The following is a 61,600-nucleotide window of genomic DNA, read 5'->3' on the forward strand; positions in this document are numbered from 1 at the left end:
ATACCCATTACAAATATCAGTAGATTAGTAGTATATTGGTTGTTAGTCCTTGACAATCTGAATGCACTGGGCTTTCTCATTTTATTGCAACGTCACTACAAGTTTACTTTCTTGTCGTTCGTTACTTTATGTTATTATCTCCTCTCTATCAAGTACTCATTAGTCTTTGAACTATTTCATCAAAGAGGGATTACTTCCACATTGTACATAACTATTTTCATTAAGTAAGTAACCGTTGCATACGCGACTATAAGTTAGATTGGTTCTCTGTAATGGAATAAAGTAGGTATACAAAAAAGATTCATCTACGTCAAAATCGTTAATGCCCCATTGGTCGGATAGAATTTCGCTGGTTACCAACATCTGCTTCTGTTTCTTGCTGAGGTTTTCTGATAATTCAATTTCAATCCGTAAATAATAGATGCCCCATCTGATACCACTAGGGTAGCTCCAGGGGCGTGGCCTCTGCCCCATTGGATGACTCGACCCCTCGGAATACGTAATAATACAGGGACCTCTTACAGAAGACTCCCCACGGCGAGGGGCCTGAACTAGATTGGATATGCGATAGCTTCGGCTATCCTTCGGAGGTGATTTGCAAATTGCTAACTGAAACATTAAATAATCTCAACATTACACCCCTCTAGGGGTCTTCCGCTCTTAGCGGCCGTGTTCCCTAGGAACACTCATGTACTGGGAATCGATGTGCGGATTCGTCAGTGGTTGATTAAACATTGCTTTTTGTTAAAAAGGTGGTAAACATCAGGTGAAGCTTTTTATAGGCACTTGTTTAGTGTTCAAAAAACAGAAACGCGTAGGTATTTCATAACCTACAATCCAATATCTTCTTTAAGTCGGATTGCATGTATTTCGAAGGTGAGACTTTTCCGTTTTGTAACACTAAGGGATAGAAGTATTCCGAAATAATCTAATACCTTTTAAACACTTCTAATAATCAGAATTACAATCAATTTGTTTTTAAAAACACTTTACATGTGTCTAGGTTTAATTGAATACATTAAAATTAGCCGCATACACGGAAATTGATAACTAGCAGGTGCTCTTAAGAAAGTTTTTCCTCAGAAATGAGCTAAAACTATTTATCTTGAACAATACACTTCCAAGAAAGTCATATCAAATTTCATGTACACTACGTTTAAAAGTAGTTCATGATTGAACCTAGTTTTAAGTAAAATGTTTAGCCAACAATCTTTGTACATCATCACGAACTATCCGCGCGCACTCAATTAAATTATTACTTCCAAAAACCGTGTTAAGAGATCAATAATTTAGCTAACCTTCATAAGATTAGTATGGTTAATAAACTCAATAAATAAGTTTATGGCGTAGATGTGAAAATTAAGAGACCACATGTAAAGCTTTTGTTTGCTAAATTAAAAAATAATAAGTCCATAATTCCTTATTAAATTTGAAAAGATTAAGATATTAGTACACTCTTACGAATAAAACACCAAGGAAGGTTTGTCTATACATGAGATAAGCAGTGTAGTTGCACTTTCAAGTGGGTTCCTATTCTATAACAAATGTTTGTATCTGAGGATGGCGCGTTTTCTCCTGTTGAAAAGTGCTGACATATTAAATAAGACAGGTACAAAGTGAGGAATTTTTTATACGTTTTACCGTTATAATACTAACTATAATACAGAATATAATTAGAAGTGTAAGTATGTTATACCCTAAGTGTGATTGATGCCTACACTTAAAGTAAGTTCTGTAAATACTATTACGAGTATTTATAACAAGGTAGGAATACACTAGATCTTGAATTCCGTAACAGTCTTTGCTGCTTAAATTTCATGCAAAATTTAAAATCTCTCGAGATAGTCTGCAGATAGACAAATAAAGGAACATTTAGCTACCTGCTCGAGTAATGATAGGCCTCGTTAACGCTCAACCGAAGTTATTTGTTTTTATTTTAGAAAACAAAACAAATTCATTAAAAAGAATTACATTGGTGGCGTGGCAAGCCAACTTTGGTCTTCTTACAAAGGGGTTTTAATTATTTTTTAAATGCACAAAATAACGTGTGCCGTCCACTATGTTATTGTAAAACAGTTTTCTCATTATAATCGTAGCATCCTATGCAAGTTATTAAAATAATAAGATATAATGATTTAATATAAGTGAAAGGACCGGATTTTGTATATACAAATTTCGAAGAAGAATGTAATGCTTAGGCCTTTTACAAATTCACAAGTACATACGAAAATACGAGTCCATACACACTGCTACTCTGAGAAAATTCAATACTACATCTGCATCTGAGAAAATGTGCCTGTATGATATCATGTTTTTACTTAGAGAACATTTTGTGAATATAATTAGTCCAATTTCACAAACAGTCCCCAAAGCCTGAATTACGAATCGTGTTCCTATATCCTTGTTAACGACATGGAGTTGTATACAATTTTCTCAGATCGATTAAACTCATTTTATATTTTGTCTCGTAACTAATTTGTTCTCAGAAAACTAAGAACTCTTTAAAGAATCTGGGATCGAAATCATAGTTACGATCAGAACTAGTGTGAACTAGTGTGTGTATGTGGAATTCTTATAACAATTAATTTTCATGAAAGGATAACAAAACTAATAGTGCCACAAATTTGTAAAGTTAGTTGAAACCACAATAAATCCAAAAATAAGATACTAAAATATACTACAAAAATAAAAATCTAGCGAGACTGCGGTCAAGAACAAACCGTAGCAAATAACAGCCTTTATACAAATTTTGGTAAAAAGAGAGAAATTAAGTAACTTGTGTAGAACATCTTGATCATAATTACATGAAGGTGAAAAGGAAATATCAAATGGGTGCCAAAGTTTTTAAAAAGTCAGTGCTTACATGCAACCCTGTAGGTATCAGGTTGTCGAATATAATTCGTTGTTGGGGATTCAGAAACAAATTCTGAACGATCTTTCTAACGCATCTTTACAATATTATAAGGTATATTGTTAGCTATTTATTGCAACTTTGGCTTTGAAATAAAAATACAAGTATGAAATGAAAGTATGAATCCTAAATACACGTTAATTTACAACTCCAATAGCTTTTACTGTTTTTAAAATATCATCCAATTTTTTTTATTTAAAGATGTATCATTAATAAAATAATGTTTATAAAACGATTTAAATATAGCATTGCCTACTATTTATTTCAGAGAATTGAAACTTGGTACATGGATGGGTTCATCTTGGTACAAAGAAGACCGCTATTGATTTTTGGGCCAAAATGTTAAAGGATCTGCCCGTGTGATAACTCTAGATAGAAAGATTCTAGAGACTTGAAACTTGGTTCATAGGTTCCTCTTGGTCCGATGGAGAGCCCTATTGATTTTAAGGCCAAAAGAAAAATACAAGCGGTTTCCGTCTGTGCGCAACCTCCTTCACTACGTTCTGTTGGGTCCTTTGGTACTCTGTTGTATCCGGGTATTACTGTTCAACTAACACAAATTTCTCGAGACAGTACAATTTTAGGTTCAGTCTGACTGTACATAACATGAAATGTATGTCCAGTAGTAGTAATTTCCTGTGCATCAAATATTGAAATTAAAATAAATCTATTCCAGATGTAACATTGAGGAACCTTACACTTCGAGTCAACCGTGCACAAACCTTCACACATAGGCAGAACAACTCAGAACGTAGATTCATAACTTTTAACTAAGTGTTACAAATTGTCATATGAGTTGTTTTACAAAAGTGGCATTGCGGTAATGTGTATGTAAAAATATGAATAACGTTGTTTATATTTTATATATAACACACACACACACACACACTCACACACACACACACACACACACACACACACACACACACACACACACACACACACACACACACACACACACACACACACACACACACACACACACACACACACACACACACACACACACACACACATACACACGCGCGCGCGCACACAATGTGAACTATTTAAGTGAGTATAAATAACTGATATATTTATTTTAAACTCACTTTAAAAGGGCTGTAAAAATTAATGTTTTTCTTTAGTTATTTACTATAAGATTATGAAAAAGAAGTACATAAGTTAAAATACGCAATGTTTTTGTTTTAGGATAATTTTACGTTTCTTATCATTGTTTTCAGAGTTTGTATAGTTAGCACTGAATTTTAAAATACCCGTCATATATTTTCAGTATTTGTATGAATTTATCTTTAATGTTCAGCAATAATTCAGTGCATTCAAGGTCATAACTATTTATGCATTATACTATTTAGGGTACGCTTTGCAAATAGGTATACTAAATGTGTATGTTATACCTAAACCGTTTCTGAGATACAAACGTTCAAATTAATATCAGTAATCATATTTTTATTATTTCTTATGAGTTCAAACAACATTTCCTATTGTATTCTCAAACTAATCTTACACGAATAAAACAATCCTTTCTGTGTCTAACACAAGCCTTTTAGTATAGCTTTCAAAATTTTTGATAATGTTTAACTTATGTTCAGGAAGCTCTTTTACTCCGGCCTGTGAAGAAGTGTGAAGCATATAACCTGTGTTATATTACACTGTTATACAATATAGTCACGACGAACCATGTCGATATGTAGCTGCCCGTGCCTGTAGAGTTGCAGACTAAACCCAGTGACGTCACTACTCTATACCAATTGGGTGTATCAATTTTCATTGGATTTTACAGTAAGAAAATACATAAGAACTAATATACTACAGAGAGCACGGTGGAGCAATCAAAAACGAGTTCCCGAGAGCTTCGGTAAGTAAAAAGTCATAACATCACATATAGGCCTACTAGACTCGACCAGTAACTGTGCGTAACATTTAATAAATATTATAAGACAAATTTCATTTCTGTCTCTCTTTTGTTTGTCCGAACGGTATTTCGAGAACGAACTGACCTTTAAAAATGACAGTTTGCATGAAGCTTCTTTCTTTATAGGCAATAACGAGTTTTAAATGGTACGTACATGTTCATTGCATATGGTTTGGCTGTTCGTCAGTGAACAGTCTTACGTTCGTTTTAATTTGGGTAACCATGATGGCAACGAGAATACTGCGGAATAAATAAACTTGTGAATAAACAAAGTACAATCATGTGAAATTTTAACAAGCGATTTAGTAACACGTGTAGTCTAACTGTCCGCAAGATATCTCGAGAAAGATCCCTTTGAACCCCAGGCGACGAAATATCGTCGCCAATAAAGATGCGAGAATCCCCGGGCTACGTTATATCGTCGCCATGGTATATGCGTTTAATACATATTTATTTGAAACCGTAAAATACTTATTTTACGAGTATTAATACATATTTATGAGTATTTTAGTAAAATACAAATTTTTTGTTAGTACAGTAATATAGTGTATTTAAAATAACATCTATGTTCAAAAATATATATTACTCTTTGTTGCTACAGCTGTATTTGTTTACAAAGCAGTCTAATGTTACGTATATTGTCTTTGTGCGTGTGAATTGAGTTAAATGTTGTAATTGAGGACTGTTTTTAGTCACTTTTTCATTAGTTTTAATCTTATAGTAATAATCAGTTCTGTGAACAATGAGTGACAACATTGTAAATCACCCGAGTGAATTGGACAGACAACTGGATGTTGACCTATCAGATGACGATTGGTCTGACGTCTCATCAACTTTCAGTGATGACACTGATGTTGATCCTACCTATAGGCCAACTATCTCGGACTCAGATGACGAAGAAATGCCATTTAGTCAGCTATCTACATCTCGCGGCAACGCCGCCGCCGCTAGGCCTACTCCGGACAATGACCAACCGGCCTCGGTGAGATCGCGGTTGCAAAATCTTTATCTTTAGAGATATCAATATAATTGTTTTTGTACATACATAAAACTAAATTTAGAAAAATAAAATGTTGGTGCCCATAGTAAAACATTTTCTTACTTTTGAATTAAAAAATCTTAAAATCTATTTGTTTTACCTAAAAATCTATAAACATACATTTTAAAGTTATTTTAATGTTGTTAAACAGTTTTTTATTCTTCAGACTAAACTTTTTCTGTGTACACAATTTCATTCTGGACATTTTGGTGTGTAATACAAGACAATAGCATAAAAAATATTAATTTTTACGAACAGTATGCAATACAGCTGTTTCTGCTCCGGGGATTCTCTGTAGTTCTGAGGTCAAATGGTTTTGGTACGTCTTTCCCACCATCAATATTTTGGTCTAGGGTTAAAATATGAAAATGTCTTTTCTGTCTGATTATGTGGCTATTCACAGGATGTTTTAATAAGAATGAAATGAGTTATCACATTTGCGTGCAGTTTCGTCGAAGTCGCTATTACGTGGCACGTGCTGTGGTATATTTCTACCTTGTACGGTAATTACATTTGTGGTTGTACCAACCCATGAAACAAACTATGCAAAAACGTGCAGAGAGTTCCGTATCACCCTGTATATTAGGATCAGTTGCATCAGTTCTCTGTTACATAAGCATACGGGATTTTTTGCAGTGGATCGGTGACACAATCTAATCATCGGATTAGACGGTGCGGGGAGAGAAGGTACAGTGGGAGGGGGGGGGGTCGCTGTAGTAATCCAATATAATAAGGCCGACAAAGGAGCGACCGCAAAGAGGGCCCGTCCTATTTTGATAGGACCCATTATTGCGGTGGGGCGGCGCTTAGAGGGATTGCCCCCGGCCAAACACTTCAGCAGATAGAGGCTACATTGTCGCGATGTCGCTGTGGTCGAGACCAGCGCCGACAATGAATCCTAAACAGCTGGTTTGTCATTCACTGAAAACAAGTTTGTCACAGACGTACAAACGACGTTCTCGAGAGGCGGGCGCTGCACGCACCATTGGGTTGTCGCGCTGGCGGGACCGGTACCGGCATTTATTGTCCTACGTTACAGGATACACGCTTGAGTGTGGAGTTAATTAATTGCTCAAATCATGATTATGAACAGAGGCATTATTAAAACTGTAGCACATCTAGAATATTTTTTATAATTTAACATTATAAAAATTAATCCTACAACAAACACGCTGTATACAGAATTTTAACACCAAAACTAACTACCCATGTTCAAACATTCCTCAAGGAAATATGAATGGTAAAGACAAACGGTATTCCAAATGTTCCAAAGTAATTAAAAGTATTGACGACGAAAAGAAAGAAACAATGTATTGTATAAAGATAAATGAATGTTGTGTGGGAGGACAGTTATTTGCTAGATGTGTCATATGGGGTGTCCGGTTTGTTACGGCCTTCTCCACAATCTGAAGGAAAGCACCAAGGTATACTTTTCCGAAGAAAAATTACAATATTGTAGATAGCATTTCTAAGTTTCTGACGTCAGTAACCGAAACAACTTGATAGAGTAACAAAGTCCTTTTTAGTTAAGATAATTACCCCAAAATCCTTATGATTACAGCTATATTAAATTGACTTACCTATCATTTCATAAACTATGCTCTTTTCAGCTACACATAATGAGTAGTTGACTAGTTATTATGTGTTTTATATACATATACGATTAAACATTGAATATAAATAGAAAAATGTCGCTATCAGAATGGTAATTTTTTATTATTTTCAAAATATTATAAAGTTATTAATTTGCAACTAATTTAATTTTTTTTAAATATTTTGTTTTAAAAGACTTTTGTTTTAAAATAGTTTGTAATAAATTCTTAGGCCTCATATCGGTTAGGTCAGAATCCGCCTTAAAGCAAAAGCGGTTGGAGATGAAGTATTTCGGTTGGCCCTAAAACCAAACAGACTGGGAGAAAAGATACCATTGGATTCTAAAAAGTCAAACAGCCTATTGTGAGCAATTTTTTCAAAAACGCTCAACATATATTGTTATTTGTTATTATATATATATATATTATATTGTTTTAAGTTACACAATACAATAAACATAAATATTTATATTTCAAATCTACTGCAATAACGTGTTTGAATTAAAATTAAAATGCGCAGAGGCTTCTTTAAACAATAAAATAAAGGATTATATGAAGTCTTTTTCTTTTATTGTTTATATATATATATATATATATATATATATATATATATGTAAAACCAATTAAATATAACTAATTAAAGAAGCCTCTGCGCATTTTAATTTTAATTCAAACACGTTATTGTAGTAGATTTGAAATATCAATATTTATGTTTATTGTATTGTGTATATTATGTATTATATTATATTATATATATTATATATATATATATATATATATATATATACACACACACACACACACACACACAAGAAATCCAATAATGCAAACTAGAGGTCTCTACGTTTATTTTAACAGATTTTATGACAAATTTACAATAATAAAATCAGTAACTGTCTTGTCCTGTTTATCGTAACATGAGTCAACACTAACGCAAATTCTAAAAACAGTTACCAGTTTTAATGTAGCAGGTGTTCAAACTGTTCACCTTCGGCTGTTTGACAGTGTGCTAGACGTGTGTAAAAACTTCAGACATGATAGGGGTTTGTATTTGAAAATCTTTAGTTGCCCCCCTTTATATATCTATGTCAAGGTTTCACATAGATATCTCGGGCCGTTTAAATTATATCCAGGTGTGCCGGGACATAAAACTCACTCTGTATAACTATTTTTACTTGTATATGGCGAATTATTTTAAATCTAAGAATAAAAACAAGAATTTAATTTCTTAAAACAAAAAATATGTCGCAATGAGCAAAATAAAATAATTATAACAAACTCATAAAATTCTCACGGGGATCATTGCAGACCTCTTTTGCCTTATTCAGTATAGAGTATAGAGTATAGAGTATAGAGTATAGAGTATAGAGTATACGTACCAAGTGAACTTTATTGAACTAAAAGAGTTCATGTCTTAATTGCATGAACGTAGAATGGGACATCCTAGAGTTGGGAAAAAATAAACAGATTATTTGGATGGTTATCGTAGACCTTTTTAAAACTTTAGATTTCCAATTTCCAAAAGTGTAATAGAACACAGCGAATTATAATTCTAGTGTAATTCAAAGTTATGAATCACATAGACCTGATCAAAAGACGCAAAGAAGATACTTTTGCAGCATTAAATGTACGATGTGGCCGAAACACTGAGAGTATTAAAAAAACAAATCATAACACAAGTTATTGTAAACAAGCCCTGCATGGATCACAGGACCTATTATACCTGCTGTGAGAGAATCCATTTTTAGAAGATATATTTCCAACTTGCCACAAGGACTTCCATGTGTTTTTTTATGAAAAGGTTCATGCATTTATTCCTTTATATAGGATCTAACTAAACAAGTGTTTAACTCCTTCGGTAAACAATATTAATAAGTTAGTGTTAGTCCTCCTCCGTAGACTAGTGGATACAGTCACGGCTCTCTAACTGAGAGATCACGGGTTCAAATCCCGGGGAGGTCCAATCATGATAGGAATAATAGCCACAGTGACCCAAAACAAGCCAGCATAATCTAAGAGCTGAGGCTTAAAAAAGAAAAAAGTTAGTATTATAAAGTTGTTGATGTAATAATATTGAGTTATCTATACACACTGCCACTCTGCACACTAACATAAAGAAAACAATAGAAATAACTATAAATATAACTATTGGTGTACTCTGTTTATGATATTTAGACCACCGTATTTTAGTAATCTAAATTGTGGAAACGCTACTTCCTTGACAATGAGCTCGTAATGTGAATAGTTGACCAGCTGCAATCGTGCTGATTTTGAATATTTATTCCTTGAAAGCGGTTGAGTGTCTTTATGCAGAAGCCAATTTGACATACCATGGTCATTCTAAAATTCATGTTGTTTTTGTGTTTACTTGTCAACCACCAAGGTAAACAACCAAGGTTTTTGTGATACCTTTGACCAATATGAGTACCGGAATTAAACTCCTCAAAGGTGAAGTTGATAAATTAACTAGTGTTTTAACAATGATACGTACCTTTGACTTCAAAAGAGAATAAATAGATCTTGGATCCATGAAGCAGACATTTTGTGCGGCGATCTGTGGATGGCTCTACCGTGCTAAATATTTCGTGTGGTGTCATAATGCGTTTGAATACACCAGTATTGATTTCTTTAAATTACTTCAATTTAAAATATTGGGTGTTTTATTGCCAGAGTTTACTTGATATAACATGTACTTTTCTGTAACGTGATAATAATCACGGTTTCTTTCGTTTGCAGGTTGGTAGCGCGCAACCACACGTTTCAAATTGCAACATATTTTAGCATTAGTGAAAATATTTGATTGATTTATTATTTTTTAAGGGGAGGGCGAACCTCATAGAATTATTACGCGAAAAAGAGTCTCAAAATGTATGTTAGCAAAGGCAATTTGTTTTGGATTCATAAAGAAAGTAACTCTAGTTTAGTTCTTTACTTAAAGTAAGCTAAGGATATAATCATTTTATTTATAAATTAACAGCATTATAAATCAAGATAAGATTAATATTAAACCTTAACCGGAATTAAGTCTGTATAGAAACACAATTATATCAATATGTTTCGATATTAGTCATTCTTGTATTTTTGGGATATTGTACCAGAAATACAATAACCAAACAAATAATTTGTGTGTGTGTCTGTGTTTGTGGGTTATGCACATTTTTAATTCCCAAAGAAATATACGTTCAAATTGCATTCCCATTCAGGTATATTTTGAAACATTTCAAACCTACTAGACTACTGTATTTTATATTTAGAAGAAAATTATGAAAAATTTAGACAGACGGACAGAAATGTAATTTATCCAACTCCACGAGAGATAGGCCTCGGCATACATCAGCCAAAAAGATCCATACACCAAGTCACCATAAAATGATATTAGGTGTGTTTGTATGATTAGGCTCTTATAAGTATGCTGAATTTTTATTTAGAATTGTATGTATTCTGCTATTTTCTCGTTGCCATCAAGAGATCTGATAAAACTAATTTAAACGTAAAGTGCAATATATTTATTTAATTTCTGTATTCACAGTTATACAGAAATAGTGGTATTACGCGCCCGAGATACCCACATTTAGGGCATTCGCAATGATCTTTTTTATAATCTTGTGAGTTATAGTTATTCTTACTGGAATAACTATAACTCACAAGATTATAAAAAATATCATTTAGCAATTATTGTGTAATCTAAACACATCTTTGAAATGTTAAGTTTCTAAGTTTCAAATATTTTATTTATTATTAATCAATTAAAATACCATTAAGATTGAGATTATTAGGACATCTTCAAATTAAAAAGATTTTAGCTCTGTGTGTCAGATTTCAGTTTTTAGTACTTCAACACAATTTTGATTACATTTCCGTTCTACCTGAAGCAATTTATTTCCGTACCATCACGATTACTGCTTAAAGTATTTTTACGAACATTATTATCGGCGTTTACAAGTTTGAAGGTCAAGTCCATGGATCGAAGGAAAAGAAGTTCAGTTATAAAAAAAAAAAAAAACTGTTCTCTGCACAACACTTAATGCGTTGTAGTGAGGTTAATTGTAACCAAAATTAGCTTAAACAGTCTTGTTAAATAATATTTAAATGGTGGTTACGGAATACTCTAGTCTCTTATTCTGCATTTAAATCTTTATATGCAGAAATATTACGGATATTGACACCGGCTGACCCATTATTCCCTGATTCACACTCGCTCTTCTGGTTCTGGAGTGGGGATATTGTTAAGCGGAGGAAGAGCGGAGTGGTAGAGAGAAATGAGGTTTGACAGCAAGCAATAACCTCAAGCGGAGCGAGAGAACTTTGTAGGACCACACACACCGTTCACGGCCTGTTATTCCCCAAGAAAACGGCTATAACCTGAGTAAAAATATAACCTATTGAAGTCCGCTCAATAACACAAAAAGTAACCAAGAATACGGTGAAATTTTAAAAAATTTGCAGAGATTCTGAAAATGGCCCCGAAATTATCATCTTAAAAACTACAATTCATATTCTCTACCTTTCACCTAAATAAAAGAAACACTGCGTAGTACAATCAGCAAACTAAAGGTGTTGGGTCTGTTATATTTTTAAAACTACTACAACTATTAGAAATAATTAATTAATAACGAATTGACATTCGTTATTAATTCATGACTGGCGTCAACTATGACGATGTTTAGATCAAGAGGTCAATAATATGACCGGTAGGCAGGCGTTACCTACCGTGCAGGCATGTAGGACTACTCGCTGTTCTGTCTAACTGTGGCAAGTACAGTGCCTGTATTGTATTAGTCAATCCCTACGCTTTGCACATGGACTCTTTATCCCGAACAATTGATTAACCATTACCAGCCGTTATTTCTAAGTTAAAATGAATGATTTTTCAGAATAATTGATCTTTGGAAGTCAATCGCGTAGCTCAACATAAACAAGACATTCTACTTTTTATTTCAATTCATAAAATATATGTTATTCTTATATCTGAAACTCGTTTGGAATATTGTATTTTATATTTAGGAGAAAATGACTAAAAGTTATATATTTAACAAAAGCTAAATGCATTTTTAAAATTAGATCAAATATATTTAATAATTTACTCATATGGCGATAGTAAGTACATATATAAAAATCATTTCATTGCCAAGTGTCTAGGTTCAAAAATTATTGAGTTAGTACTTCTGAATTCAAGTACTTAATGTATTTATTTACATGGTATACAGACATGCCAAGTTTTGTAAAGTTTATATTATATCTCAGGTAAAGTTGAAAAATTACTTTCTACATACGGTACATTACTTTACCATTAAATTATACTTGATACTTTACATCTGCCTAAATGTCGTAAGATTAATAATTGTGAATAACTTTGATTCTTCAGTATCTCAAGTCCCAGAACAGCTAATACTTTGATTTTCACGTTTATTGTACAAAAGTAGCAGTGAGACAATATTATGTCACTCTTTGAAGCTCCCATATTTAAATTATAGTAAAGACTAGTAAATGGTAGTAATGTACAACGATACGCGTGACGAGAGCGTTGTTCACCACCACCAATTTTAATAATGGTAAGATATAAAGAGTTATATGTCTGAAGCTTTCATTAAATGACATAAACTTACCTTCTTTGTACTGATTCTGCTGTTTCCAGTTATTCAAAAAGATCGAAGACCGACATCACTTGTACCACTCACTGACCCGTAACGGAACAGTAACTTATTAAAGCCACATCAAGAACCCTAAAAAAGTTTAGCAAAAGTTAAATATTGAGTAGTTTGAAAGAACACAAATACTTTGTAACTGTACATAACTGTCAAAATAAATCTTTCAGCTTTTTGTCCTGATATTCTAATACACAAAATACCCAACCCTGTTCAACGAGCATCGATCCTATATATTAAGCATTGGAATATTGTCACAATATGATTACGCATATGATGTTCTTTGTTTAAAGGTTATTTTTGACGATGGAAGGATTGTGAAGGAAACAGGATTTTTCCGGACATTTGCCATCGTACAGTGAAACAAGAAAACAGTAACACTACGTTTCGAGATCTGCAATCTGATCTCTTCTTCAGGTAAAGAACTAACCTAATACATAATTACAAACTATGTTAAAATAAACAAATCTTACTAAAGCGTTGTGGCACGCCTAAGTCAGGAATCACAACCTACATGTTGTTGTCAACTTCACTAACACTAAAGACATGCACTTAATACAAAACTATACAAAACACTAATCATTAATGATTAGTGTTTTGTATAGTTTTGTATTAAGTGCATGTCTTTAGTGTTAGTGAAGTTGACAACAACATGTAGGTTGTGATTCCTGACTTAGGCGTGCCACAACGCTTTAGTAAGATTTGTTTATTTTAACATAGTTTGTAATTATGTATTAGGTTAGTTCTTTACCTGAAGAAGAGATCAGATTGCAGATCTCGAAACGTAGTGTTACTGTTTTCTTGTTTCACTGTACGATGGCAAATGTCCGGAAAAATCCATATGATGTTACTTTGAAAAATGTACGAAATTTTTATAATTAATCATACAGTACCAAATATATAATCTGAGTGCAATCATACAGTAACAGAACGAGTATAACCTGAGGAAAAGTAACCTGGAATAAAGATTATGTACATTTTTTATTACCAACAACATTTTCTCCACAAAAACTTACAAACCTTTTTGTTACAAATTAATAAAGCAGACAAAACGAGCCCTTGAGAATTAAATAAAGATAACATTATGAATGCGTTAATATCGGTTTTTAGACTAGTTATTTTCAGTAAGCACATAAATAGGAACCAGTTCAGCCCAGTGACAAAAGCTAACTTCAAGTAAAGGAAGAATCCCTCCACATTCTCCCTGGCATGTTGGCTGCTGATTCCTTCGGTCTGTCTGAAGTGGCTTCTCAAGTTCCACACTAAGGAGAGGAATATGATAAAGTTTATCTCCACCATAGCTATACTCGGTATTTCCATGAATAAGGAATCCGTCCTGTCCATATCGAAGAAGCAAGGGTCTTGTTGGTAACAAGAGTCGGATTTGTGCGGCACAACCCCTACTGACACCGTCAGGACAGTAAAGAGAAACGGCACTCCCCAGCCGAAGAGGGAATAGTTCAAGTATATGCACCAATATGGCTTCCCTAAGGGGCGGGATCTCAATGGATTTTTCACCATATCTCCGATATCTTTACAAAGCACAAGCAACCAACTGAAAAATGATAAATAGGAAAATTGCAAGATATAATTTAAACAACGAGAAGTATCATCGATCAATAAAGAGTAATAGAAAACGGAATAAAACATTGCAAGAGATAACAAGTAACTGATAATTAATCTCCCTTGTAAATTATGTAATTGAGGAATTGTGATGTATGCAACAAGTGTTAAAATTAGAGACACCACGGATAACACTCCAAGGCAAACCATGATTAGAAACATTATAACGATTATAAATATTTCACTGCCATCGTTGTCATAATCATCACCATATTCTTCCTCTCCTCCTCCTTCTTCTCGTTCTTCTTTAATATTTATATCTTTGTCTAAGACGCACTTCATACGATAAATTTCACTTTTGTTGATTATTGATTCCAAACAATATTCGTTAATTTTTAACAATGTCGAATCTGTATTAAACTCATTATGACGTAATTGTGACCAATCAGTTGCTTCGAGTTCAAAGTCTTCACCAAATACATCACATGTTTTGTTATCAAACACTAAATAATTTTCCTTATACAATGTCTTCTGTGTGTGGAGTTCACTTTGGGAGCTGGAAGCCAAAGTTGAGATGAATAAATCCAAAAATGATTTGTCAAATTCATCAGTACAGGTTCGGTTGTTAGTTGAAACAAAGCTATACCCGTTAGGACAACATTTCTGGATACATGATCTAATACGACAAGGACAACCCCAGATCGCACTGTTGTCCACCCAGTAAGATCCTGAGGGATAAACATCACTTCCGGTGTGAACACTACCGTTTTGGAATTCCGTGGTGTTCTTCAGCCTTATAGTAAACTCGGCATGTGTGGGACCACAATCTTCGGAGTTGGAGATGTGAGCGGATTCTCTGGTGACAGTATACACGTTGTGAGCGATATGAGTGAATACACAGAGATACATAAACGTTTGTACCCATCGACAATCATTAATGAACGGTAACAATTTTAATGGCATACTGGATGTCAAAACTAAAGGTTAAGGCGGAATCAAAGAATTAAAGTAGAGGAGGAACGTGTAGTTCTCACGGTCAAGTAAAGGAAATGAAGAAAACCGCAATCGACTCTGCTCGAGATAAAAACAGCGTCTCAATGTATTGATAACATATAAGTGAGCAATGAATTTGGTATTGTGGTAGACTTGACATTATCAGTAAATTACCACTGTTAACCGCTACGATACTACGGAATTTTAAAAACGTGTACAATTGGAGTCAGTGTATTGCTACTCAAATTTCAGAATTTGCATGGTAGGAATACTCTAAACCACGTTTTGTGTCACATGGTTCGCTGAGGTTCATTCCAAATTTCAAGTCTATAGTTCATTTTATTACAGATATAACTGTATAACGACTGACAAGCACATGGCAAAGTAATGGTTACACCCGCTTGCAAACAAAAGTCGGATTGTGTTAGCCCACTGAGGTATGATAGGCTTTAACGACGCTGAACAAAATTCCATGGTTAAACAATGGACACTCAACATCTTAGAACCCATTATTGTCTATGTAGAAATGAAGTTGCGTGTCAAGTTTCAAATCTATAGATACAATATTTCTCGAGATATCTTGTCACTTGTAAAATTCATATTTTCTTTCATCGAATTGCAGTTGATATCATTGTTTAGATAGTAAAAGTCTTCACACCAAGTCAGCATAAAGTGATAATGGATGTGAATATAATTATGTATGTTAAAATCCTAATCCTAATAATGTTATAAATGCGAAAGTGCCTTGGTGGTTTGTTTGTTTTGCTTTCAAGCGTAAACTATTCAACCGATTGAACTGAATTTTTATATGGGCATTCTTACGGTCCCGGGGATGAATATAGGCCTGTTCTTATATCGGAAATCTCTCCGGGCTACACCCCACTGGTCTATAAAGAAGCGAAAAATCCCATCTTTGTTCCTAAGTTGTGACATTTTAATAACAAGAGCCTGTCAAATGTAATCAACTGTACTGTGTAAACATTGTTTATTATTTATTTTCAATTTGTTTACATTTATAGTGAATAAACATTGTATTTTGACAGCAGGACCATATTTTTCATTATTTTAAGTACTATTTTTAATTTATTTATATTTATAGAGCGGAAACATAAAAAAGTAGCAACAGTATGTATTTCAACATCGTGGCAACATGTAAACCAATAATTAATTTATTATATGAATGTATAAATTTCGGGTATTGAATTTGGTTTCCTTATGCATTGTAAGGCGGTATATTCACAGCAGCTGAAGGAACAAACAACGAAGGGACTGGGCATTAGCACGATTCAACACGTGACAAAAACTCTAGGAAACAAGCGAGCGCAGGAAGTCCGTTATTATAGCCTAGGTAGTGGAATCACAAAGTAATACACGATACACTAAATTCAATTTTTATAACAGAAAATCGCATCAATTTCTCATTGATGATACGGGTATGTACTAGTCTACACACACACACACACACACACACAACACACACACACACCACACACACACACACACACACACACACACACACACACACACACACACACACACACACACACACACACACACACACACACCACACACACACACCACACACACACACACACCACACAACACACACACACACACACACACACAACACACACACACACACACACACACACACACACACACACACACACACACACACACACACACCACACACACACACACACACACACACACACACACACACACACACACACACACACACACACACACACACACACACACACACACACACACACGCACGCACGCACGCACGCACGCACGCACGCACACGCACACACACGCACGCACCTAAGCCTCGAGATTTGGCGCACCTAAGAAATCTCATAGTCCAAGAAGCTCAAGATATTCCTCGTGACTACCTTCAAAATGCAGTGGATGGCTTTTAGAACCGCCTAGGACATTGCCAAACGATGGTAGGGGAACATTTTGAACACTTACTTTGATCACAGGTACTTAAAAATTGGTGTTTACTTGTAATACTTAATAATTTACATTGTTCAATTGTTTTAAAATTCGAATAGCTATAACTACTGAATGAATCCACCTTTTTAAGTCCGGTTTGCGGCATTGTACTCTGCTAAGTAAGACCTTTAATTTGATACCAAACTTGACCTATGCTGCTATTTAAGAATTTTGTCTGACTCCTTGTGGACCGTCCCCCAAAGGGATTATCTGGTCGGTAATTGGGCAGATATGTGTGTTACTATCACCAGTAAGCACGTGTGAACATTGGTATTTTTTTTATGTTGTGGTTTAAAAATTAAAAAAGAGGTTCCAGACTTAATTGACACCCTGTATATATATCAGAAACGGTACCGCTATAATATAATCTAGAAATGAGTTGCATTTAGAAACAATAAATTTTCTGTATATAATGCGTTTAAAACTATATAATTTATTAATTTATTTTAAGACTAAATATAAATAAATAAATAAATAAATATATATATATATATATATACGCTCAAAATATACAACATGATTATTTGTATAACATAATTCTAATTCACTTTCTATGCTATTAATTTTCTTGGTACTTGGGTATTATTCAGAGGCAACTATTGTTTTAACAATTTATCTTATCGGGGATCAACATTATTAGAAAGAAGAGATATATTTGTACCACAGTGAAACGTACAAGTCATTATGACTATCAGTTCTTGTTTTCTGCCTTCCGAAAGGTAGCGATGTCGGCGTTAAAGAGGCCACTCTTTTTCTATCTTCTATTTGTTATTAGACTATGCATGCATACATATTATAAATATAAAAGGTGAAAGTCGACATTCAAGAACGCTCACGTGATCTGAGCTGGAACTTAGGTACTATCTCGAGGGATTATTTTTATTTTTTCGGCAGAAGTGCGGGCCACAGAACCCCGCACTGATGACCAGGGACATTTACTATCGGTACCTCAGATCACGTGCCAGATTGTCTAACGTGATCTGATGTCAGAAAGTTGGATGATCTGAGCTGGAACTTAGGTACTATCTCGAGGGATTATTTTTATTTTTTCGGCAGAAGTGCGGGCCACAGAACCCCGCACTGATGACCAGGGACATTTACTATCGGTACCTCAGATCACATGCCAGATTGTCTAACGTGATCTGATGTCAGAAAGTTGGATGATCTGAGACGTGCCTTCGGTGGCACCTTCCACACATTTGGCAAAAAAGGAAAACAACTTTCGAAATGATACCCAAATACAAGTTCAGATCAGGTGAGCAATCGTAAAGGTTATCTTTAACTTGGTATATATATATATATGTATGTATATATATATATATGTATATATATACATGTGTATATATACATGTATATATATACATATATATATATATATATATATATATATATATATATATATATATATATGATTACAATAATCTAAACCTATTAAATCGTGCAATAGTAAGAACTGGATGGAACAGAGAGGCTCCTTCTCGCTGACATCGCTTCCTTTCTGACACGTGACGTATAATTTTCAAAGTAAGTAAAAAAATCTATTATTTAAAAAAATTAGTTTCTCGGCAAGGCCCGCGTAAGGTAAACTTCAAAAAACATAGTCGCCTCCGAATAATAGTACGTTTCCTTTATATTCACAAAATGAAGAGGAAATAAAATAAAGTTTATTGGTGTATTTTAAAATCATTATTATTATATGAACTTGATGCTATCACTTCCGATGATTATTTGGCTTAGTACTTCCTCATGACTTTTCAAGGCATCTGAAGTTCTCCTTAGCATCCTATGAATAAGTATTGTTCACTAACCAAAACAATATTGAATGGAAATATGAATGTTAGTAATCCCGTGGAAATGTTACTGTATACTATAATTTTTATAAGGATAAAATAACATGAATTTGTACCGAAATTCCCAATATTTAGTTTATATTAAAAAATTCTTATTTATTTAAAGTACCGTATGTAACCATATGTTTTTGACAATGACCAAACATATTTCGATAAAATCCAATTATTTACACTCTTTTCGGTGAGTGTTTACAACGGCAATTCTTAACCGTGTTACTTGGTTCCAAATTGTACAATTTATTTATAACACTTAAATTTACACAGACTCCACTATATAGAGATGTCAAATACTTCAAGCTGTTCAGTTTGTCCTATTTGTAGAATCTGTATGAGTGATATATCGGAACATTTGATCCAGTCGCCTTGTCTATGTAAAGGTATTATTACACTTCTCATTTCATTCCAAAATAATGTTGTCTACCCTTTTCTGTCACGATTAATAATGAAAAATGGGTACTTTGGGATTATACCGACCACACCAGTATGAAGAACACAAAAATAGAAATTTATAGAAACAAACATGATAGAACGAAAAAACAACTCTTCAATTACAAAATTACAAACTTACAAGCATTTCCAGGTATTGTGATCGGTATTGTTGTCGCTGTTATCTTATCTTTCTCGAGAATCCTGATTACGGCAGGCCGCGCGGCATCACGTGATTTGCACGGTACATAATTGCCTTTCCATTTCAATTCAATTTATATTTCTGATTAGCCCCTCTAGAATTTGATATTTTACTGATAGGTACTATCTCGAGGGATGTTTTTCTTTCGTCGACATCAGCGCGGGGCAGCACCGAAGGTGCTGTCGAAGCCCGCGCTGATGGCCGGAGGCACTCGCATTTTGGGTGGCGGAATGTGATCAAGAATAAAAACAAGTTTTGAGTGTTTTTTTAATAAAGAGTTTAGTTTGGTAAATGTTTGTTTTTGTTAAATTTTTGTGTTTGGAGAAATGTAGAGGTAAAACACGAAAGTACAACAAAGCGATGCACCAGCTGAACGGGCGGCGAGGCTCTGCAATCACGTTATCTACTAGACGCTCGACTTTGACCTCTGTCTGAGGATGGGGAGGGGTTTGCGATAAGACAATTTCTGTTTTATACTGACGAAATAGTCTTCTACGCTAATCTAGTAATCAGTAGAAGCAAAATGTTAAATAACGATTCATGTCTGGGTGTGGTCGGTATAATCCCAAAGTACCGAAAAATGTATAAAAAATCATTTCAACTCTTACAATTCTAACGCCCAGTTAGAGTAACATACAGAGCGAATGTTATTCCATAAACAATAAGGGACATAAGCGTGTAAGGTTAACTTTACTAGTTATAAATTAGGTTAACCCTTTAAATTAGATGAATTCTCCGGTAATAGGACTTAAAAAGCGAATTATACCCCATTTAAAATACCGAGTATAGAGTGCATGGATTATACTAGCATATCACTAAACTGTAGTACACGATATACGAGATTAGGTCTTAAGTTTCTAGCCTGTCCCATTTCAAGCTGCCTCGGACTGATATGCTGGGCGCGCCCATGCACGCATTCTTATCACTTACCCGAATCTCTTCAGACTTATCAGTCTGACTGAAGGAAATAGTGCAGTCTCGTAATGTACTGTGCGGCGATTCTGTTGTATAAAAACAGTTTTATTCCTGCCTAAATTACAGCGCCTGGGTAGTGTCTACGGGCAGTCCTTTCCCTCATATTCTGGGTACTGTATAAGAATGGCCAAAAAGTTCAATCTTGGGAGTGATGATCCACGTTACGGTCGCCCTGTGGAAGCAATAAAACCTTAAATCAAACTTGTGGAAGCCGAAATACTGTCTGATCGGCATCAGAAGATAAAAAAAAAAAAAAAAAAAAAAAAAAAAAAAAAAAAAAAAAAAAAATAGCTGCCAGGTTAGGACTTTCAAAAGTAAATGCTTTGAGGATAAACAAAGAACATCTTCATATAAGTACAGTTAGTGCAAAAGTTCCTTCCTGGGTTTAAGTAGAGGAGTGTGTTCACTGCTCCAGTGCATTTTTAAATGAATAAAATGCTGACCCAAAAAATTCTATTTAAATCAACTGCGTGAGGTGAAGCAAGGCTACCTATGCCCCCCTCAGTAGAACGCAAAGAAGTATTAAAAGTTTTGTTGCACAGGGGCTATATGTTGCCCCTTGTTCGTTTCATAGCCAAAGTTGTATTAAAAGCTTAGTAGATAGAAAGATTACAAGTTGAAACCAATTTAATCTTGTTATTTTTGTTATCATTTATCAATGTTAATAGTGTATTTTAGTTTACAAATACTTTAATATTGCTAGTTTGGAAGAAATAAGAGCATTTACAATAATAGACCAACTAATATATTTGAGTCGTAAATATGCAAGTTGGCAGGTAAAATATCTTTACTCATGAAAACATAACTTTGTATCATTTACATCTCTATGGTGATTAAATGAACTTTCTTCTTGATTTAGAGAATGAGAATGAATTGATAACATCACTGAAAGCTAATTTCTTAGGTCATCTCAGACTTGATGGTTTAAACAGCCACATCCCACAAATATGCTTCAGTCACCATCGATCTCGTGAAGGTTTTTCTCCATTTGAAAACCGAAAATGATCTCTCTGCTTAACAGTTTGATGCAGGAATCGTCAAAAAAAGTTTCAATTTATGTTAGCATAGTATAAGTCTTGAACTCCGTAGACATGTAGCAGTTTATAGAGATTAAACATACTTATAGGACGATCTTGCTATTTAAGTTCCTTTAAGAAACAAAATAAATATAGGCATTCTATAGGAAAATCTTCTGGAGAAGGAAGATCCTTGTTATAAAGACTGCACAATTTTTACAGTTATCACTTTGTGTCTCTGTGTCCTGTTCTTCTTTTTCGTTAATGAGAAATCCAAAATTCAAGTTCAGCTCATCGTATACAGCTTTTCTCTTTTCCATTTCATTAGTTATGGTGTGTTATATTACATAAAAAGTGTTTATTTTATAGTTCTCTCTGCCAAGAAGTTTTAACTCACCTTCTCTAGTCTCATCAGGTTGGGGCTTTCGTGGCCTCTTTTTTTACTTAATTTTCATGTATACAGTACATACTTCTGACTTTAGCAGAGCTAAATTTTCATTAATATCAAGCTCTTTTCTAATGCTACTAACATACTAATATTATTCATACATTAGTGCTACTGTTGACGAGTTGGTTTCAGATGATTGCAGTTTTTTACTAGTAATATTAAATCTGTTGAGTATGAGTAGATCTCCCCACAGAATTGACAAAAATGCAGTTTACAATCTTTGAAACTTGCAAAGGTAGCTACTGGCTTCAATTTGTGATTGCCTTTTCTGTTTCGTCATTAGAAATAATTTTAAGTGCTTTTATTACTTCCTTCCAATCTTTATTCAATGCCTTGCAAGCATCATCTCTCTTTGACGTGTTGTTTTATACATTTTTTAGGTTTAAGTTGTTATTTTTGTCTAAACTGAGCAATCACGTCATAAGGAATAGGCAAAGCTTTTTAATGTAAAACAGTATGACAAACTTAATTCACCAATTAAAAAGTGGCATGAGTTGGTCATAATCACTACTATTAGTACTGATGACACCATAGAAGCGTGAAAACACTTTATATGTAAAATCAGTTTGTTTATAAAATATAATTATATTCCAAAACAATAATTATGTTATTAATAGTTTAATCAGCATGGAAATTATACCCATTGGTAACTATTACTCACCAGTTATAAGGTTATATACAGTGGCGATCAAATTAATCCGAACAAGATGAATTTTGACAGAAAACTTTATTTGTACATGTATAGTATGCAATGAAACAACTTACACGCTATTAGTAGTTTATATGACCTCCCTTATTTTTGATGAGCTCATTAACCCTCTTTGGCATTGATTCCACCAGTGTAGAACAATGGTTTTTAATGTCTTCATCGTGAAACCAGACCCGAATTACCGACTTGATTAGTTCATCTTTTCTGCAACAATCCATTTTCCCAAGTTTTTTCTTCAATATTGCCCAAAGATTCTCTATTGGGTTTAGATCGGGAGAGTTCCCTGGCCACGACAAAACCTCAATATGTTGATTTCTGAAGAATGCTTTCATTTTTTTAGAAGTGTGACATGGCGCAAGATCCTGTTGGAAAATGAGATCTGGATTCCTTTGCATGAGTGGGACGATTCTACGTTGGCATATGTCCATGTACTGGTCCGATTTCATCATTCCTTCTACAGGTACAAGTGCTCCTGTCCCCTCATGGGTAAAATAACCCCAAAACATTTTTTTTGTGGGTATTTAGGAGCTTGTTGCAAATGGGCAGGCGACAACTTCTCATCTGCTGACTTACGGACGTAGGGTACTTTCTCGCCTTGTACAAAGAAATGCGTCTCATCCGAAAAAATCACATTTTTCCACATTTCAATAGTCCAGTCTTTATGATTTTTTGCCCATTGGAGTCTTTTTGACATCATGGCTTTGGTCAATAACTGTTTCTTTTTAGGTTTGATAGCAACCCTCCCAGCTGCGAGCAATCTCCTACGAACTGTCATGTCAGAAACATTGGTCCCACTAGCTCTTAAATCCCTATTAAGATCAACAGCGGTCATTCTCGGATTTATTTTACTTTTTCTTACCAGTAATCTGTCTTGTGTTGGCGTAGTTTTCTTTTTTCGGCCACATTTTCCTTTCCTTTTTGGTGAGAGGGAACCTGTATCACGGAAACGTTTGATAATGTCATTCACTGTACCTAACCCTACACTACACTCACTAGCAATCTGTCTTTGAGTCATTTGTGTGTGTTGAGACAATGCAACAATTTTTGAGCGTTTCCGTGGAGTAATATCCATTGTTGTAGACTGTACGTCTTTGTGACTTGATACACTAAATATGGTAATACACAGAAACTAATATAAATCCACTTATATAACCAGATAAAAACACTTAAATCAGTATGTGTACAAATCAGCAACATAACCTCAATTACCAAACATGAACTTATTGCATTCTGGGTAAGCAGGCTGCCACTGAGGGGAAAATTCCCAACAATAGACCAAAATTTCCCTTTGTTCGGATTAATTTGTTCGCCACTGTAAATACAATTTTAGGGCTAGGGGCGGAACACCACTATATTAGACTGTGCTTCAAAGAGATAAAAACAGTTTTTCAGTACCTATAAAAAATGGCAAATAAGTTTGATTAAAGATGTAAAAATGGAAATAGCAACACTTGTATGTTTGTTTACTATAAGATAAATATTTAACATGTGAAATATCGCATCAACTTACTGGACACAAAAGATCGTGTGAAGGTAAATTGCTCCCACAAATTTTGAACTAGTTTAATTCTTATTTAATGTCAAAAATTCTCAAAAGAAGTTGTGGTTAGTTTGATGAACTGTCTACCAGGATATACTAGTTTAAGTAATCTGAATTTAGACATCCATTTATTAAAAACATATCAAAAGTATTTTATAATCTGACGTAAAATTTACGATACATGGCATGTTGCATGTGAGCAAATTGCAGCTTGTTTGTTTATAAGACTCTATATGATTAAAATAATTTCTTGATTTTTGTATGGTGATTTATAACTAACGCATGTACCTTTGGTAAATATGAAAAACATCTGACTATAGGGTTCTGTACCACAGGCTTCCAAAGAGCCAATGTTAATCTTATGAGAATATTTTTGTTTACTTTAAAAAAGCTAACTATAAAACACACAGATAGTAATCTCAATCCACTAAGCAATATTATCAGTTAAATGGTTATTGTAGAATGCACTAAGCAACTCAATTTAAGCTTATTTATTATGGTTTACAATTGTCTAAATAAGAGTTATTTATTCTTAAAAAGTAAATAAGCCTAATAAAAGAATACTGTGCAAAACAGAATTTGAATTTATTATAAGTTAGTTAGTGATTGTATTCATAATCCTAAATTTTTCTCAGAGGGATTATTGCCAAAATCGGAGCAGAGCAACAGACGCCAGGGTCATGAAGAAATATATGTAAAGAGATAAGATGAGCTTCCAACCTGCTAATAACGTTAATTACAAAAACATTACAAATTTCCAAAAGTGTGGCGAACTGCCATGGGTGCAACCTTTTGTGTGTTAATAAGCACAACTTTCCCCCATTATTTAACATTCTGCACACTCACTGTTAACTTTTGTTATCAGGCACGATGGGCCATGTCCACAGAAAATGCTTGGACATCTGGATGGAGAGAAAGAAGAGTTATCACTGTGAAATCTGTTCCTATCCACTACGCTGTTCTACCCAATCATACAGTCTCTACATCTTCTATTACGTTGTCTATCAACTGATCAGGTTCACAAAAATTACCCTCTATGTGGCCCAGGAAATTAGTATATTCACCGCGTGCTATCTAAACGTCTTGCTTATGTATTACTTGTTTGAAACCTATGTCCTACAAATGCAAAGTTTTGAAATTTTTATTTGTCAATCAGTTTCTAATATTCATCAAGAGATGAACAATACTATTACTGCCATACATGACTTTATTAAGAGCTTTTGGATGAACTGACATTCAAGATAAAATTGAAGAACAGTTATATTAATATTTCTGTTTTTAAAATTCAGTAAATGTTATAGTCATAGCTGTATACGGGCTAATATAAGCAAATATACATACTGTATTTTAAAAGTTTTGTCCTTTATTGGAGATGCAAAATATAAATTGTAAAACTTCTAATTTCAATGTGAGGAAATTTGAGTTAACTTTTTTATTTTTGAAAAATCGATAAACAAAATACAGCAATTGTCTTTAGTGAGTAATGCAATATGCTGATATTTTCACTGCAACAAGGATTGAAGAACACATGTAGCTATTGCATAATATTACTAAAATTATAGTATATATGTAGGCTATTTATCTATATACAGTAAGTTCAATTTGAGTAATACTATTCAATTAAATGTTTATTTAAGAATTTTAAAATTAATCATTAGTTACATAAAAAAACTTTGCAACTACAATAAGTTTTCACAGGCTTTTCCAGGTTGAAATTCCCAGATGACTAATTAAACTCACATGAAAACAATTACACATTGAAGCTCAGAACAAAATATTTTTTCTCAGGTTCCAATTATCTCACCAATCATTTGTGAATTTGATATCATATTGTGAAACAGGTATTTTTTTACTCATAGTGTTTATTAAATGAAATTTTGTTAGATAATGTATCATATTTCAAAAGTTTTAAGGGTGGACAAATTAAAAAAATTTATAAATTTGATATATTTATATCTGTGGAAAGTTTTCCTTTCTTTTAATTAATCATTTCAAAAATTTATGAAAAAATATATTGTTTATATGACATCATACACAGAGTGCAAACATGATTTTCATACAATAATACACTTTACCCCAATCAGCAGCTGATCTTTTTGAAAACAATCTTGAACTGAATATTTTATTCATGTGCATTAAAGATATATGATAATTTAATTAGTATACCGACAGGCATTTTATAAGCCTGATATAGGAATAAAATGTCATTTGACAGATTTGAAATCGTTGTTGAATACTTATTCTGGCAACCTGTTAGTGCCAGATATGTTTCTTTAATTCTAGTGAATTCTTTCTTAAAACAAAATAAAAATTATAGTACTTACCTTGATTTTTGATTAGAAAAGTACAGGATCAATGATCAAAGAAGTCAACTCCATATAACCAAGCACATTAACCAACACTCTATTTTGCAGTGTTTGTACAGTATATAACACAACAGAAAGAACTTTTACTTTTAATGCGACAGTATATTAAAATTTTAATTTTTTAACGCAAGTCTGTGAAACTAACATTGATACCTGGACATTGGCACTAAAAGGGTAATTGCAAGTCTGCTCAAACTTATCTGATCTGTTGATATATAATAGCATTTTGTTTCCACACAATATAGAAATTGCCTTTTTGATATACCAGGAAATTAAATCAGTTTATCTATCCTAATCTAACTGGAAGAAATTTGTATGCTCTATTATAACAATGTAAACGTCTTTTTATGGAAAGCTCTTTGTAGATTTGTGTAGAAAACTCCAGGTGACCTGAAACATCAAAAAGCTTGGCAAAATGACAAGATGTTAACAGTATTTACCTTATATTTTGAAAGAATTGTTTACATGTTTGCCTCTATGGATCAATTATAAGATAAGGTATAAGCTAATTCAGAGCTAGAAATGAATAAAAACTGGCAAATTCACTATAATACTGCTCTGTACACATAAAGTTTGTTATTGATGATGGAAGGTTTGAATGGATAGCTGGATTTCGGACATTTGCCATAGTTATATTTTACAAAAAGTATAACACAACGTTTCGAGTATTGAAATCTATCCTGTTCGTCCGGTGGTGGTATTAATACATACAAAAATAAAGGACAGAAGGAAAAAAAGAAGGGAAAGAAAAAGGGTTCAAACATACCCAAAAGCTGCATGGAGTCCAGTCCAGGTGTTGTCACTGCACAGGATGCCAGTCCCGAGCACAAATAACAAGTACGAGAATAACAATCAAACCAGGACAGGCTACAGTGAGATACTAACAAGAAGTTGATGTTGGCTCTTTCATCGGCACCGTGTAGTGTGTCTGAAACAATGAGACAGAAAGGCAACGGTCAGGAGGGGGAAGGAGTAAAGGCAAGCCGCTTCCGGCCCTAAGTTTTGGTCCTAGGACTTAGTGTCACGGTGTGTAAATGAATTTTGTTGGTTGAGGTTTGTTTAATTGTACCTCAACCAAAGGCTGACTCAACAGTTGGTCTGCTAATTTTATGTATGAAGCCTCAATAAGTTTGCGCTTGAAAAATTATTCCTCACAGTGTATTATACTGGCTTCATCCCATCCTCTATCAGAACAGCAATTTTAGTCTTTTCCACTAGTCCTTTTTTTGTATTGTCTTTATGTCTTTAATTCCCACATTCAGTGGTCTTTTTGTCTCATCTATGTATTCCCTACTACAAGAACATGTTTCTGTAAACACAGTTTTTGAATACTGTGTGGCATTTTTGGTTTGGTTTTTACAAGACTTTGTCTAAGAGTGTTTTGTGTTCTAAAAGCGGAAAAGAGCAAAGTTTGTGATGCAGATATAAAATACTTTGGAGTATCTCATACTAGGGTCACTATGAAAGTTTTGAGATACCAGCAGACAGTGCATACTACAAACATTTTATAATTTTTATATTATAGGAAGGTCACTGATTGATCGGGTGGTGTTATAGGAAAGACACTGCACTTAATGACTGAAGCTTCCCTAGGTCATTGAATTTTTTCAAAATTATCACTAGTGATGATATATGTACACATAATTGTATGACGTTCCAACTCAAGGAGAGAGATGCTTATGGTGTCTGAAGACGAGCCATCCCCCACAATGGTAAAATAACAACAAACAATCAGTCAAGAATGTAACATAGCCTGCTTTCTTCATGAGGATGGTACTGGTAAACGCTATAAAGCTGGAGGGACAAAAGACTGTCACAGCAAATTGGTAAACTGAACAATGCTTGCCATAGGGTTAATTTTTTCACTATAAAAATGCTGCAAACACAGCTGCAAAAACTTGTTGAGTTTTTGGTCGAAAATTGCATTAAAATGATTTTTATTCACCCCATCTCACTATGTGTTACTTCTGGTTATTCTTCAGTCTGAAGAAACATTAGTATAGTTGGTGGTTTTCTTTGGATGCCAAAATTGATGAGATTCATAAATACTTTACTCAATTCCAAAAACCGAGTGCTTTCAACAAGTAGAAATTCAACTTCAAAAGTGTATTGAAGCTGAAGGCGACGTCTTTGCACATGCATAACATTTGGTAAGTAACACAAAATCTCTTTTTACATCTCTCAAAACTTACAATTACCAGCAAAATTTCTCCCCCAATGGATAAGGAGTAAAGAACCAGACACAGTATGATCGGTCAACATAATTGTTACGTAATTAGCCCTTTCCTGATGAAACATGGTCCCCGACTTTTCTGCTATAATTTCATAAGCAAAAGAAATCCGGGCACTGCCTGGTTGATATACTAAATCATATTTTGTCGACATATGAGATAGGTTTGGTGAATTCCATTGACTGCAACCTCTCAGAAATAGTTCAAACTATTTGAGAAAATATCAGCAATTTTTATGCAGTACAGGATTTGTTGATGAGCAACGATTTGTCTGTCGAAGTAAGCTAGCCATGCCAATGTCAATCACTTTCTTTTACTTTTATTGTTGATTCATTGTAATCAAAGTTTGTTTTAATTGTTAAATAGTCAGTTTTAGGCCTAATTCCAGATATTTAGTTGGTAAGTTTATATTATGGCAAGGCACCTGTTTTTTATTACAATTTGTAAGAGTGTAAAATGTCATGTGCTAATAAACGACATATAATTTTCAAGTGAAAATATTTAATGTTTATTACTTTTATTTGATATGTTATAATATTGAAACAATGTTTAAATTATTTGTTTAGTATTATTTATTATTTTAACACTGGCTGCGAGTACAAGTACTTTAAATGGCCTTGCCTGTTTTATAGTTTATTACTTACATTACGTTTTTTATCTAGAGAAAAAATATTGCATAGAAAGAAATAAGGAAACAGATACACAATGAAATAAATATGATTTGCTGCACAAAAAGCTTCAAAATATTCAATGTACATTGCCACAAGAGCAATTGGCAATTATGAGTTCCAAAAGGGTTAAAATTTTTTATATGGAAACTATTTGTAAAATTTATACAACAATGAAAAAAGGTAATACTTCTACAAATTCATAATGGAAATGGCCACTACAGCAGATTGGAGCTTCTGTACAGAGTAGTAGTACTATAGCTATAGTATTAGTAAGTTATCAAAGAAGGATTTCAACCCTGCTGTGGCTGCATAAGTACTGCTCACAAATTGATGCCAATATAGACAATAGACAAAATTCTTTATTCATAATCTTCAAGATTAGAATGGTGTCATAAAGTTTACATGTAATAAAGCTTACGATGGTTGTGTAAGTGTAAATAAGAATAAGTTATCAGTTCTCCAGTTAAGAAATTCTTCAATTGAGTAAAAGGGACGTTCTTGGAGCCATCTGGTTAGTTCCCTTCTGAATTGCTGTTTGTCTGCAGTATGATTTTTAACTTCAGGCGTCGGTAGTATGTTCAGGAATTTGGCGCCCGTATAAGTAGGTTGCTTCTCAAATAGAGTCAATCTATGAGAGGGAAGTGAGTAATTGTTTGCTGCTCTTGTGTTGTGTGAATGTACATCTCCTCTTCTTGGTATGTTTTGTTGACTGGTATGGACAGTTACTTCTAATATGAATAGGGCAACTGTTGTTAGAATATTTAAGTTTTTAAAAGCCAATGGAATAAAGGTGTTTGGCCACTCCCTTTTGGTCAAATTCTCATTGGTGGTAAGTATACATCAAGTTTAGTATATGAAAATATGTCATATTCAACACAGTCTACAGAGACAAAGAGTGAGTATATGTGTATCTGGATTCTTGATTGATTTTCACTATTCAAGGGACAAAATAATTATGCATAAAACCTATTTCATGACCAAGAACACCTTTAATTTTTAATTAACAAGTATTTTTTCCTGCATTTTATTATCAAATTTCCTGACTTATTGAATGTTAAAATAGAACTTTGACTTCCTGCCTCAATAAACACTAAACTCAAAACACAAAAAATTTAACAAAATTTGTCAATATTCGTAGTGTGTATACGACTTGTGTAGAATGTCAAGAGTTCTATAGAATTTTAAAACTGGATAAATAAATTGAACAAAGCGTGACATTTCTTTATTTTTACTTTACTTCTTTTTTATTTCTTGAATAGCACAACAAATTCACATAATATTAGTTCTAAATTACAACTATAATTACTCATAGTGGTTATACAAAATGGTGGTTATCAGTAGATAAAGGCTTGGCCAGTTGTTGTAAATAAAAATTTAAGCTTGCTAAATTACAACTATAAAAATAAGATATAGTACTATATTAATAAACTACTAAATTGGCACCTGGTTTTATTGCCTGAGATAGTTTAACTAAGAGTACGTTCATATTTGTCATTACTAATTTGACAAAGAGCATAAACCAGGCTTGTTAATAATCAAGGATCAGGTCAAGTCTTGTTGTTTCATTTAAAAAATACTAGAAGGAATTTCAATCCTTCAATTTACATTCCACGTTTTCAATTCCATAAAGTAATTAACAAATTAAACCAAACTACTGCATATAATTACTGACATAACAATGAACCAATTCTGCAAAATATAAAACTTTGTTTTGCTTCTTACTTTTATTCATAAAATACCACATATATATGAATCTTCAATGTCATAAAGAGATGGCTTGAAAATAATGATTTTAAACATCATTAAATAATTATGTTAATTAAACTCTCTTGCACTGTGTGAGTTCAGTTGATGCACATACAGAATCAAAATTTTCATTACAAAAATAATGGTAATTAGCTTGCATAAGAAAATGTTTAAGAAATCTTATACTACTATAGAGGATTGTAATAATAACACATATTTTCATGTTTGAGTTTTCCTTCAGTAGAAGTAAATGTACTCATAAGATATTTCTTTCAATAATAAAAAAATGTTCTAAATAAAAATACACTATAAGGAACTTGTGACATTTTACATTAGGCTTGTACCACCTAAATAAATTTATAATATTTATATGATATAATAACTTTGAATATTTCCTCATCATTATGAGTTTCTAGTAAAGTAAATGACAACCACACAAAATACAATTATTTAATACTTTTATTACAATATAATTCGTGTGGTCAGGTAATATAATTTCTCTAACCAGAATTGCCATTTTATGAACATAACAAATTTAATATTTAGTACTATGTACCACATAAAATACCATTTCCTTAAGTAAAATCATACACGTAAAATTATACCGGGTATTTGATTGTTTAATTTTAAGAACCTTGGTTCTACATTTATCTAAAATGATAAACCATCATAAAAGTTACATAAATTCTACAGGAACCTGGCTTAATTCCAAATAATTATTTTAGGAATAAACAGCTCTTTTATTCATATTTTACATAAAGGAAATGTCATATAAAGAACAGTCAATTTCAACTGGGGCACCAGTGCCTAACATATAGATAACAAAGCCTATACTGTATGTAAATAACTCTGGACAAAAAAACGCCAGCAGAGAAAATGCTTTTCTATTTAATGTTTTCATATGTAAAATATCGTTTCTAATATAAGAAATACCATAAAATTCCTCTTTTAACTTTACTAATAACCACCATTAAATGGTTACATAACTTATTGGTTAAAACAATGAGGTGTATCTCGGTTTTCATATGCAAACTGTAGAAGTATCACAAAATAAAAAATAGTGTGAATATTTTTAAGACTGACCCACTTGTAAGGAACTTCCAATTTCAAAGAATATCAGTGAAGTCCCTTGAACTTCACTAATATTTAATGGGAAAATGGCATTCAATGTAGAAAATTGTCACAAAAATCTGTTAGTGAAAAGTAAGTTTTTTAGCCACTTTCTAAATGCTCCATAGCCAGCTGACTAGCCTTCCCCCTTAAAGCAAACATGCACTATTGTGAAGTATGACTAAATTACACCAGATTCAACTACGTTTTGTCTCAAATTCATTGTACCACACAAAATTACAAGTGGTAAAGAGAACTTTTTTTATAGACCTAACTTTGGCTCTCAATAAAGCCATTTCTAATTCAAACCACATAATTGCAAAGCATTATAATTATGTCTGATTCTGGCACTGAATTAAACTGTGCATCAATGTCAAAGAGCTAAGGCAAAAAGTATTTGTGACAAGTGTAGTACCTAGTGATTGCCACACATCAGGGTTGCCATATGAACAATAACTTTTAAATAGAAACTTTAATGAATATATAATTACGGTTAGGCCTTTATACCCCATCCTGTTTAGTTCATCAGTTCAATATTCAAATTAGGGTGGGTTCTTTAACTTTCAAATCCGTCTGTGAATTCATTAAAACCTATTTACACACAAGAATTGTTCAATAGTATCAGATTTCATATGTTTTCTAGTTTTATTAAGTACTGGTATCGATGCTCAGAACAAGCAACTGTTGTAATACTATCCTGAGTATTTAAAAAAAAATCAATATTGTGATGTAGTTTTCCGTTTTTTTTACATTTACACAAAAAGCAATATTTACTGTTCAATTAGACCAAATCCAGAATCTGCATTGTAAAATCCTCATCCATGAAAATTAGTATTATGGAATTGTTTGGGCATTTTAAGCTTTTTTCTAAAGGTTCAGGAAACAAACACTGCCATTTATGATTATCATCAGGGTTTTCTGTTTTAAACCACATTGGAAAATTGCCATCACAATGGAAATCTTGAAAATATTGTAGTACAGAGCCCTCTTCAGTCAACAAATATTAGACCAAATCTCCTATGCAACAAATACTATTTTAACAGTAAAGAGCCTTATATGAGAAATTTATGTTAGTATTATAACAGCTTTAATTGAAAAAAATATACATATAAATTCTTAAATCTATATAAATAAAACAAATACAAATTATTGGATACATGTCTTATAGTTACTTTATTTCTGTACTTAGTTTCTTAACGTATTTAATGATACTTTGAAGCATTCAGATAAATAAGATAAATAACCAGCAAGAATGGTTTTGAAATGTTTGAAAAACCTTATATACAAGATTTGTTACACAAATTTGCAACACTTACTTATCATGCTTTACTAAAATGATCAAGGGAAATGTGGATTATTTTACTAACCCATACATAAGATAAAAAGATTTGCAGTACAACCTCACTTATCTGATCTCATTTACACGGATATCCGGGTTATCCCCATTGATTGTAAAAAAATGGAGGGTTTTTTAAGTACAAATTATTTTTGTTGAATTTCCAGTGTATTTTTTATGTTAACGCGTTTGGTGTACAGAATAATGCTCAAAATATATAAACAATGTTGTGGTAGGCCTAGGAGAAAATAATGACATTGAATGTCTTCATGATCATACTTCTCAGAAACAGTGTACGAAAGTTAAAAAAAAGATACTACCAATTGAGTTTTTTTACATAATAGTAAGCAAAATTTATTTTTACGTTTTTCCGATATAATTAAATCTCTTAAAAACAAAATAATTACTTTCTTTTAATGTTATATTTGTAACAAATAAATTCTTTATTATCTATTGTGATTTTACTGTATTCCCGGTTTATCTAGATCACTTCTGGTCCCAATTAATCCAGGTAAACAAGGTTGTACTGTCCTTGATTGCCAATTAAACACTAATTCAAGTTGTTTGTAAGTGTGCCCAGCAAATGTTGCACTCAAGTGTGTATTTGGCTGGTAACAGACCATGTGGAATATAACGTGCTGAATTGTTACTCATAACATAGATCTACACATTACCACTGGATACTGCCACTGTACAGAACTAAGAATTGTACAGCAACATAATCGGAATGATTGAAGTTTTCTAAATATGCAAGTAGAAATATAGTTCCCATAACTACCATGCTTGCTCATAAGGGACATTCAAACGGTAAATGCTGTGCACTTTTGTTCGACTATGCCAGTTGTAAACAAACAATACTGCTAAGAAAACCGTGATACACCTCTTCATTCAGTCTTACGCATAACTGAATCTTGCATTACATACATTCAAACAAGGAATGAGAAAGTCAAACGCTAAAATATTATTTACACAACACAATGTAAAATTAACTAAAACTAGACACGACTAACCTAGATTGCTGTTGTTAGTGAACTAAAGCATAATGGACAAATGACATGAAATGGACAATGTTTGTACTATGAGAACAGAGGTATGACACAGGACTAGACGAGGACAGCAGGCACTGCAAGCCGCGGTCGATACGGTTGAGCTACATTTACTTACAGTAATGATTGTACAAATACTAACCTACGCTGAGACCAACACAAGTATTGCTATGATTACCATATTGTATTATAGCTTTTCACCAAGGTTAGAAACTTGTACAGCAATATTCAAATTTAATTACTCAAAACATATGCTATAAAGATAATTGTTGCACACTCCAGTCAAGTAACCTTAAGAGTTGTTTCCCTTTTAAGATAATTGTACTTCTACAGTAGACAATTATTACATCAATTTTGTAGACCTACTTTGAACCAATGTTTATACATCCCTACATGCACTCATAGAGGTGACCACCTTTATGGTCTTGTAAAATAGAAATTTGGCAGCAAACTCTATGTGGGGATCAATTTCTTGTTTTGGAGCCATCAGATAGTATGTACTCCATATTTTTGTAAATGGCCTCCAACTTAATTTTTCTTGTGGAAATCCTGAATTTGGCTAATAAAATAAAATAAAATAACTTCCTGATTCTTCAAAAAACGTAAAATGTTCACTGCAATCATGTAGATGATCTAATCTATTAGCCTATTCAGCAAGTTTGCTATTTACCCCTATTGAATTTGTCTTGACCTCTTTTCTATACACTGAAAATGTATACAGTTTAACCCTTTCCGCTCGTATGTCGGACGTCGTCCGACATTGCTATTTTGCCGTTCCGCTCGTATGTCGGACGCCATCCGACATTGCAGTGACGTCAGCTTTTCTTTATTTTTAGGCGGCCTACGATGTTTCCGATTGGTGCTGCGATCGCACGGCATTCTCAGGAACTAATAAATGACAGCTGAACTACGATTGGTCGGCTGCTGATTTATTTTGCTTTGTCATTGTAGTCACGTTTCCTAACCAATTTTCAGACGCGTTCGCATTAGTGACTCGATATGTCGTTACCAAGTACCTCTTTTCTTTCTGATTCAGAAGTTATTGCTGAATTACTTAATTACGGCAAGGATAATTAAATAAACATACAAAAGCCAACAGTTATCTGTCAGTATAACAAATATATGGGTGGCTTGGACCAAGCAGACCACTATATTGCTTCCTACAAATTTCCCCGTAAATCTCTGAAGTAGTGGAGAAAGCTATTTTTCTGGATGTTGGAAGTGGGCATAGTAAATAGCTTTCTCTTGTTCAACACGAATAAACAAAACCATGGAGAAAAAACAATTCAACACAGGAATTTCAGAGAAATCCTTATCACTGAACTTGTAGGCCATGTCCGTAACCCTATGAGTTTGAAGCGGGGTCGTCCTTCATCAGTAGAAAAAGAAGAAAGGCTAAACAAACAACCTCACTTTCTTGCAGCTCATCCAACAAAAAAAACTAAAGACTGTGCTGTTTGTAGCAATAGAAAGGTGCCAGGAGGAAGAAAGGAAACACTTTACTATTGTAAAACCTGTTCAAAAAATCCTGGTCTTCATCCTGCAGAGTGTTCTGAACGATACCATCCCATGCTAAAATATAAAACTTATTAGTGTAATTATCAAATTTTATATCTCTAACATATAAATTAGAAATAAAATAAAAATTATTATACAATATAATAATGTATATACTTTATTGACTTCCAGTTTGCTAAAAATGGGTTTTTACTGAAAATATGGTAAAATAAATACAAGCTGAGGGGGCAGACTAGTGAAAAAAATCCGAGTGGAAAGGGTTAATAAACTTTGAGAACAGACATAAATCACAAAAAGCGAAATATGATGTGATGAGTAAGATGGGTGTTCTAACACAGGATTAATCTTGACCACAGAAATTTGTGGACTAGTGCATTATATTGGTGTTCAACAGATTTTGCCGTTCCCATTTTAAGCCTTATTCTGTCCGTCCTCATGGGCCACTGGCCTGTGCGATGATCTTATCAAACAGAATAAGGGGGAGAGCCGATACAGTACGAGTTGATGGTACTGATAAAAAGTGCAGCGGTCACAGACAGGATTTGACCCTGCACTATCTGTAACTCAGACCCAAAGTCCAACGACTTAGACCGCTCTGTCATCGGCACTCCCAGGTACCCTGGGATACTCAATCATGGATACCCTTAACAAAAACTATGAATATGGCCTTCAGTTTTTGACTTGCTCTGGTGAGCTTTTTTCTCTCCCATCAATGATTACGGGTTAATGCGTTATTTTGAGATCATATAGTAGTCATAACAACTTTCACATGGTATTTATACCTAATCATTTGCAGTGAAATGCCACATGATGTCAAAGAAAAAGTCTCTGCTGTTCTGTTTGTACTCATGTAAAAGGGTTACTGTACCATTATTAAGCAAACTTTCTTGATTAGCAAAATGTATCTTACAATCCCACCATCAATTTTCATCATAACTTTCGTAACCCAAATAATGTTGCAGAAGAGTTCAATTTAAACTCAAATACTCTTCAACTATTGAACAGTTTAAGTACTTGCATACAAATATAACCATTAAATTAAATTGAAAATATTCAGTGAAGGTTTTTTTAAATTTCACGTGGAATTTGAAATCAATACTCTGCTTTAACTTTACCACTGTCATGATTGCAACATTCTGAAATAACAACCAAAGCAAATATTAAAACAAACTAAACTTGATAGGGGGACAGGATAATGTATTTTCTCAAAGCTTTTAAGGACTAACATATTCCACCTCCCCTCCTACTGATATGCTTAGCAGCGACACCATGAACAAACACAAAAATTCAAGCAAACTTCAACAATGAAAGGTACAGTCTACAAGGCTACAGTCTTTTGGGACCAAAAAAGGTTAGTTGCTTATGGAGTTCTTGTAGACAGGGACCACGATTAATGCAGCCATTTATTGCCAAACCTTACAAGACCTGGGGCTCTCGATTCAAAACTAAAGAAGAGGCATGCTCAAGTATGGAATTGTTCTGCTGCACGATAACGCCCGCCTTCATAGTGCCGGTGTAAACAAATAATTTCAACAATTTCAGTGGGAAATTTTGGACCACCCACCATACAGTCCCTACCTAGCACTGAGCAACTTCCATCTTTTTCCTCAACTGAATAAGTGATTTGGAGGTGAGCACTTTCGCAGTACTTCAAGACAAGGTCACGACTCTTTCAAATTCACTGGAGGTAACATTTATGAATATGGTATTTTAATACCAATAATTCAAACATGTTTTTATATTGTAAACATTCCCTTATATAATCCCATTTGGTATATACATTTCTGTATATGCTATAGCATTTTTTGTCGTACCCGCTTGATGCATAAAAACCTCATGAACCAACAGAGTTATCCTCCTATTGATATGTGATTGACACTGATGTTTCCTGCTTTATTGGTTGTAAATATCATTTCCTGACACTCATAAAAAGAAATGTTTCAGAAAAAATATATTTGATATATATCATGTACTGATTTTATGATTTTTTCATCAATAAATGATTCATACTCATACCAACCCTTATTATTTTTTCCCATAGAATAAAGCTTTACAATTTTACTAACCTTGGTTTTCACATCAGGATCTTATTTACCTGATCTAGAAAATATAGAAGAATTCTAAATGCTTAGTAACATGTTGCCATAAGATAATTGTAATACAAAAATATAAAAATCCATCTATGTGAATAAATAAGCTCTCGTGAAAATCAGAAGTGTCGATTATAATGTAAAAACTGTGCATACAAGTCAGGCTTTATTTAACTATTTAAAAATACAGCTTCTGTTTAAAATAAAAACAATGTTGACAAGCAAATTAATTCCTAGGAGAGAGTAATGAATGTCTAAAAACTCATATACTCAGTTTACATGCTTATGAAATATGTAAATTTTAATTAATGTGATACATTTGTTTAAGATTTTTAGATTTAAACTCTAACCCCAAAGATTTTACATTGAGCCCATTTATTCCCTACAATTAAACACACCTAACCTGTTTTTATCTGACTGTTTTTAAATGAAAATAAAATGTTGTAAGTCTCAGTTTTATTAATTATTATGGATTTTACTAAATTTTCAAATTGGGGATTACAAAAATTGTGTTATCAAATTCTCAACAAATTATATACTATGAAATAGTATTTATATAAAACATAACCTATCATATATATATATACCGTTTCAATTTTATATATTCTGTAAGTATTCTTTTCAAACTGTTGATAATTTCACAATTAAAAATGTTTGTAGTTGATCATGTGAAGTTTACATTTTTCAAGTGGAACATGGATGGAATAGACCGAATTATTAAAAAATTTGAATTACATACGTGTAATGTACAGGGCTGAAAAACCCATTTAGAAATATAAATACAATACTGCACAATATCTACTGTGTCAATCTTTCAATGAATTTGTTTTTGTACATACATTAACCTCTTCAGTGGAATGTTTCTGTGTGATGCGACTTCTATAGTAGAATGTTTTTGAGCAAAGCTAGTACAAAAACACAAGAGGTTTAGTAAAGATTCAATAGCTTAGTTAATTTTGGTCAGATCTTCATGACTTTTTCAGAAAATACTGATAATGAAACTAAAAATACATCTATAGTATAATAATAATAGATCATATAATCGTGTTGGTTTGCTTAACATGATTTATTTTACCATGAGACAAAACAAAAAATAGATATAAAGTGATTGATTTCACTGCCATGAGCTGCCATCTTTAAAACTTACAGCTTTGAGATATCACATTCAAACATGAGATTATATCACAGTCTCAAACACTTCATTTAATTCCAATAATGTAAAAAACCAAAAACATTCCCAATGAACAAGTCTCACTACCTTTTTTACTCATGCTGACATAATTACAATCATTTGGCAGAAAACTATTCAATAATGTCACTATTCAGAAAAATAGAACAGTAAGAACTTAAAGAATCCAGAATCTCATGAATATGTGTTTCTTATTTTGTCTACATTGTTCTTAGTAACAAGACATTGTTAGGAGATGTTACAAGTTGGAGGGGTTGGGGCTGTCTTTATACAGTAGAACTCCGATTATCCGAATTAATTGGGGATCAGGCCGATTCGGATATGCAAAAATTCGGATAGTTGGATTTAGCATGGAAATTATGCAAAAAAGGAGTATTTTACATTAAATAAACAAAAGTCCTTTGAAAACGTTGTTATTTTAATACTATAGAGTACAGTAATAAACATGAGCACACATCAACGCAACTCTCAAGGTACAACGCAATTCGACTGCTAAATACACACGCGAACGGAACTGGCATACGGCTCAAGCGCACTGACCGGCGGGCGGCGAGACTGCAGTCGATGTGCAGGTGGAAGGGCGGGGTGTTCTAAATATAGCATGCGGGAGTCACGTTACCACGGTAACGGCACATACGCCTGGCGCACGGGCTCCTGCCCCTGTCTACGTCATGGCACGTTTCGTCGGGCGGGCGCCGTCACTGTTATTTGACGACTTTCAAATTTTACATAATTTCACCGAATCGTGATTCGGATAATTGGGGATTCGGATAATAGGGGTTCGGATAATCGGAGTTCTACTGTACATAATTTTAAATATATGTATACACATAAATGGTAAGGAATTGGAAGTAAACAATTAGTAATTTTTTAACTATCCATGTTCCACTGTAATTTATTTCAATAGAAACTGCTGAAAAACGAGTATGTAGTTTTCAAATATATACAATAAAATATGTTTGTCTGATTGGGAGTTTTTTTAATAATTAAAAGGAATAGCCCCCATATTTTTTAATTTGAAGTAAACAATTAATAATTTTTTAATTATTCATGGTCCACTGTAATTTATTTTAATACACTACAGAAAGAGATTTTATCTTTGTTATTTTAATTGTTTAACAAGAAAGTATAACAGGGAAAAAGCTGTATGAGCTTTTATAAAAATAAGAATTAAAGTATTTTTACTGTTTATTTTTGTCAAACTTGAAAGCATTCCTGTCATTTTTATTTTTAAATTTCATTTAGCAAGTATCCAAACTTTTGTAAGGCCATCTCTTTTTATTATCAGTACTACTTACTATTGATAGCAACTTCATAACGTAAGCATTAAGTAAACTGCCACCTGGGTCACAACTTGTGATAAAATATGTTCTTCTTAAGGCAGTTTTCATCGAACCTGAAGTAAAAGATTGGGAAGGATTTATTCACTATTGGACCGTAAATATTGATATCAGAAACAATTCCCATTGGATTGAATTGAGGGAATTAATTATTTAATACATACTTGCTCCATAGATCATTTTAAATATGTGGCAATTTTAAAAACCTATTACGAATAAAATAGCTGGATTTATAATTTGGTATTCCATGAACACAGATTTTGCATTTCCTCAAAATATTTTAAATTGATTCACATTTGCTGAAATACATTTCATTAAACTCCTCTTTGTCATTTAATATTTTTAGATTTAAAATAATTGTTTATCCTGACCATTGGTAACATTGCTATAAACTAAAGATTTACTTCTGTAAATATATTGTATGGTATATTTGTAAAAGTAGAAGCTGTGGTTGAAATATTGCACAATAAAGAAAATAAACCACATTCATTTTGAATGTAAACAAAATGGTTAAACCAAAGTGTTGTTATACAAGAAAATGTGGTTAGGCGTATATGGAAAAAGTTTGAGGAAAGACTTGTGCATTTTACTTTAGGCAATGTTTGCTAGAAAATAGTACATACCAAAGTTCATAGCTTCTGTTGTAACAAAATTCTAAGACCTGTTCTACAGCACAAAGAACAAAACTAAAAATAGGCTAGGTTAAAAAATTAATTATATATTTAAATACATAAAATTTACTTCAAATATTTAAATTGTTCTTTCTGTTGGTAGGAGATATATTGTGGTATACCATCCCATATATTTCGAACCATAGTTCTTGACTACTTTGTCTATGAATGTAAGCAAATCTTTTTTCAGAAAAGTAAATTACATTTGTGAAAGTTTCTACAATATAAATTGTGTTATTACTTCACTTTTGTGCAATCCGAAATTTTTCCTATTTTCATCTTTAACCATGTTTAATTTACAATCTTTTATCAACATCTCTTTATAGCCCAAAATTGTAATTGTTAAGTGAACCTGCAGAACTAGTTTAGAATTTTGAAACAGTTAATTTTATACATGAGAATAAGAGCTTAAATAATATATACATGTGGATAAAATGAATGCACAACCTAGTATTTCATTCCAAAAATTCAACACATTTTTTTTAATAAAAATATATTCATGTCAGTTTTACTAAAGTTTTCCAATTTACACTACATTCTACGTTATCACTTCCAGCTCCAGGTTGTGCGTTATTTTATCCAGGAGTGTATTACAAACATAACTTAAACACAATTCTGATACAAAAAATTGAGCACAACGAGTTGTACTCAATTATTAAGAGCTTTTTTTCTTTCATAAGCAAATTACATCAATTTTTGGAGCCTTACATTTCCAGCATTTTATATTATATTATACGTAAGCATTTTTTGCTCAATAGACTACAAAAATTTAACAATTCTTTTGTAGATGGCATAATACTAGAAAAAGTATAATTCAAGAAGTTGGGAATGTTAGTTCAATAATAATAAGCTTTGCCTATACCTCTCCTTTGGCTATTTTACTGTACCATTAATAATAGACCTACATTATCTGTTATACATTACTCCTGTTTCATAAGAAAGTGTAAAACCAATGAGTTTTTCCCCCCAAAAAGCGAATGGTTAATTTTGGAATGTTTTGATGGATATACAAGAAAGAATTATTATGCATAAGGGCTTCTCTTAGCTATAACTTCACATGGTAAAATAAAGACATTCTTTGACCTTTTTTTATTTATCATTTCTTATTGCAAACAACCGATGTGATATTTACCTTCGATTTTGAAAAATCCCCACATATTGTTACAAGACAAAATCATAACATAAGCAAAATAGTCTTGCATTTATTTCAATGGAAAATAACAGAACATACAGAGTGCAGGTCAACATAATATTATTAATTAATTGCTTATAAGCTAGTAAACTGTTGTAATACAGTAGTAAACTATTAGGTACTCTGAAACTGTTACAAGGTAGAACTTATCCAGGTCTTCTTTACAACACATCACACAACACCCAATTTATTTATGCAAAGGCTTCAAACGTGAGTCCAAGATACGTGAATTTCAGGTTACACATGAACTACTAAAAAGTGGTCCAAAGTTTTAAGGCCATCTCTTAAAGAAGCATAGTTAAACCCTAATCGTGCTCCAAGAAACTACCAAACAGACAAGTTGATGTAGAAAACCCACAAGAACGGGTGTGGGGAAGTTATACCTGTAGAAAATTCTAATCTATCACACTGACAAACAAAACGTAATTACTCTCCTACAATGAGTGAAGGTGACTTCTAAAACTAAAAATGCATCAGCTTTCAGCCTAGCCTAGAGTAAAACATACAAATTGCACTAACGAGTACCAAACAATAATTATTGAAACAGAAAACAATTAGATGGAAATCGCATTTGCATAATTTATAACAGAACTCACAATAACATGAAGGCACATACAAAAATAATACAAAAATGTGCAAATCAACTACAATGATAACACAAAACTTAATTGGTTAGTAACAGTAAAATAACAATAATTGTTTTAGCACTTTAAAATATAAATACTTGAATTTTAAAGTCCACTAAACTATTGTAACAATTATATAAGGAATTGAGTTGCAATAAATACTTCAAAGTTACAAGAGAAGCTAACAGGATGAAGTTCACTCGGAGGAGCTGAAATAACCGGAGGCATCACCACGGCAGATGGGACAGGTGCGGTTTGACTGAAATATTACACATATGTTATAACACAAGTCACTGCATTCTCACTGTTAGCTGCTAAGCGTGAATTTTCTTTGTCTACTGCACACTTCAGTTTTGTCTATAATATAGAATAATACAATAAGTTATGTGTATTTAGTAATTATATGTCATACTAACAATTAAAACTTTATAAAAAAAAGAATAACATACACTTAACTTGCTATTGTGACATATTAAAAGTGAACTTATAGTTACAGTTTATTAAATTTTAAATATTAAGCAATATTACCCTCCTTAATACAAGCTCAAGGTCCCAACCTTAAAAATTAAAACTTTCTGTGAAAATTAGATGAAGATCCAATAGTAAATAACAAAATGATTACTGCAAAAAGTGGTACATGATTTATATTGTAATATAAAATTATTACTTATTAAACAAAAATTTATTTACTTAAAGTAAATGTTACAATATTTTATTTTTAACACAAAGACATTAAATCCAAAATAAGACCTAAGATGTAAAATTGTATCTTTCTGTAATTTCAAAATTCAAATATATTTTTGAAATACCCCAAATAAATAAACCATGCTTACTTATGTAATGCTTAAGGTTTTCATATTAGAACTTTTAGAAAGAGTGACAAGTTGAAAAACGATCTGATCATAGTTCATGTTAATATTACAGTTTAAAACCTTCAAATAATACTTGCAATTAACAGTAATTATAAATTTTGGTTTATACATTGGTATGTCGTACAAAGTAATTACCAATTAGAATCCAACTGTTTAGGTATTTCAGATAAATTATATAAAATTTATGTTATTCCAAAGATTGAAAAAACATAGCAAAAAATGTAAATTACTAAAAAATGTTTTTGAAATTTTCAGCTTAGCTCGAATATTCCAAGCTACAACAATAAAAATCAATAGTAATTCATCATTACTACTTGAAATGCATAGTATTACATACCAAAGATGTAAGGACAACTTTTCTTGTATGAATCAATTTATTTTCGAAATTGCTTAGATTCTAATTGTATAACAAGTAAAGCTCGCACACTCAGTCAATTACCTTGAGCCACTTGTCGACGCACTTAGCGTGGAACTCGTGTGAGCAAGGTAGACCTCGCAACACTTGTCTGGGCTCGAAATCACACATGCAGACCACACAAGATGTCTGGTCGCCTTGGTGAGTCTCTGCATTAAATCTGAACACAAATACTTCAATATTATGCAATTGTTTTATTACAAGCAAATAATTTCTATATCAAACAAATCACAAATACTAGGTACAAACTTTATTATAACCTGGATTTTACTAAGAATTTGCAAAATGGGAGTACCAGTAGTAATTCATCCTTACTATTTTGAACTCATTAGTATGCTTTGATACTGCTGAGAAAAGTAGTACAACAATTGGGCCATTGTCTGTTAACCCTGGAACTGGCAAACGCCCGATATCGGGCGTTTTAGTCGCATCCTAGATGGCAGCGCCCGATATCGGGTGTTTTAATACATCTTTTATTTCTCAATATTACGTACTTAAAACACGATCAAAGAGTATCGGTATTGATACCAATCGAAAGAGGAAGGTTCAATTTATGTAAATAATACACTAATAAATGATTTATTTTTTCGGTACACGTTTATACGTCTTATAATCTCTGAACTATTTGTTTACATTCTCCCGCGTACCACGCCAGTTGCGCGCGCAGCGATGAGTCAACTGGTTCATTCGGCTATTGTTATTTCGTCAGCTGCATAGTGTCCTATCTAGTTTATTGTTTGTTTGAGTTTGTTGTAATGATGGTTGTGTATATTACACAATAATAGTAAGTTTTTTGTGCGTGTTTACGTAATGGATCGTAATTTCCGCGATCGTTCAAGTTGCATTTGAGAACTAGTTGTACATTGATACCAATCGAAAGAGTAAGGTTCAATTTATGTAAATAATACACTTATAAATAATTTTATCGTTTCGTTACACGTCCATACGTTTTATAATCTCTGAACTGTTTGTTTACATTCTTCCGCGTACCGCGCTAGTTGCACGCGCAGCGATGAGTCAACTGGTTCATTCGGCTATTGTTATTTCGTCACCTGCATGGTGTTCTACCTGGTTTATTGTTTGTTTGAGGTCGTTGTAATGATGGTTGTGTATATGACACAACAATAGTAAGTTTTTTGTGCGTGTTTACATAATGGATCGTAATTTCCGCGATCGTTCAAGTGAAATTCGAGATCTAGTTGTACATGAAATAAACAACAAAGAGGATTCCGATTTAGACATTCAATCAGAACATAATTAAATAAATATATAATAAAAAATTAAAAAATAGAAAATTAATATAAACTAATAGTTACAAGATTGTACAAATCCAAGTGAGCTTTGAAGTTCTTACTTTGTTGGTAAGTAGCACTTTCGAATGTCAGTGTATAATTTTTGTATCGTTTACCACATGTAAAAATAAATACCTTATAAACTATGTGTTGTTTTATTTTTACTCAGAATTAAATGCTCTTCCTTTTGTATATTTTGGATTTTGCGTATTACTAACAACAAAAATTTTACAAATCAAAAACTTTGAACTAACTTTTTTTTTTCTAAAAAACATTTTTTTTCCTGAAGAGGTAGAGTAAGGGTATTTTTTTTGTTTTAATTATATTATGTTAAAAATGTTCCTTGAACAATGCTGAATAAAGCAATATATAATATGACATAGGTACTTTATAGTAAACATGTAATAATGAAATAAATATAAGGCAATGTATGAAGTACTAAAACACTCTGCCACTGAGAGAAATATGACCGCCAGTTCCAGGGTTAAATAACAGGACTTAGCAGGCTGTGAACTTCATATATTATCTGTCATATATTTAATGTTTCTGGTTGGCATAACCACATAAAATATTGCTTTTTCTTTTAATGTAGTCACCTGATATTTGAAAGGATAATACAATTTCAGACATTTGCCAACGTTATTTGTTCCAAAATGTGTAATACTACGTTTCGAGGATTGAAATCTATCTTCATCAGGTTTTTTTTGTTCTCTTAGGACAAGAAGCTTATAAATTGCACTTAGTTCTGTAAGATCCTTAGTGCTGCTTCCGGAGTGACAGGATATTCAGGACGGGTAAGGTAAGGGGGTAGGGGCCGCCTCATATCGAGATCCATGAGGAAGAATTAGGGCACTAATCTCAAAGTCATGTCCCCCCAGAAGAAGGGGAGGCCAGCTCTGAACCAGCCTCTCCAGTCAAAGCAGGCAGGGGGTGGCACACCCTTATTGAGGCTAGCAAGAACCTCTGATAGTTAGGGAATGAAACCCACCAAATTCCAACAGTCATCTCCCCCAGTAGACTAGACCTATCGAACTGCCCTTGGACCCCAGAATCTCAACATTTGCGGTTAGTGATGTGCCAGTCCTGGACATCCATAGGTTAAGTGACACATTGGTATTTGCTGTGCCACTGGTAGATTCAACTGGAAGGTGTAAACCAGCCAGAAGTGATCCCTGATGGGTATCCTCATCAGGTTAGAAGACAATTAATACACTCAAGATTGAGATTCAACACAACACATAGTTTCTTTATTCAGTTTCTTTTCGATTATAATTTCTTGCTTATTCATTGTAGCTTGTCATCTTTTTCTGATTCCAACATAGTAGTAAAATAGTAAAAGGAATCAGCTGATTCTACTTCATGTTTGTTTAAAGTTATTGGTATGTTCTTTTTTTTAGTTAACTAATTTTTATATAGTTGATATTTTTGATATTGCAAGTAATGATTAGCTAATAGATATGTGGAATTAACGATTACATAGAATAGCACAACAAAATATTTTATATGAAGTTTTAGTGGAAGAGATGAAAACATAGAGCTTGGACACGACATGACTTGCCGCAAGTGTTGCATTATGTGTATTCCAGACAGCTTCCAAGACTTTCTCATAACATTCCAAACTCTAAAGGTACGTGTAAACACTTTATCAACTGGCAATTGAACATCTTGTTCCTTGCTTCAGTATGGTTATAATAAATACTCATAAATATTGATTTCCCTTTATGTTGTGTTTTTCTTTATAAAAATCAGTTTTATTGGCCATTAAGTACTCCAAAGATTACAATAGGCTTCGTCAAAATAACAAAATTTTTTAGCTTAATTCTAGTGATATAATATAAATATATACTAGTTTCCAGTCATGTCTGTTATAATAAATATATAATAAATACTTAAATCTACTCAAATAAATAAAACATAAAAAAAAACACAGAGACATGGAGTTAAAATCTAAAATTTAAAATAAATATAATAAATTATAGAATATCCTTATATATTTTTTGTATTTACAACATATCACATTTCATATAGGCTACTCCTCAACACTGTAAAATTCCTTAAGCTTAAGCCACTCTGACATATTTGATTTAAATTGTTTGAAAGGTAAAGCTCTAACAAAAAGAGGAAGCTTATTAAATAGTTTTAACTGCTGGTATTAAAAAATAAAGAAATATGAAATTTCAAACAAAGAATAATGTAATATTTATTATGTAACAACTTATAATGTTTGGGCCCAGTCTTCATAGAAGATGGACATAACAATAAAAATTTTATCTGCTGATACTAACTTGAAAGAGGGCAGTTGATCAATCTCACTACGATGCAGGCCTCGTGGTTTAGCTTCTCCCAGACGCTCTGCTAGACTCAGTAGTGCTTCGTAGTTCTCTGTCTCCGTAGAATCGGGTGAACTAAGTTCGTTCTGGCTGTACGGCGACAGTGGTGGGTTAGAGAACATAGCTCTGTAACGTAAAAGCATAATATCACTTTACAGAACCCATCATTTCAGATGTGCAAGAACTAAGTTTTGAATCAGTGACTGTTCAGCCCTTTATTTACTTCATAAACCCTTAAAACGAGCCACACTGATATATCTGTAGTACAGGATGTGCAACATGTGGTCTCACTCAATTTTCTTATTTGTATTTATTGTGTACTTAACAATTCACGGAAGTACAGAAACACATAAAAGTATTGATTTATGACCGCAGTGAAGACCAACAATAAACATTCACTAGTGTTAAAACCAGTTTAATTTTCTTGCATTGTTTTGTGAGGTGGCACAGGACAGGCAGTGGCAAACTGTTAATTACAACCTAGTATGTAATATGTTCACATAGTTTTCAATTCTTATTAAAATTGTAATTGGTATATTTCAAAATGAATGATAATTTTTAATGTATTAACAATTAAGAGAGCAAATGGAAATACAATCTTGCATTGCCTCCTTGCAACAGTGAGAAAATTTAGAGACTTTTCAGCTGAACTCTAAAACCTGTACTTGCACATCTCCTGAGCTGATTCAGAATACTGACTTGCTACCTCAGTGTATCCTGCAATGTATTTGCTGCAGGTGGTAAGTTACAGTAGATAACCACTTCAAGTGGTCATTTGGTCACTCCTGGCCCAATACCTTATCCTGGCGTTCATATGAAACATTACACAGACATATCATAGTATATCCAAGCTACATTACAAATTTCAATATAATTAATACAGTTACAATGACATATTATATAATGAAAACTACAACATTTCTCAAAACATTCAAAAAATACAAGGCTGTGTTGTTTTTTTTAATCCATAAGTCAGAGTACTTACGGTTTTTAGGGAGAGTTTAGGCCATAACAATTATACAGAGATACAATTAATAACAATGTGTGAAATATTGCCAGTAGATGAGTTTAAATTTTTTAGAAAAAGATATGATGTTATCAATAGATATATATCATAAAAATTGCTTTTTAAAACAACTGTGTTGCGTGTTATTGGGCATTGTGATCCCTTTGTATTAGAAAAATCCAGAATACTGTACACTGGAACGCTACTGTCTGACAAAGATTAGGACGATAAGATATCAGATTTTAACGCCCATATAAGCAGGAATTTCCAGTTCTTCCTTTCAGTTCAATGTAGTACTTTATTAAGTTATTTAAAAACGGGAATATAACTGTATGTAAAATGTTGTCCCGGCCAAATTTTGAGGTTTCCTTGCACCAATAAAATGACATCACACAATATTGTATTGGAATTTTTATTTTAAAGTACGATTCTCATTTCCCAAATTACTGTTCCAAACAAATGTTTAGTAGCTAATGGCACCTAAGAATCCATGCCATGATTTGAATAAAATTGTACCAAGCTCAGAACAAAAAATGCAATACTTATGTATTTTAATACATACATAAAATAAGGTAAACTTTCTTTACATTTGTTATTATTATAAACAAACTATGGAAACAATATTGTATATTTCTAGATAACTATTTATTTGTATATGAAGCCTTGTTAAATCTTAATCTACACCTGAGAGCAGCAAAGTAGACAGTTAGGGTCCAGCCAACAGTGGTGCGGTTGCTATATAGCCTCACTCCTGGTAAAAACATCTCATAACAATATTGGTTTATAGTTTTGTATTAAAAATCTGGTTAGCTTCTTTTACAAATCCTTCATTCGCCCCAACATGACGAATGACAAGACACTTTCCATTTTCTTTTGAATTAAAGCATTTGACAATTTATAAAATAGAAACATATATGAATATTTGGATGGTTATTGTAAAATAACATTGAATATAAAGGTAATTTGTTTATTCTTTAATAATGTACTTCTCCTTAAAATATTTTCACATAGTTTGCACTATGTATACATATTAATATTATCCAATATAAAATACAAACTCACAATTATTTACAGCTAACAAACAATTGCAAATCCTACGCAATGTTTGCTTATTTAAATTCTTCTTGTGTTCTTATTTATTAAAAAAGTAAAAAAAAAAAATCATATAGGAAATATGAACTATTATTATTAATTTATTAAAATAGATATGATATTTTAAGGCTTTAGGACATCATGGGTATAAATCTGATGTATTTTCACATCATGTTTAAAAATTATAATATAAATTGTAAATTTATAAAAATATATGGACATTTTATACTAATTTTGTATACAACTCACGTCTGGAAATACAAGATGAAAAATATTACAGTAAGTTAGAACACATTTTACGTAAAAATATAGAGTTGTAATATATACTGAATATACAAATATTGATACAATTACTTGAATTTTGAGCCTACAGAAATTATTTCTTATACTAAAATGTAGACTTCTTCAGGCTCCTTTTTATGTAGTATCTCATTAACCCGCGAGAACTCGCGCTACAAGAAGTTACGCAAGAACTCGCGTTGTTAAATCGAATCTAACATCCTCCAACCAACTAAGAACGGCTTTTTCATGGTCTTGCAATAATTGTGAAGTCATGAAAGAGCAATCTACGAAATATAACACAAAAGCAAACTGAAAAACAAGAAAAATCACTAAACTGATGATGGATTTAAACTGGCAGTTACGCGATCACTCGCGCCATTAGATCGCTCCTAATGATCACTCGCGCTGTTAGGTTGAAACTAATAACCCGCGAGGAGCGTCAACCCCCCTATGTTAGATTCAATCTAATGGCGCGAGTGTTCCCGGGTTAACAAAAGGTCTCATATTTTTCAGAGTGCTAATGTTAAAAACGGAGAACATCACTGAGTCAAGGTATGTATCTGTCAGGTGGAAGGACATTCAACAACACAGCACAACTCTGATTGGGTGAGGCTATGGCGGGCCATAGGAGCCCCCACTCACACCCTCAACTGTCCTATTTTCTTTACTCCCGTATAGATATGGCACTATTTTTGTATTTAGAATTTCTACAAAAACTATTATGTTATGGGTCTAATACTATGATAGCCATACCTAAACAATACTATTTTTTAAGAAAAATTACAATTACATTATCACTAAATGTTCTTGCAGAGAGATTTTAGTGTTCAAACAAACTGATACAGAAAATATTGAAAACATTCTGCTTTGGGGAGCTATTGAACAACAACCATCCAAAAGACAGTTATAGATCTTTTTCGGCAATAAGGTAAAGAATATGACACATATTCTATTTTGTTGATACAATAATACAGAAAATGTTCTAACAGATTTGTTATTTATATGCATTATTTACTAGATTGTTATATGTAAGAGGCTGTAATTATTGAAACACAATACACACTTTTGAGATATAAAAACAAATATGGTATTGTGTACAGGTTCTAAATAAAAAAACCCGCAACCCACTATTGCTCAGCCTTTACTCATATTCTCCTATACTCCTGCAAAGTTTAAACAATATATCTCACGCCTAAATGCATTGAACATCAGTTTATTTGCTACAACTCAGACTTGTAATATATATATATATATATAAAACACTATACACATGAGCCATGTTTTATTCATATATTTATATATAATTACTTCAATAAAAATACTCATTAAAGCGATGTTAAACATGCCCAAAAGAACATAAACAATGTTCCTACAAGATTTTAAAACTTTGAAACAACCAGATTTCTTTGTTGTTACAAGAAAGAAAACATGTTGTTACAAGTATACTAACATGTTTTTGCTTAAAAAAAAAATGTATAGTTCTTTTATAAAACAAAAAGTATTACAGTCACAATAATATAATTCTTTAATAATAGTTTGCATCAAAACATCCAATTCTTGGCACATATAGATCAAAGTACGTTTGACTGTCAGAATACAGTCATAATTGAAAGTCTGAAGAGAAGCAAACAAAATGCAAAACTCCTACATATTGATAGTTTAAAACCTATTGAATACAATACACTTAATTGAGTTGAGTAGCATAGTACAATGTTAAATTATCGAAATATGAATGTCAACGTATGTGATGTTGATACTTGATGTACTTTTTATACTGTTAATGTAAACATTGCCACAGCACTCAATGTTGCAATTGTAGATGAGGTGGTATCTTTGTGCATATCACAGAAGGAAAATCCCTTGTCACTATCACAAGAATTGCCATCCTAGGCTCTGGCTTATGCAGTCGAGTTTTCATATTAGAGTGAAGGATGTGTCATCCTCTGATTGTACCTATTGTGAATTAAAAATCAATTTGAATAACTTGATTTTGGACGATTAAACACTTAAAAAAAAATTTGTTGTTGCACTTGTCACATTACTCAGTGTAGCAGTTAGTAATCCATGATCTCTTGAATAGTTGGATGATTGAGTTAAAATAAAATCTCTACCAGGGACATATTTTGTTTTTTGTATTCTTTGATATTTATATAAAATTAAAATAATAATGATACTCACAAGAGGTGAAGCCAGCCAGCCTGGTACGCACTGGGGGCTTGTAACTGAGGTCTCCACCGCCGTGCAGAGTTGCGACGTGGAAGAGCTGCTGCATGTCTGCGCACATCCAGTGGCGCTCCTCGTACCTAAAGACAACCAGACACTGGTAAGAAACAATACATTGTGCTAACCTTTAATATATCTGTACCTGACCTCAATGGACAGACTCAATCAAAAATTTCCAAATCACAATATTTTGCTTAATAATTTGCTAACAATTTATTTTTGAAGCAACTTTTATGTCCGAGATATATTTTTAATTTGAGAATAAACCATGTGAGATTAACATACTTTTTATGTCTTAAAAACATTATTTTTTCTTTGAAATGATATTCACAATTACACTATGGTTACCTTTATATCTTTACTAGCAGTTACTCACGGCTTCATCTGCAGTTTAGTAGGTTAAGCACCTGTATGAGTACTTCTGGTTCAAGTGAATTATATTTCCTATGTCAATGTTGAGTTTTCTTTCTTGCCACTATCAAGAAAATATGTTAAAAAGTGTATATTTATAACCATTGTAAATTGCTCCGGCCTTGGTATTTTTGTTCCATAATTGATTTTGCCATTTTCCTGATTAACATAATATATAAACATACACAACTCTGAGAAGCCTACTTCTGTGGAAAGACAATTAAGATAGGTTTCATAAAAGTCTATAAATGTATAGTAAAAAGATAGAATACTTTGTATTTATATCTGCACTGCTAGCAATTATCCACTACTTTGCATGCAATTTAGAAGGGATTGCATGTGTATGACCACTGCTGGTTCGAGTGAATTTTATTTCCGAGGCCAATGTTGAGTTTGCCAATCATGAAAATATAAATCACAGATCAGACAAGCCTACTTCTGTCCAACTACAACTAAGATGGGTTTTAAAAGTTTTAAATTATACTATTTACGTGGTTGTTTCTTTATAAACTGAAAAATATGTTTAATATTTTAAAACATTTAGAGCTGGAATTGGTACATTAGTTCAAAAACATAGTCCAGTGAACTTTCATCTAGCATAGTTATTGCCAATTTTAAAGGGAGTCTTCGGAGTCAAATTCTGACTATCTCATGTCTTAGGACATTTTCCAAGGTAGCTTTTAAAGTATATTTCTAAATTAGAGTACTGAATTAATTGCTGAAATCTAAAAACGATATGAAAACTAATGGTTGCTTCTTAGAGAACTAGAAACACACTATAAATGTAAACAAATTGAAAATAATGGAATTAAACATATCATTGTGCTGTCACAAAACAATTTTTACATAGAACAGTTTATTACATTTGACAGGCTCTTTCAATTAATATTTCACAACTTTAGAGACCAAGATGGGATTTTTCATTACTAGCAAGACCAGCGGAGCGTAGTCCGGAGGCATTTTTGAAATAAGAATAAGCGTATATTCATCAAAGGGGCCAAAAGAAGGTCCATGTAAAATTTCAGTACTATCGGTTGTTGAATATTTTACACGTACGAGGGGTATCCAAAAAGTAAGTTTCCCTGTTCTGTAAAAAGACGCGTACGTAACACAGCGTGCAGCTGTGGGCGGGGATATGTAGCGCGGTTCGGTTGGCAACAGGTGCGCCGGTCACTGGCCCATTGTCACGCTTCTCAGTCAGTTGCTGCCCAAACATCATGGAGACTCCACTGCGTTCTGCCGCCAGTTGCGAAGTCCGTAGTGTTATTCGTTTCTTGACCGCCAAAAACGAAACTGCCGTTGAAATTCATCGTCAGTTGTGTCAAGTGTATGGTGAACATGTTATGTCCGTTCAGATGGTCCGTCGTTGGCGTGCAATGTTTTTGGAAGGAAGAGAAAATGTTCATGACGATGAGCGTAGTGGCCGACCGGCCAATTCTCGGCAACCTGACGTCAATGATAAGCGAGTGACTCTCGATGAAATTATGGATAAACTGCCGTCAAGTGTTGAAGTTAGCTGGTCATCTGTGCACAATATCATGACAGAAGATCTTCAGCTTGCAAAAGTGTGTGCAAGATGGGTGCCTCGCTTATTGAGCAATGCCCATAAACAACAACGAATGGCTGCTGCCCAGTCTTTCTTGCGATTGTTTGACGATGAAGATGAAAACCTTTTCAGTAGAATAGTCACTGGTGATGAAACATGGATTCACCACTCAACTCCAGAGACCAAACGCCAGAGTATGGTGTGGCAAAAAAAAGGAAAGGCAGCTCCTCAAAAAGCCAAAGTTATTGAGTCGGCAGGAAAGGTAATGGCTACAGTTTTTTGGGACTGCCGTGGAGTGTTATTGATTGACTATCTTCCTCGTGGCGAAACCATAAATGCAGAAAGGTATTGTGAAGTTCTCACCAGACTTCGGCGGGCAATACAGAATAAACGGCGCGGACTTTTGTCGTGCACGGTTCTGCTTATTCAAGATAACGCCCGACCACACGCTGCTCGTGCAACAATGGAACTTTTGAGGAAATTTAAGTGGGATGTTTTTGGTCATCCTCCATACTCACCAGATCTTGCGCCTAGCGATTTTCATCTGTTTCCGGAGCTGAAAAGACACCTTGGCGGTCGGCGATTTGCCAACAGCGATGACCTTCAAAATGAGGTGGATACTTGGCTTACAAATTTGGCGGGTGAATTTTGTGATGCTGGAATAAAAAAACTACTTCCTAGATACCAAGAGTGCTTAGAAAGGGATGGTAACTATGTAGAAAAATAAGGTATGATGTAAAAAGTTGAATAAATGTGTTTCAGTTATTTTTTGAGTCTTTTTAATTTTTTCATAATTAATGGAAACTTACTTTTTGGATACCCCTTGTAAAAGCAAAACATACAAACAAAGGCACTTCCGCATTTATAATGTTATTAGGATAGTTATCTTTACTGAAACTACAGTAGTGTTATAATTGTTCATGCCAGATTAGGTTTTACTTCGCCAAATTGCACTTGTATCATGTTATTCTTTATTCGAGCTGCTGACTTTTCCTCAAAGTTACATTGTGCTGTATTTACTATTACATTTCACACAAAACAACCAACAAGAATCAATATTGGAAACAATTCCTGTTGATTATCGTGAATTGGTAAATATAGAGAATATACCTCAGCATGGCTGGACTTACATATGGTTATAGGGCTATAGCCTAGGATGGCAGATTTTGAGGGATGGCAAATGTTAGGCCTAGTATTATTGCTACAATATAAAAATAGGCTCTTTTTGCATTTCGATAATTACTCTGCTCTATTATGATGTTACAGTATACAAGGTAGGAATATGCCACACCACGTGTCATGTAACAGGATTTGCTGAGGTTCAAAAGGCAAAATTTCAAGTCTATAACTCATTTCATTATTGACAGATAGAATGACAGACAATAATATGGCAATGAAATTTTTACATACCCCGACAAACAAAAGAGAAAATTGTGTCCGCCAACTAAGTGATAGACTTCAACAACACTCAGCCAAATCCCATGGTTGGACTTGCAACATCACCGATCTCAATCTTGTCTATGTAGAAATTATGTTTTACACAAATTTTCTACAGATGAAATCTTTCTCAAGATATCAGGCCACATGAAACTTGTACTGTTGATCTTAGTACAACAAATGCAGATACTAACCTCAGATATGAATATGGAGGGTGGTGAGGCGACTTGTACTAGTGGGGCGGGGTGGAAGGGCGGAGCAGGCTCCTGGCGAGGGGGCACCAGGTAGGAGCCAGGTACAGTAGCTAGTGGTGGGGGTGTGTAGCCGCCGTGATGATGGTGATGGTGGTGAGCTGGTGGAGGGGCATGATGTGGAAGACAGCCACCAAATGGAGAAGGCACCTGAAATAGTTTATTTGAACTATCATTCTAAATAACTGAAAGATTAATACTTAAGTATACACAAATTTTGGTAATTACAAAATATGTAATGACAAATTTTATTTTTTGTAGATGTGTAATGCACATTTTATGTTTTGTAGAATTTTTTACAATCCCAATACTGTAGTAGTTTGGATTTATATGATGGAAGAATACAATTTTAACACTTTGAGTGCTGGCCCTAAATGACATGTAACTCTGTAGAATGCTGGGCGTTTTTGGTGGTTTTCAAAACTTTATGTAAAAAAAAGTATTTAAGGTATGAGAAAAATACTTACATGCCTTAATTCAGCTTACTTTCGTCTTTCTTTTAACGTGAGATTGTTAGTGGTTTTTTAAAAAACTACACATAAAAAATGTTTTTTTAAAACATATATTTTTGGAAAAAAAATTATTTTTTGAGACAGTTTTTTTTATTTAACCCACTAAACTAAGCATATATACAATTATTTACAATGACCCATTTACAAATATAAACTGTCCTTTGAATAATACAAATCATGTTTTTATGTTTTGTAGTTTCTTGACAAAAAACTATGCCGTCATATTGATGCGTCGGCATCACTTTCGCTGTCAGCACTGTTTTCAGCATCTGTAACATAATAATATACTATGTAAAATATGAATATATTTTCATTTTATTCATAAGAATAGAATATTAGTTGAATAAAGTTAATTTATTATAATACAAATTATAGTTTGATTCACGAAAACAATAACGTAACCAAACTTTTAGACTGATGTTTATATGATAAATAGACTTACTTATTCTTACCTGAAGTATGTGTCTAATCTTCTTCCATTAAATCAGGATCAATGTCAGAATCGTCAAAAATACTATCTACACCAATAAAACTATCTTCATCTAATACATCGCTGATCGCAACGTCGTTCAAGCTGCGAGAAGCCATGATTGCGACATCGACTGCCGGCTGCAACGAACGTCACGTCAGCGGCACGTAAACAACGCGACCGAAGTTGCTTTGTCTTTAAGCTCATAAAATACATCTGACGCTTTCTAGCGGTGAATTGTGTTACTAAAAACCCAAATAACATTGTAGAGTAGGCAAAACCCGTTTAAATACGGACAATGTAATATAATACCAATTGAAATGACAACCACGTAAAACTACGGGATTAGCATTCTTCCGAAGTTTCGCCGTTCCGTAAAATTACGGGATTAGCACTCTAAGTGTTAATGGTCATATATGAGGCATATGCAGAGAGTAAACTGTAATGAGGGTCTCATGGCCAAAACGATACTGGTTCGAGGTTAGTATGTCAAGAACTGTCGAAGTTACAATATGTTTTGAGAAAAAGATGCTGATAACAGGGAGGATACTGATGAAGAAAACACTGAAAATATCTCATTTATAAGCCATGCAGAAGCAGCATCTCATTTGGCCGAATTAATGGTTTATTTCAAGCAACAAGAAGAGACAACACTGGCCGAGCTTCTCATATTGAAAAGGATGCATGACCACATGGCATGGAAACGCCATTCAAAGCTAATGAAAATTAACAAAGTTCTTTCAGATAAATTAAACAGTATATACTGTATTATACTTTTTTTGTGATGTGTATTTTAGGTATTTTTTCAATATAGAAGTGTTGTATTGTTTGTACATGTTGTTCTTTATTTTTTCAATGTTCTCTGTTTAACTTGGATATGTCGAATCAGCCGCTGTCCCAGCATGTCCGACTTAATGAGCTGCACTATAATTCCATACATGGAGTGGAGGAATTTATCTCCATGGAGATTGCAGCATCTAAAATCCTCCACACCTTGCCTGGCCTCCACTCGATTCAACTTATGTTGGTCTGTCAACTGTTTTAGGACCCAGCTGGCTGACATTTTCCGATATTCAAGAGTTTCTACGATGGTTTCATATAGCAGTGATCTAGAGGTTTGTGAAAATATCACAGAAAGTTCATTAACTGTCCAATGTGCAATCATTATGGAGTACATTTTAAATTTTTCAAAAATTTCAGTAAGAATTTAAGGTCTTCTGCTCCTCTGATCATCATGCACAGACGTACAACCATTTTTTAACTTGTGAGACCAATTGAACACATCCTTATGATTCTTAGCTATATCACCATATGCAGTTTTAACTCATTATAATCGTCAACCAGAGTTTTCCTTTCCAAACAAGAAAATGGATGATGCTATGTTTTTTGCACTTGGCAGGAGATTGAATTAACATTTTTCACAAAACGTATTGTTGCATCGACAGTTCTTGACATATTGGCCTTGAACTGGTATCGTTGTGGAGAGGCGGAATCAGGCTACACTGGAATGTAGCAAACACATCGAAAAAAAAATCCATCCGGCCATGAGAGCCTCAGTACACATACTTTATGAATATGCTTCGTATTTCAACAACAATATTATAGAAGACTACTAGTTAACATTGTTAACTACTTAGTTTTAACAATTTTATAACTATTGTCACAGCCATAATTTGACTCCTTTTATTTCTGTTAAGAGGTTCACATCACAGCTTAGATGACCATTAGTGGGAGCTTTGGCTATTTTTGACTTAAGTTACCAGTGATATAATGTATTATGCCTTATTTAAAGGTAATATTATTTGCAAAAACTTAGTTTCTTTGAAATTAAACAATATTACCTAGAGAAATAAAGGTATTAAATATCTTTTCGTACAAATTGAAAGGTCATATATATATATATACACACACACAATTCCTTGAAAACAAAACTAAAAGAAATATTATCTATGATCCAACAAAATATAACTATGAACAAGCATCCAAAAGTGTTATTTAAGTAAAACATCCAAAAACCTGAATTATTTTGAAAACATGTGACCCAGATAATATATAATATAATTACATGTTTTAAAATCATTGCAATAAAGTCAATGACATAATGTGACAACATTGAATTATGTTGAAGTCACCAAAGAGCCTGCTTGCATAAATAAATGGTATGTTAGTTAAAATAAGTTTATAGTATTGTAATAATATAGGACTCATCTATAATAGTCCTTACACTCAAACTGGTCTGAACTGGAACGATACCGACAACAAGTAGCAGGACTCAAGATAACAAGTAGTCTCTATTGAATGTTCAACAATGCAATTCCCAATATAGTTTAGTAATATCCAGTTTAAAACTGAAGGAACAGAAAATTAGTCCAGATGTTGAAGGTTATGTACATTTGAGTGCTGCATATGGGAAGGTTTACTTTATTTCTTCAGCAGTTACCTGACATGTAGGGTTGAACTGCGGAGGGTTGTAGAGACAGGGGGAGGGTGGAGTGGTGTTGGCCTGACACACAGTGATTGGTGTAGAGTACAGTGACAGAGGTAACGTGACCGGCACCTATAAAAACCAAGCTTAAGAGCCGGCTGTGCTGGTGGCCATCTTGTAGAATAATGTTGAACTTCATGCAATTTTAGATTCATATTTGTAATCAAATGGTTTTTAGTTTTTTAAATATTTATAAGTTAAAAAAAAACTCACTTTTTTGTACTTCATTGTTTATTGTATACATTTTTATTTTTGGATGCGTATTAATTAAACTTTTTAAATGAGGTGTCTCCCATAATGCTATGATCAAAAATATGGGTGGGTGTAAAAGTGCATGAAGTTTAACACTATTCTTATGAGGGAAATCTCAAGGTAGTATCACTACAGACAGCTCTTAATTATTGTTGTTGTAACATCGGAATAATTGTAGTATAATGAGAAAAAAGAGAATTTACATCACATTATCAGATATTATTTATAAGGGAAGCTAAAAAAGAGTAAAACATATTATTCCATTTAACCTATTTAAAAAAATGTACTAATTATTTTAAAATCAAGAATAATTAAAAATGGAACAATATTAGAAAATACTTTGAAGTTCTAATTTCTTTTGAAAAGCATTACTAATAAATCTGTTACTTACACAGTTTGTCTTCATTTTATAAACTTAAAAACAATTTAAAAGCAATAATATATTTTTTAAATCTTAGCTTGATAATTTGTATTAAGACGTTTTGGGGAAAATGTTTAAAAAGGCACTACCAAAATCACAAATATACAGAAACAAGAAAACATTATTCTCAGCATGTCTGTCAATTTATATCCTTATAAAAAAAGAATATATATATTCTAGTTTTAAATTGATGAATGACCATTTTTATCATCAACTTTTATCAAAAGCAATGATTAATCAACTTTACAAAAATATTCAACAGAAGGAAGTAATTAACCATTAAACTGAATCAGAATATTTAGGTAAAAAGTAACTGGTAAGAAAAAAAACGTCTTATCAAATGTTTT

The 61,600-nt window shown here is 33.1% G+C and overlaps 1 protein-coding gene and 1 long non-coding RNA gene across 2 annotated transcripts; one reads left to right on the plus strand and one right to left on the minus strand.

Moving 5' to 3' along the window:
* The first annotated feature begins 19,654 nt into the window (after positions 1 to 19,654).
* LOC124372452 lies at positions 19,655 to 25,969 on the plus strand. The gene is made up of 2 exons (XR_006923334.1): positions 19,655 to 19,886; positions 25,691 to 25,969. It is a non-coding gene; the product is annotated as an uncharacterized LOC124372452 (long non-coding RNA).
* Positions 25,970 to 43,321: 17,352 nt separating this feature from the next.
* On the minus strand, positions 43,322 to 57,264 carry LOC124372453 (E3 ubiquitin-protein ligase RNF38-like; the record flags this gene model as incomplete). The annotated part of the gene is given in 5 exon segments (XM_046830854.1): positions 43,322 to 44,216; positions 45,269 to 45,404; positions 48,822 to 48,992; positions 53,425 to 53,549; positions 57,058 to 57,264. Coding segments are annotated over 5 exon segments (702 nt in total), but the record flags the coding sequence as incomplete, so codon positions are not given.
* Between the last annotated feature and the right edge of the window lie 4,336 nt (positions 57,265 to 61,600).

The sequence above is a fragment of the Homalodisca vitripennis genome, unplaced genomic scaffold (assembly GCF_021130785.1).
Source record: "Homalodisca vitripennis isolate AUS2020 unplaced genomic scaffold, UT_GWSS_2.1 ScUCBcl_3279;HRSCAF=8721, whole genome shotgun sequence".
In the NCBI taxonomy this organism is placed as follows: domain Eukaryota; kingdom Metazoa; phylum Arthropoda; class Insecta; order Hemiptera; family Cicadellidae; genus Homalodisca; species Homalodisca vitripennis.